General features: G+C 33.7%; 4 protein-coding genes and 1 long non-coding RNA gene across 18 annotated transcripts in view; 1 reads left to right on the top strand and 4 right to left on the bottom strand.

Annotated features, from left to right (window-relative positions):
* LOC122308255 (putative dehydration-responsive element-binding protein 2H) overlaps nt 1–1247 on the bottom strand; it is a 1965-nt gene extending 718 nt beyond the window's left edge. Inside the window, exons 1-3 of one of the 2 annotated variants that reach the window (XM_043121476.1) lie at nt 1091–1247; nt 956–995; nt 1–46 (exon numbers count right to left, since the gene is read on the bottom strand). The exon at nt 1–46 is cut by the window's left edge and continues 718 nt beyond it. The gene's annotated coding sequence lies outside the window, so the exon portion shown is untranslated. Of the gene's footprint in view, nt 47–955; nt 999–1090 lie in introns of both variants that reach the window. The other variant, XM_043121477.1, reaches the window with a different exon arrangement.
* A 6115-nt stretch (nt 1248–7362) lies between these two features.
* On the bottom strand, nt 7363–10227 carry LOC122306635 (xyloglucan endotransglucosylase/hydrolase protein 9-like). The gene is made up of 4 exons (XM_043119075.1): nt 9873–10227; nt 9557–9657; nt 8825–9018; nt 7363–8064 (listed from the first exon to the last, which is right to left on the bottom strand). Exons 1-4 carry the CDS (start codon nt 10222–10224, stop codon nt 7644–7646), a joined length of 1068 nt encoding a protein of 355 aa, XP_042975009.1. The 5' UTR covers nt 10225–10227; the 3' UTR covers nt 7363–7643.
* Nucleotides 10228–43181: 32954 nt separating this feature from the next.
* On the bottom strand, nt 43182–46800 carry LOC122306158 (BTB/POZ domain-containing protein At3g22104-like). 7 transcript variants are annotated; one of them, XM_043118589.1, is made up of 4 exons: nt 46707–46800; nt 46541–46616; nt 43991–45002; nt 43182–43724 (listed from the first exon to the last, which is right to left on the bottom strand). In XM_043118589.1, the coding sequence occupies exons 3-4, from the start codon at nt 44927–44929 to the stop codon at nt 43269–43271; spliced, it is 1395 nt and encodes a 464-aa protein (XP_042974523.1). In that variant the 5' UTR covers nt 44930–45002; nt 46541–46616; nt 46707–46800; the 3' UTR covers nt 43182–43268. The 7 variants fall into 7 exon arrangements, with proteins under 7 accessions (XP_042974523.1, XP_042974519.1, XP_042974524.1 ...); XM_043118585.1 differs by lacking the exons at nt 46541–46616; nt 46707–46800 and adding an exon at nt 45935–46393; XM_043118590.1 differs by lacking the exons at nt 46541–46616; nt 46707–46800 and adding an exon at nt 45585–45857.
* Nucleotides 46801–54053: 7253 nt separating this feature from the next.
* LOC122306157 (scarecrow-like protein 32) lies at nt 54054–55872 on the bottom strand. Its single transcript, XM_043118584.1, has one exon. The coding sequence runs from the start codon at nt 55576–55578 to the stop codon at nt 54316–54318; it is 1263 nt and encodes a 420-aa protein (XP_042974518.1). The 5' UTR covers nt 55579–55872; the 3' UTR covers nt 54054–54315.
* A 1725-nt stretch (nt 55873–57597) lies between these two features.
* LOC122308142 lies at nt 57598–61995 on the top strand. Of its 7 annotated transcripts, none has more exons than XR_006241931.1 (5): nt 57598–58543; nt 59367–59497; nt 59618–59905; nt 61164–61420; nt 61624–61995. It is a non-coding gene; the product is annotated as an uncharacterized LOC122308142 (long non-coding RNA). The 7 variants fall into 7 exon arrangements; XR_006241932.1 differs by having other exon boundaries at nt 57600–58543; nt 59618–59670; nt 59834–59905; nt 61164–61995; XR_006241930.1 differs by having other exon boundaries at nt 57599–58543; nt 59367–59473; nt 61164–61995.
* The last annotated feature ends 10094 nt before the right edge of the window (nt 61996–72089 follow it).

Below are 72089 nucleotides of genomic sequence, written 5' to 3'. Positions count from 1 at the left end.
GAAGTTAGAAATGAACAGAAAAACCAAAAGAATTTCGTCGATTACCCTGCCAATGTTAGAAAGATTGACTTTCATTTTAGAACAGAAAACATTCATCATAAAAATAAATTGACTTAAATAGTTATCAACAGGCTAAAACTACAAATTAAGAGCAGATCAATAACCAGGGGATAAAATCCAAGGACAAAGGAAACTTCCCAGCACCAAACTGGCTCAACGGAAAACTACCAATGTAAAATCGGCCTACCACACACTTGTAAAATTAGAGAAGAGTTTAAGCTTGTCTACGCAAAATATATTACCAAAATTCTATTTGCCTGAAGGTTGAACTTTCCCTTAGAAGATAGAAGGTTCATGTCAATATGAAAAATTGTCACAAGTAAAAGAAAAAATTGCACAACTGATGCATGTGTGAAAAATAGATACGCAAATTGAAATTTAGACTGTGTTGAAATTAAAAAAAGAAGAAAAAAGAAGAAAAGAAAAAGAAGAAGGTAGAATTGTACATAACTCCAAAAAAGGAATGTTTCAATTGACCACGCACACTCCTTTAGGTTCACTCCAGAAAAGGGCAAAAACAAGCCGAAGACAAAGAAAGAGTAATGGACCAACGGGTACCCCAGGATATGAATGTAGAAGCTCCCCCAATGAACAATAGAAGTAAAGAATGAAGAGCAAGATCACAACATACAGCTACATGGAACACTAGCATCCATAGCAACCCCAAGAAATAAACTAACTCAAACGTAAGCTTAGAACCAAAATCGCACACTTCCAATGACTTAGCATCCATTTAGTTTAAACATCAATCTAGGTACCACATTGCATCATCATTCAGGCGTAAACAACAACATAAGATAAAAGTCCATACTCCAATTTTGAACTCAAACTGATCTTTATGCTAGATCTGGCTCTAAAGGGAACAAATTTGAAAAGATAGAAATAAAACGGTTACCTTATATTGCCACTGAAGCTCCCGGGGCAGAGCCTAGATTCTGCTACAATAAACATACAAAGAAAAACCATTTTAGGGTTAGGGCTTAGAGAGAGAGAGAGATAGAGAGCGAAGAACTAAAGGGTGCGTGTATACCTCGTGGCTCCGACTGAGTTCATCGGAGGGGGTTGGGGGAGTCTTGGATCTGGGCGATGGGAACTACGTGTCGAAGCAACAGAGTTTCAGAAATGGAAATCCCTAAAAGTACCGACTTTTGTTGATTTTGTAACAAGCCGCCGCCGCCAAACAAAAGAATCTCGCGCTATATACGCCGTTATGCAAATTACAAGCCCAGCCCATGGGCCGAGATCTCATTGTGCTTTGCTTTTTACTCATAGATGATATGAAAAATATAGCACAAGTATAATTATGTATTAATCTGTATATTAATGTGATGTGATTAGTTAAAAAATAAATTTTATTAAAAATAATATTAATTTAAATTTTAAGTACGAATAAATCAGTATTGGTACACAAATTAGTGTAGAACTATACTTGTATATAACAAAACTCTAGATGATAATATTGCGTCTCCAATTTTCTATAATTTTTTTTAAATTTTAGTTAGAAATAACATTTTTATAATTTTCTCTTAAATTTTATTCATTTTAAAAAAATTTCATACATTTCCTTGTCTATCATTTCTTTATTACATTAAAATAATTTTTTTTATATTTTTTCTTTATTATTATTTCTACTATTTTATTTCTACATCTTTAACTATTATTTATAAAATATATATTTTATTCTCTATCACTTCTTTATTATATTAAGATAATCTTTTTCTATTTTTTCTTTATTATTATTTCTACTACTTTACTTCTACATCTTTAATTATTCTTTATAAAATATATATAAATATTGATTTAGGAGATAAATAGTGACTCTCCAAATATAGGGAGTCATTATTCATATCCTGAATCTATACCTTAAAATAGGAAATCGGATGGAATGCTTATTTTGTCAAAAAATTTGATTCCCTAAAATTTAGAGATTTGGAGAGTATAGAGAACTAGATGAGAATGCTCTAACACATATCAAGATTTTTAAAATTTTTATTCACGAACTTTGCTACTCATCATGCCAAATTTCCAAGCACCACACATATTTTTATTTGTTTTATTCCTTCAAGAGCTAATTTAGTTCTTCTACTCATAATTTCTATACCAAATACTTGCGAAGGAAAAAAAAAAAATTAAAAGATAAAAAAAGTATGTGCGATGTGTGGTATTTAAGATGATAAATATATTTTTTCTTTATTTAAACACTTTTAAATATAAAAGAAGAGTAATACTAGATAAAAACCCCAAATGTACAAGTTATGAACAAATCTTTTGTAAAATTGTGAGCTCCTTCGAGAAAAAAAGTGAGTTTTTCATTTTATTTTATTTTTATTATGGTGGGATTCACTTTTTTATAAAGAGCTTGCGTGAAATTTGTAAAATTGGGATTTATATAAATCATTTCTCGTGAGAGAAATAGAAAGCATTAACTATATTTAATATTATTTAAAAAAATTCATTATAGTAATAAATATTGTAAGATCACTTATGAGTTATGTGTCTATATATTCGACTTAAAATCTTAAAAATCTAAGAAATCTTTTTCAATCTTATAAAATTTTTTAGAGAAATGATATTTGTAATCCTATATGTGTAAGTTATGTGTATTACTTTTTAAAAAAATAGATAAATTTAGAACCCACATGAAACAATTATTTTTTTAATGATGAACTCTAATTTTTTTTAAAAAAATCATGCAGAATTTAAATATTTTAAAACTGTATCTAACTTATTATTATAATTGTTTTGATAGGTTCTACAATAAAGAGTGGATTGGTTTTCCAAGTCTCTTGTGCTTGCTCCTCTTGTGTTTGGTATTTAGGAGGGTTACAACTCGTCAAAGTTACTAATTAAAAAAGAAAAAAACAGAATTAGGATAGGAGAAGATGTGAGTAGGGGAGATAAAGAAGACAATGACAAAGGAATAAAAAAATCTCCCCAAGTCCTAATTATCACGTTGATGAGGGGGAAGTAGGTGGTTATGTTTGTGGAGAGTGATTGAGGAGAGAGGAAAGAACTTCTCTCTGATATGAAGCCAGTAGATGAGTCATGAGAGCACTCACTTCTGGCTGTGTATCACAGCTAACATTTTGACAAAAAGTGCCGCGCATTTGGCTGATTGTTACAGGGTAATCATTTGATATTCGAACAGTAGTTTCCAATTTTAGAAGTGATAATATGTTACATTAACCTAATATTATAATAATATGTTAGAGTTTAGTTTTAATGAATTTGAGTTAAAATAGATTGATTCGTTAGACACGATTGCTTAATAGATTGATAATGGGTCAACTTGTTTTAACCCGTTATAACCCATTATGATATATTAAGAAAGTTAAAGTTACAATTATACCCTTATATCTAAAAGAAAATTTGATAGAATTTTAATTTCGATATTTTTATTATTTGGATTGTAATTTTAGACTTGTAGTTAGTTTTATAATTTTTATAGATATTGTGATTTTAATATTTATATAAAATTATCTTAAATTTAATCAGTTCAAAATGGTTAATTTCGAGCATATTCAATCCATTTATATAAACAGTTTGAAACAAGTTATATTGTATCATGTTAACCTATTTCGTTATTCACTAATGGGTCAAAATAGGTTGACATGACACGACCCGTTATGTTAATTAGTCGTGTTAGGGTTTGAGATTTTGACACGATAAGCTTAACGAGTCGAGTTAGGATTGACCTATATAGTATAATATACATATTTTGACACTACACAAACACAACTCGTTAACACGATTTGGCACTCTTACCCAACTCTCACTAATAGTAATATTGATCATTTTAATTTTCATGATTTTATAAATGGTTAGAAATTATTTATTATATCTTACTTATAAACCTATCATCTAATATTACATAATGGGATGATGATGAAAAAAAAGATAATGAATAGATTTTTTTGATCTTGCTAAACTGTTCTCTACAAATGTTTTATTTGATAAACAAAATATACTATTTTCCCTATTGTCCACAGTTTTTACCTTGTGATCATATTTGTTATAGTTGAAATTTGATAAAATATTTGTAGAGATATTTGATAAACAGAATTCGATATATATATATATATATATTTTGAAATTTTGACCATTTGGGAAAAGATGGTTATTTTTTTTTAAAAAAATATTATCATTTCAAAAACACTAATTTTGAAAAAAATTACTGTTTGTAGAGATAAATAATTTTTAAAAATATCGTTAGATATGAAAAGTTGAAAACACAAGGACAACAAATAATTGAGTAGTTGAGAAAATATGAAAAGAAATAAACTAAAAAAAATTAATATTACTAAAATTTAAAGAAATATTACTTTAATAGAAGGGAAAACAAATAGAAGGTATGATGTAGGAGAATTTGAAAAAATGTGGAATCAAAATAGAGGAAGGTGTTGTCAAAACAACTTTAAGAGTCTAATATCAGTTTTTTAAAGTTTTGTTTGAATAGTAAAAATATTTTATTTTATTTTATTATTATATATATTTTTAAATTTTTATATAAAATATAATAAATAATTTATTTTTTAAAATTTAAAATAATATTAATATAAAAATATTTTAATAATATTTTTTAAAAATTAATTTATTTTTTAAAAATTTCAAACATTTTTTCTGCCATACATCCTTAAAGATGGCCCAGTTCCATGTAGATGACTATCACCTACTAGATAATAATTAGTAGGGTCCAAAAACCTCAGGGCCCACTATATTATATCAATCAATGTGTTACCTAAGTCAACCACGCCTGCTCAGTAATGTCAAGCAATAATTATAGCATGAGTTCACATGTTTAATGTCCAGGATTATAATAGGAGAAACCAATGGAGCAAACTGGCATTGACATTTACCTCACTACTCTGCATTTTCGGAAGTAGCAGGGAAATAAATAACACTTTGAACTGTTCTTGATGGCTGATGAGCTCATTAATATGATTAAGAATGTAAAAATAGCATATTAGGATCCCACAGAAAAACAGCACAATTTGACTTGTTGGGAACACATGTGCCGCAGGTGTGAGTAAAGCTAAGTTCACGTGCTGGAAGGTTAAATAGAGAGATGAAGTAACTTTTTTAAATACCGTACCGTATCGACTATTGATCCGATATAGATATTGTATGTATTTTATACTGGTCAAACTACTGATCGTATCGACCTATATTTCAGTCTGTACCGACCTACATATCGGTCGATATTTAGACTTTTATCTTTTTTTTTTAAATTTCTTCAAACTGTAAGTTTATTTTTTGATCTCCAATTCAGATCAAATTATTTATAATTTATATATATATATATATATATGTATTCATATATAATTTATTCATATATAGATTATTATTTTAAAATATAATTTATATATCTCGAAATAGTATACGAAACAGTATCAATACCGAAATATTTTATTTTAGTGTTCTTGACTGGTATGCCATCTAGTATGATATTCAAAACTTTGGACGAAACTACACAAAATGCATTGTACGAAATCATAAATAAATCCTTGAAAGATGTCACCAACATAAAAACCTAGCTAACCGTATCATAATGAGATATGAATTCATAGAGATAAATAATCTACATATAAATCTGAGTGATATATCCGCGCTGGATGTATGCTATATTAACAATCAAATAGTGCTCTAAAAGTAAAATGTCCATTTGGACCTCAAGAATCATGCCTCTAAAAGTGTTTGTCATAGAAGGACATCTCAATTCTTATAAATAGGAAAATAATACTTATAATCGTGAGTATACAAGTGTCGCGTAATCACTTTAAAAAAAATAAATAAATATAGAACTTACATAAAAATAAAATTAATTTTTTAATAATAGATCTCATCATTTTTTAAAGTAATTGTATGTCGCTCGTATACTTTATGATTATATATAATATTACTCTTATAAATAACATACCATATAATTACTAGAGATTCATTAAATAGTTATTTGGAAAGGTTAAGTCATTTTTAACTTAACTATTGGAGGCATCTCCCACTGGGTTCTTTAAGTTTTCCCTTCAAGTAGGGTTGTGCAAAAATTGAACTCCACGTCGTGAAATTAGAGTTTCAGTAAAACATAATCAAAATTGGAGTTTTTACTTGCTTTTAAAGTTAGAGTCAAAGTCAGATTTGCTATCTGATCGACTCTGATATTACTTCCAACCCTAAATTCAACTTTGATCTCTCACTTCTATTTAGTTTTAAATAAAAACATATATTATTTATATATTGATCATATACACTTATATAAAAAGTGTATTACTTATATAATTAAAAAGAACTACTAGAGATAAAAGATATCCCACAAATTGATGTGGCACAGTATCAATGTAATACATCAATCTATTTTTTTTTTCATTTCCCCACTCCCCCTTCCTTGCTTTCTTTCCAAGACCCTTGAGGACCCCCATCTCTCCAGCCCAACTTTGCTGAGCGTAGCCATCTTCCTCGACTCTCATACATTGTTGCCCCTTGACGAGAGGTACTCTCTCTCTCTCTCTCTCTCTCTCTCTCTCTCTCTCTCTCTCTCTCTCTCTCTCTCTCTCTCCATGGGGAGGGAAAGAAAAAGAACGGGGGTAAGGAAAGTAAAAAAAAAAAAAAAAAAAAAAAAAACTTAACTGACGTGACACACTAACACTATATTACATTAGTTTGTGGAATCCCTTTCTACTCATAGTGTTTTTTATAGTTAAATTTAAGGATATTAATAGACTAATAATCAATGTGATAATTATTGAAGAATAATATTAATAGACCAATAACAAATTATATGTACACACTACACATCATAATATCACTATCTTACATATTACATATATTAGGACATGTAAAATTTAACTAGCCAATAGTGAGTCATATATAATATATAATGTATATATTGTAAAACTATTAATTTATTATCTAAATTCTAATATAATACCATGTAACTAGATTCAAATACAATAGTTGTGTTTCATATTTGTAATCTATTCAATCTCAAATGATTAGATGATAGAAATTGCCATTAGATCAAGATTGCTGATGCCTGCTCTTACTTGTTAGTTATTATTTGGAGCCTTGGCTAATAATAATTTTATTATTTTTAGTTGATTTGAAAGTCCTAGAGGCCAACTGTATATTTTTTAATTTCTTTATATTTTTATTCTTATTTTTTAATTGGTTAGATTTTGCATTGAAGAAACACTTTATCCACACTTCTCCTAATAAAAATATATGTATAGTTACTTTTTAATATTTTTTTATACATAATTAATTATATATTAAAAAAATTAATACAATCAACCACATTAATAAAATATATAAAAATAACTTTACACTCGTTACTCTATTATTATAACATAACAGTACGATATATATATATTTTACATTAACAAACCTGGACAACGATTATTGAAGCAAATCTGGAGCACGTGTTTTATGACTTTTTTGATTTGGTTCCCCGCAACCTAACCTATCCTTTTTTACAATGGTCCCACGCCCATAACATGTTTTTGACTTTGATCTGATCTCCCAACCTCCCCATACTCTTGTTTTTGTTCTTTTTTACAAAGTTCCCAACTACCCTCCTCCGCATGCCACCACTACTGGCGGTGGTGCATGCATTCCGGCGGCAGGACAGGGAACCTAGCCGTGTCAGTGCAATAGTCATAGACCATGTGGTTAGCCCTAACCCACCTCAGCTGGTGGCTTTGGTGCACATTTAGCTCCGACAATGTGGGCTCGTCCCACCAATACCTCCTCTCCGTATTGCTGATACACTTATTGGCATTATCAGCCGCCGCCACCGATACCGGGCACTCACAACCATCAATTTCGAAGCCCTTGTAGGTGGCTATGAAGGGGGCATGGGTCCAGTCCGTCTTGATCCGGCCACCCTGTGTGGCCCAGTCATCCGCATTCCAAATTGAGCTGTAGACACCCATGGCTTGGTCCTTGGGAAATGGTATACCTTTGTTTTCCATGTTGGTATGCAATCTTATTGGGGTCTCATCAACCAGAAACCTAAACAAAACCAACAGTAGAGGACGTTTTATAAGCGCGGTTTATTTTCATTTTTATAAATGAAATCTTTCATTAGAATTGAAAATTAAATAAGATATTATTTTTATATTAAAATTTTAAAAAATTAAATTATTTAATTTATTTTGCATAAAAATTTTAAAAAATTGAAATGATAAGATGATATAAGATAAGATGAAAAATATTATAGAAATGAATAAATATTCGTTATGAATAAACTCAATGTCAACTAAATTAAATTCATATACAATGGTTAAATTCAGAACAATAAAAAATCAAACCTTGGGAATGATTTACGTTTGACATGCAAGCATGATGTGTACGATATTGGCTAAATGTCAAAAGCAGAACAGAATAGGCATCTGTCTGTATCTCTGCACAACATCTAGTACGTGGACCTTGGGGGCGATGGGAGGGGGGCAAGAATCAAGATTCTACCCACTTTCTGTGGGTTGGTTTGTTTTTTTCTTGTTATCTTGGGGCAACCCAAATTTAGCCCCAGCTCTGATTAACACAACACAAAGCATATGTTGCTTTGTGCAGAAGCTTTTCAGACCCACGAAAACAGTGTGTCTAGCGACCTTCAGCCCATTTGAAATCATAAAACAAACGTGCAAACGCCAATAATAATTAAAGCTAATATTACATATACTTGCATATATCTATAGAACAAACATGACTAAATGTAGCATATGTTGTGTAATCATAGACATGGTGTGAAAGGTAGTGAAGGAGTGCTTACACAACTTGGCGCTGATTCCAAAAGATGGAGTAGGAGTGGAACTCCTTGGTAGGATCGAACCAGAGGTTCAGCCTCTGCTCTCGGTTACCCACGCCGTTCACATAGACATTGGTCTGGACCGTGTATGGTTCACCAGTGGTGTTTCCCAGAAACTCGAAATCAAACTCATTGTGATTTGAACCGTCCGATGACATCTGTGCCAAAAGATATGAGAACAGGAAAATAATAAGATGGACCCCGCAAAATATCCTCACTATCAGCAAAAACAACAGAGAAGAAGGATAATTGAATACCGATGCCAGAGCCATACATATATAGTGCACAAATAATTGTGCCAGATATAGACAATTCGAATGATCAAACACTAAAATGTTTTGGGATTCTCAACTAATAGAGACTGTCGAGTAGCAATTTTAGAGGTTCGTAATTCATGGATTTTGATGGGGACAAAGATAATAATAGAGATTAAATGAGTCGGTAGAAGATTGCAGTAACCTATATTGTCATGGGTAAATATCGAAGCCTATATTGTCTGCACATGGGTAAAAACGTTCAATGCATCGAGTGAGTTGTGCTGTCAACTGATTGAATGGGTTCACAGGTGTTACAGTCCCAGGAGTTGAGCATTTGGCGAATTGATAGATATGGACATATGGTGGAAAGTGCAAGAGCAAAAGCATCGCGGAAAGAAGTTTAAAACATAATCATCGTAAAGGGAAATATAACGCTTACATAGAAAGCAGTGACTGTTCCTGCAGAGTCCCCCTCCACAAGCTTAATCTGAATGCTCACTTTCCCAAACATATATTTGCTCTTCGATGAAAACCCAGCGCCTGAAGTTTCCCACCCATGACTTGATTAGTATTTCTTTGTACAAACAAAGCAACAGAAGAAAACAAGAACAGGAAACATGTACAAGAACAACAGAAACCATTGGAAACGACTAATACGGAGAGATATTAAAGGGAAGAAAAACAGAAACCCAACAGACCCATCTCAACAAAAAGATGAAAAGCTTGATTCTTTTAAGCAGGAAAATGATCAATACCGGAATGGTTGTCAAGTTTGAGCTTAAGAAGCTCTCCTTCATGAATGAAATGGTCCAGAGCCCAGCTTGGCTGAAAAAGCTCCTCAAACTTTGCCGAGCTAACCAATCCCACCACCAATACAAGACCCATAAAGAAACCAAATAACAGAGTCACTGGAATAGCCATTGTAACTGCGAGTGTGATAGAGTTAAGAGGGAGTGAGCACAGTGAAGCTTCTACACTGAAATGCTCTATAGAATATAACAAAACAATGGCTTTTTTATAGCCAAATTCTATTCGGCCATTGGCTTCTTCCACAAGCACCCTTACTAACTTCTCCTCTCCCTTATGCCACGTCATATTTGACCTCATGCAACGTGGGATTAAATATCTGATAACTCAGTGGATTAAAAAACATCTAAGAAAAGGAGTAATTAGAAGGTATAAGTTTTGCACCTTATTTTTTTTTTTAAAGGTATCTATAGTTATCAATATATATATATTTTACATAAATCTTAAATTTATCCGTTTTCAAAATAAATATAGGAAATTTGCACTACTTTTTTTTTTTTTTTTTTCCCGTATCGATACCCATTTTCTATTCAGAAAAAGCTGATCGATTCGGTTTTACATAATCTACAATTCGATAATCAGATTAAAATCGTAGTGGATTGTTATGTTCTACACGCGCCTCCATCAACAGTCTTATACTAGTGTATGATTACGTAGCGGTTAGGTTCAGCATTGCCCAGTTGAGCAGGGCAGTGGTTGGAGTGGCACTGAGCAAGTAAAAGCAGGACAGCAACATTTGTGTCACTGTACGCAATCTGCCCCCTAACCATGCTTAACTCCTCCCACGTGGACAAATACAGCTGGTTCACTCTGCTGTCCAGTTGTCACTGGCATATGTATTATTATAATTTTTTTTAAAATTTAAAAAATTTAAAATATAAAATAGATAAAATAGTTTAATTTTTTAAAATTTTTAATAAATTAATATTTAAAAATTATATTATAATAATATTTTATTAAAATTTTTAATTAAATTTTTTATTTTATTTCACCTAAATTGTATATTCGAATTATCATTAATTTTTTAATGTGTTTGATTTTTCACTTTGGGTGTAGGGCAGTGCCAGCTGGACTGTGCAAATTAAGCCTACTCTTCTACAATATTATGCCAGCTGTAGAGGTTTGCCCATATTAACTTGGGGGAGTGTGGAGATACGCTACTTTAACCCCTGTAATCGATGCTGTGGGCGACAGAGGAATAGGAAGGCCAGAGTTGGGACTCAAAGTTTCGTCAACATTAAAAAGGAGTAATGTTACATAGTGGAATGTGTAACTTCACGCAATTATTTTAAAAAAAAATAGTATTTATGATTAAAAAATTAATTTTTTATATAAATTTTATATTAATTTATTTTTTTAAAAATATTATACGACACTTATATAATTATGATTATAAATATTATTTTTTATTAAAAATAACAGTACATAGGGTTAGGTATATAAATAAATTTTATAATTATAAACGCCATGCCATGCCTTCATCCACCTATTCCATTCCCGAATTATGGAAAGCTTGGTTGTCTGGTGGCAGATTTGGTTTACATTATCTATCTTTAAATGCTTATTCATTTGGAGGATGGCTAACTCTACTATACCTTATATATCAATTTTTATGAATTATTATATTTTTAAATTTATGTATAGAGTATAAAATTTACATTATTTAAATAATAAAATTTGATTGATAAAATTTAAAAATTTATCTTCGAAATTAAATTATATTAATATAAGTACTTTAATATATGTTTAATTTTTGTTACATATAGTTATTTTTATATATTTTTTATTTATTCTATTGATGTAAATGGTTAAAATATTATTTTATATTAAAAATAGTGATACAATCAATCACCTTAAGGAAGTAATTAACCAAAATATTTATTTTACCTATATACGCCAGTTTGAGAATAGATTGTTTCATTTTTCTCAATCTTAACAATTACCTCTATACCATCAAACAAATTTTAAAGTAATTTTTACAAAAATTTAATATAAATATCTTCGAAAATAAACAAAAAAGTAGAGAAAACATTAAGAAACTTAAAAAATAGTATATTTTATTCAAAAAGATTAATGTTATGTATAATCGTAGAGTGTATAAGTGTTATATAATCACTTTAAAAAAAATGAAATTTTTTATTAAAAAATTAATTTTCTATTCATGTAAGGTTTGTATTAATTTAATTTTTTTAAAATAATTATATAATAATTACATACACACAATTATAATTATTATTTTTCATTTAAAAATTTACATCCATTTAAAAATTTTTAAGAAATTAAAAAAATGATTATTTTATTAATTGGTGTAAAATTTGATTGTCAAATCAGTTCAATAGTAGGAAAGGTAAATAATAAGAATATTAGATTAGACTGGTAGTGGGTCTCTGGTGCCTTTAATCAATTTAAGGTATCAATGTGTTAACAAAGAACATTATGAATTTTATTGATTAATTATATGATTAACCACAAACAAAAGGAATTTCATTGGCTTTAAAGTTGTTTTAGTTAAGATAACTATGATGATATTATCTACAATTAATTAAAGAACGGGGCTGTCCAACCATATTTCACCACATGGAAAAAGATATTTCTTTGGTCTTTCCAATGCACGCTCCCCCGTACTACAGTAGACCGTCGAGGTAAATGCTTATACATTAGGTTGGAAAGCGATTAGATATTTATGATGAGGTTAATGCGAGGCGACAGATTTGGGACCAGTCGGGTGTCACATTACACCAGCAAATAAACAGCTGCTACTTATGATTTTCAGCTACATTTAGTACATTAGATCACCATTTAATTTCTTGAGTCTTGTATCGGAGATCTCCCAAACGCAGATGCCTCTACATTGAGTACAGACCCGACATAAAAGTCATGTGCCTCTTATCTAGAAGTGTCAAATCATATTTATATCGTGTCAAAATATATATATTATATTATATAACTCATCCGTAATCCGATCCATTAATCTTATCATATCAAGATCTTAAATCTTAATATGGTTCGTATCGTGTCAATTCGTTTTGATCCATTAATAAATATTACGAAATAGATTGACACGACACAATACGATATGTTTCAAATTGTTTATGTAAATTGGTTAACTAGGTCTGAAATTAACCAGTTTGACATAATTAAATTTAGTATAATTTTATATAAATTTAAAATAACAATATTTATAAAAATTATAAAACTAACTACAAGTCTAAAATTACAATTCAAACAATAAAAATATCGAAATTGAAATTCATATCATTTTACTTTTAAGTAAAAGGGTATAATTGTAACTTTAACTTTCTTAACATATCATAATGGGTTATAACGTGTCATAACAGGTTGACCTGTTATCAATCTATTAAGCAATCGTGTCTTAATAGGTCAACTCATTTTGACTCGAACCCTTTAAGATTAAACCCTAATCTGCTATTATCGTGTCGTGTTTGTGTTAGATTAACGAGTCGTGTAACATATTGCCATCACCACTCTCATCCTCTCCCACCCCCATTGGCCTTGTCTCTTTTTCGTGAAAAAAATAGTTCTTTCAAAATATTGTTCCCCTAACTCCCGTAGCCCATAGGCCTGCTCCCATCGTCCCTTCGAAACATTGTCTTCTCCTCCCTCAACCACCGTCGGTCTCTATCAATTGAAGAATATTTATAACTCTTTGAGATTAGAAACTCAGTCTATAATTGATAATTAGATAAAATAAATTCTGAATTGATTGCCAATTAAGTTTTGTTTGATTGCTGAGAAAATGTGAGAAATCATGAGTCTTTGTTTCAAAATGATTTGTGAGAATATAGCCAAGTTCTTTAAATTGTACACTACTGATTGGTTTCTCTCTCTCTCTCTCTCTCTCTCTCTTAAGCCTACTCGGTTGCTCTGAATATTAATACTTTCTTCTAAAGATGGAACTAGGGCCATATATCAAATCGATTCAATGTAGATTTGGAGCCAATTGTATACCATGGAATACCTATGTTAAAATAAAATAAAATAAAAATAAAAATAAAAATAAAAAGCTATGAAACCTAGCTTAGAGGACCCCTGAGGCCATTAACGAAGATCAATATTTCAACTATTGGAAGAATCGAGAAGTTGAAGGGGAAGATCATAGAATCAGGATGGGAGAGGAGAGGGAAAGGAATAGAGTTGATTCTGTGAGGTAGGATCCATTAGAAGACAAATACATCTCATAAATGTTGTGACCCTAATGGACAGTGTGAAAATTGGTATTACACCCAGCTGATTTTGAGCTTTTCTCTAATTGTAGATATATTTTTAGGTGTATCAGTCTTGGATGTTTAAAAAAAAAAAAAATTCCACCCAAAAATTGCTAAGAGGAGTAGCAATTGGCAACTACTCAAAATGCTAAAACCTTTAACTCCCATGCCTTGGCTGTGTCCGGGGGGGGGGGGGGGGGGGGGAATTGAGTGTAGCTAGCAAGCCTTACACACAGATAGAGGCTTTCAGTTAGGCAGTCGAAACCTGTGGCCTTCATGACATTCACTCCCAAGGCCAAAAGTTTATGCAAAAGTTTACTTGGCCAAACAATAGGAGTGGGAGAGAGTTCACAAAAGAAAGAATAGATAGAGCTCTTGCCAATAAGGAATGGATTGAGTTGTTTAGTTCTCTCTGCTGCCATTAAACCTAACCACTTCCTACTTCACATCAACAAACAGAACCAAGGTGCTAGAGGTAGGAGGAAAGGGAGGGTTTTTAGATATGAGGTTGCTTGAGAATTAAATGAGAATTGCAAGAGAGTTGTGTCTGAGGCATGGAAGAAGAATTTTGGGGGAAGGTGTGAAGCTAGCTCTATGAAACTCAAACTCGAATCATGTCAAAGAGGCTTGGTTCAGTGGCAATAGAAAATCAAGCAGTAAGACAAGAAGGAGGTCACTCAGGCCCTGACTAGGATTAGTTATCTCCAGAACACTGGTACTGGCCAGCATCTTAAGATGTAGATTATTGGTTTGAGATTGTAAGTGATCGCATCTTAAATAGTGGAATGAACCATTCCTTCATAAACTTTTTCTCACCACAAGAGGTTAAACGCATCAAAGCTATACCTCTTAGCCTCGTCGGGGCCGAGGCGCGGGGGGGGGGGGGGGGTGACAGAAGGGTATGGCTTTTTACTACTAAATTGGCCAATATACTGTCAAAAGTGGTTATCACCTCCACAGAGATGGAAAGGGAATTGGAAGGGGAACCCTCAAGCAGAACAAGAGATTGACAGGTATGGAACTCTTTGGAATCTAAAAATTAATCATGCTACCAAGATGTTCATTTGGAGAGCATGCAATGATGCCCTCCCCACTCTAGCCAATCTGAAAAGGAGGGAAATAGTGGAGAACAACCTGTGCTTCATCTGTATGCAGGCTCTTGAAACCTCTAGTCACGCTATTTGGGGTTGTGCTGCTGCCCATGATGTTTGGAACCAAGGGTGCAAGAAAGTGCAAAAGACTACTTTCCATAGTGATCTATTTTTTGACATCTAGTCAATTCCAGTGGACCTTATTGACTCTGTAGAACTCAAGGTGACTACAATCACATTAAAAGGAATTTGGACTAGGAGGTATGATTGCTTTCATGGGAAATCCTTTTCATGGGAAATACTTCTTGCACCCTAATATCCTAAGCCAACAGGCCACAACAGAACTTTCATCCTACAAAGAGGTCCTCAAAGTATCACAAAAGGACCACCTCAAGGCTCTAGCAGTTGTACACAAGTGGTCAAAGCCAATAGAGGACTACTTTAAGGTCAACTAGTAGGCAGCTGTAAACACAAGTGAGGGTAGAATGGGGGTGGGAGTGATAATCCAGGATCATATAGATTCTTTAAAACACTTGGCCAATAGGAAAAATGGGTGAATGCTCTAATGCTGAGGAATAGAAACATATATGGAAAAAGATTTGGAAGATAAAAATACCCAATAGAATCAAAGTATTTGCTTGAAGAGCTTGCAAGGAGAGGGTGCCAACAATGAAGAATTTAAAGACTAGAAATGTGATTATAGAGGCCTTGTGTTAGTAGTATAATAAGGAGGAGGAAGATGTTAGTCTTGCTCTCTTATCCTATCCTTTGATTAGAGAGTGTTTGTGTAAATATTTTCCTAATTTGTTAAAGCATTTGGACGTATAGCTAACGAAGCAGCTCACAGTTTGGCAAGATATGCCTGACATCTTCAAGACTTAGTAATGTGGTGGAATTCTTATCCTGAATGTATTGCTCAAATCATTTGAGTTAAGTCTTTGATGTAAATGTGGTGGTTCTTGAATAAAGGTTATTGATTTGGTATTTAAAAAAAAAAAAAATACAGAGGAATATAGTAATTGTTCATTTACTTTTTGATCATCGGTATGATAGATGACTTTCTCCCCTTTTTATGGTGGCGTTTGGTGGGATGGTGCTTGAAATTTTCATCTATGATTAGCTTAATAATAAATGACAGAAAATAAAAAAATATAATAATTTACGTGGTTCACACAAAATAAGAACATAATGGTAACTCTTTGTCCAGAGGGCCAAAGACTGGATCAGATAATACATTACCCGTTTCAAATCCAAAAATTAAAATAGTGGCTTACTCTTTTAGGTGAAAATAATTCTATGTTTTGAGATGATATCGTTTTTTTGCTACTTTTTATAACTTTATCAAATGCGAAAATGAATTCACATTTCACTAAAGAGAACAAAAAATATGAATACACACACACACATATATATATTGTAACAACCCATGTCCAAAAGTCTAGGGAGTTAGTTCCTATTACCTAAATCATCTCCCAACAATACAACACACACATATATATATACACACACACTCCATGGATCATAAAGAAAGCAACTCTATGTACAACTCTCCAAAGCTCATTTAATAAGAATATACATACTTCTACAAAACTAATATCAATAAATCCTTCAATACATTAAAATTTTAAAGACCTTCACAAGGTCTAACAACGTCGGCAAAGTTCCTAAATACTAGACTTTACAAGGTCTAATAATTCAGCAAGGTTCCAACAATATAAATCAACAAATCCGCAAAGTCTCAATAAAATATCAACATCCCAAAAAACCAATCTATAGAATAAGATCCAATCTAGTAAATAAAATCCTCCAATAATCATAGTACCCTTAGGTACTACATCTACTATTCTCAGCTAGTCCTGTCCATGTGTTTGATTCTTGATTTCCGGCTTAACCGTTGAAATCATTTAAAAATATTGCATGTAATTGAGTGAGTTATCAACAATTCATTAAACAGTGAACATATATTAATATGTAAATATGAGTTAGTACAAGATACAGAGCAAAACAAATTATCAAATTATCAGAGCGAACTTTAGAAAAAATTTATTTACAGCGATAAAATATACAAAATCATTTGACATAAATATAACTAAACAACATCATAACGGAACGTATTCCACGTTTAATGGCCATGGTAGGGTTGTACAAATCCCGATGGCCAATTAAGAAGAAACAAAATGTAAAATATTTTTCTTAGTATTCTCGAAGCCCCGAGTGTATACCCAAGAAAGACCATGTAGAAAACTACTTCATTTCTAAAGTGAGTGCACTAGAAATAGATATGTTGGTACCGATATTATAATAGAGACCATAGTTTTACACTCGTGAAAAGGTCAGGACTGGAGTAGAAACAAAAAGTTATGCTGGAGGTTTTCAGATGTAACATCATATCACAAAGTACTGAACAAAAACAGATAATTTTCATATAATCATTCACAAAATTTTAGATTTTCATAATCCCTATTTTTATACAAATGAAAATAGAATGTCAAATATTGCTCATGTTTACACTAGACATGGTAGAAAATATTTTTCTCTTCTTATTCAGATATCGTGAGTAATGCAGATAAATTGATTAACATTATTTTCAAGTGTTCATAACAAAAAAATGCATGCTTTCATAAGATTAGCCTCAATTTATTTATTTATTATTTAAAGTCTAATATAGGAGCATCGCTTACTTGATTTTCATAATGTATTAACTACGCTTCGAGCCAGTTCTATAGCAGTATCACAACAACAAAAACAAAGATATATTTGCAAACGTATTAATAACCCACACAAGTCAACTTCAATCTAATTAGCAAAATTCCATAATTCCAAGCTATATTTCAACACACATAATTTCATTAACATGTCTCGGTTATTTAAAACCACACAACACAACTTCCAAATAAAAATACACCAACAATGATCCCATCCTTCTCAAATTCATTTAATCATTCAAAATCCGCACGTCAATCAAACGATCACACATTAAAAAACATTTACCTAGTGGCAAAACCAGCAATTATTTTGAAGGGTCCAACTTTTCAATCTTGTGATACATTTATATAAAATAAAAAAGAAAATAAAAAATAAAAAATAAATATATATAAAATTAGATCTCGATAATTTGCTATGTAAGTGTAAAAAAATTCTAAAAACACAAATTAATATATGTTTCAGATTTACAATGATAAATATTTATGGAATATTATTCATCCATTATTATTTTTATAATTAAATATTTAGAATTTATTTATTTTTTAGAAACTATCAAGTGATCTTTAGAATGTCATCTTTCATTCTAGTGCGTAAGTTAGTTTATTAAGTTTTATTTAAAATCTAAATATTTTTATGTCACATTAAACATATAATGATATAATTGAGACCTGAAATACTTTTTTTCTTACTCAGTAAAGTTTAGATGATAAAACCTCCCAACTATTTTTCATATAGGCGATCAACCTTAAATGATTTTTTTTTTTTTTTCCCACTTTGAATTCCATAGTAAGAAGCCTAAGATTATATATAAAAAAACTTTAAGACCCATATCAATCAATTTATTATTTCTCCTAAATAAATTAATTTTAGTGGGCCACATCCTTAAAAATAGATAATATAAAAAAATTATACAAAATGTTGGGACTATAGGAAAAAAAATTAGAGATAGAGATTTCTAGGTATATTGAAATTTTGGAGAATTTTAGAGAATATATCGGGATTATAATTTTGTTTTGTTGTTTTTGGGGGGGGGGGGGGGGGGTGGATGTCCCCTCCTAAGGCCAACATTGCCACTGCATTTACCCCTCACTTTATCAAACTAATAATCAATCTATATTTTCCCGACACATCAAATCGACTTGTCTAACGACCCAATTGCAACACATAAATCTCCAAACAACCACATTTCAACCCTGGATAGCCACATATCAACCCAAATAGCCACACAACTCGACCCACATAGCCACTTGCAACCCAAAGAGCCACACAACTCAACCTACATTGTCACACATCAACCTAACAGCCACACGGCAACATAAATTCAAGAGAAACTCCACACACCAACCGAACCATGCATTCACAATCTCTACAACCTCACACATAAATATAGACTGTAAAACCTTCTAGTAGACACCAACAAACAAGTCGCACAATAACAGTGCGATTACAATGTTGTAACACCCAATTCACATTATGGGGACATGTTGAACTCAAGGATGAAGGATGCTACCTAGGGTGACTTAAATGCCCTATATTAGAGAAAATGTCAAACCTAATTCATATGTTGGAGTTTTACACAGTAGGGGCCATAAAGAAGTCAGACAACGAGAGAGGAAATACCTTAGTAGTGAGAAGCATGTTTTGACTTTGGTGGCCTGAGTCAATTGATGATTAAAATTTAGAGAGAGAACGTTTCTGTGGGATGAAAAACTTGAGGGTCTTGCTATAGGAAAATACACACGACAAAGAAAATAAGTCAAAGAGGGAAATAAATATTGGGAGATACAGACACAAAGAAAACAACCAAGAGCTTATCGACTTGGTCACGCACGACGGAACACGATGGTTAAAGCCAAATAGAGGGGAGGGAGCGAAAAACCATGAAATTCACTACGATGCAATCATTATGGGAATTATAAAAAATTGAAAAATAGAGAATCAAAGGAGATAGAGAGAGATGGATAGGGGTAGTGAGGCTTATTGGCATCGAAAATCACCAAAAATGGTGGAAGAGAGACGTGCTATGACACTGTTGGCAATTGAATAGAGAAAGTGAGAACTTGTGAGGGTATGGAGAGACAGAGAGAAGGGAATAGAGTAAAATTACCCAAATGTCCTTGTATTGTAATACAAAATCCTACTAACCCACTCAACAAATTGATTAATCGTCAACTATGCAATTATTTAAGAATTAAGTAATAACATAGAGTAAATAAATTGCATAACACCAATACTAGTAATGAAGGAAATCCTTTAAATAAATCTTTAAAGGTAAAATGTTACCGGGTAGCTAAACCTTAAAAAGTTAATTTTGTTACTTGAAACTCAAGTACAAGTAAGTTTCAATTACAAAACCTTTATCAATTGACTCTCTTAATTGACATGTCAAATGACTCGTTTGTCTTTATCGCAGTAGTAACCAGAATATCTGATGATCTTCAAATATTTGCTTTTCTCCTGAAACTCCAATGGCTTAATCACGATCACTCAACCTCGAACAAGTAGCACGATCACACTTGATGAGAGAGAAATACCTAGAAAATTCTCACCAAAATAAGCATTGGAAAGTGCTCTAAAAAATTATCTCCAAAACTAAATCTCTATAGATCCTAACTAGTAGGACAATTTAAGTATAATTCTGGAAGCAGTCTTCAAGTCACAGTGAAATTCTACTCACAAATTATACCGATGGTTTGTTGGCGCCTGATACTTATCTTCTCAGCATTTATATCTTGGAATTCTACTTCTACAAGTTTGATTTATCTAAAAAACTTCCTAACAAACCTCTAGAAAAAATCAAAATAACTTTAGATAAACTCAAAGTATTTTACATTCATCCAAAATACAAAACTCAACATAAGATGAAGTCTATCAGCTTAGTAACCTAGTCCTAACTAAACTCTTGCATCTATACAGAGGGCATGAGGGGAGTGTACGAAAGCTTACTTGCGATGAGAGAAACCAACGGTGGCATTGATATTGGTGATAGGGCTCATTGGCAACCAAACTCTCGAAACAATGGCTGCGGCGAGCAGTAGTAGCCACAATCACAGAGAGAGGGGGGGGGGAGGATGAAAACTAACATGGTGTGGGTGAAGGGGGGAGAGAAGAAAACCGTAAGGGGAGGGAGAAACTGTTGGGGAGGGGGAGAAAAATGAGAGAAGAAGACAATACCAATATGACGCCGTTCATCCTCAAGGTTGGGCTTTCTCATGGGCCTAGGTTTTATATTCATTTGTAACATTCCAATAGAAGATCCAAACTATATGACTTATACTCCAAAAAATGATTAGTCAATGATACAATTAGAGTCTCATTGGAACCTTATAAAGCGCACGAACTTCTATTTTCCAAGCAATATGAAATCCTATACACCACCTACCCTTACACACCATATGAGGTATCACAATCTTCCTCCTTTAAATTTCCAACGTTCTCGTCGGGCCCATTCAATCGTAGGTAGAACTGTTTAAGTCCCACATTTTTTGTTAGGGTAGACTTTGATACAATTTGTAATATCCCAATAGAAGATCCAAACAACGTGGTCTATACTCCAAAAAGACTAGTTAATGATTAAATTGGAGCTCCATTGGGACATTAGAAAGAACAAAAACTTCTCATTCCTGAGTGATATATCAATGTGAGATCACATAAACCATTTACCCTTACATATCTTTTGAGGTATCACACACACACATGTATAACCCTATCAAGTCCAAAAGTCATGATTAACACAAATTCAAAACCAATTCTCATCTTAGTTCAAAAAAAGGTAGCAAATAATAACTAAACAACTCGGTAGAACCAAAATTCATTTCAGAGTTTTAAATAAAGAGGAATACTATATACTATATACTAGATTTATTTTTTTACATGGTCTATTAAAATAAATAGACTCTAGGTTAGTTGTGTTGAAATCTTTTATTTTTGTATCAATTTATCAATTATATAAGATGGTTTTTAACTTTGATGGGTAAAGTATATATATATATATATGTATATTTATATGTAATAAATTTATTTAAATTAAGAAAATCAAGGGCGCCATGGCCCTTGCAGGCTACCTTGTTTCTGCCTCTGACATTAAGACCTACATTCAAGGGTATTAAATGCCAAATCCACTATAAATATGGTCGAATACAAGTTTTTATTCTCTCTAAACTTTAACGTGGCTTGGAATGGAGATCTCAAGTTGAAGATGATGTTCCTCTTGCTCCTCTTCTTGTCCCCAAGTTAAAAGCCTCATTTGTCCTTTTCCTTTCCTTTGTCTCTTTTTCCCTTTGCTCCATCAAACCTGGCATGTGGACTTCAATTCTTCAGGTACTTGGTGGGCTTAATATCTACACTTATTTACCCCCAAACAATAATGAATCACGTCACGGGCCACGACTGCATTATTCTCTAAGAACCCTACATATTTGGGCCATTTTTAACGAAAGCTACTAAATGTTCTTGACCTCAATTAGGTGGCAAATGTATGCTTTAGCTTTTTTTTTAAGCATAGTTATAGAATTTAATTAAGAGGATAAAGATGAGTCCTTACTCTGTTTGGATACTAATAGTATCTTAAATTCTATAAATAGTAGTGAACAATTTGTAAATATAAAATAGTCTTAGAATATTTAAGAACAATTGTGTTTCCAAATAGAGAATAGGAAAACTTCTTGTTATTGCATCATGGGAATCGGTGTTGGACTCTTGGATGGTATTTGTTTTTTCATTGCGTGTGATCCTACTCAATTCAGGGGTGCCCCTAGGTTATTTCCCCTCCATTGTGAGTTTGAATGATTTGAGAGTCTATTTTATAGTTTTTCAAAAATCTTCGGACTCAGAAAATGGGGATACGTTTGATAAGACCAGATCGTGATGCTAGTTGTGGATATCTACCATACATGCTATTGGGTGGCTGCTAATTATATGTTGCATTACTACCCTTTGAACTTCCTCTTTTCTTGTTTTTTTCCTCATTGTTTTGAACTTATACATATATCACATGTCAACTTCCTCAAGTTGATCTTTGGGTTGATTCACATTTCATAGTCTACCCCATTCATCAAGGGCTAATAAAACTTGCTTAAAAAGAATTTTAAGGCTGAAAACCGATAAAGCATGCGAGATAAATCTTCGAGCGAAAGAGACTTCAAAGTGTTTCATCCTTTCGTGGATGGGGTTCCTAGAAGAACACTCCTTGTAGGAGACTTAAATGTGCCATGCATTTTTAAATATTATATATATTAATAAATTTTTATTAATATTAAATTCTGGGTAATTAAAATAAAGATACTGCTAATTGGAAACAAATGGTTACAGCTTTTGATGGAAGGAAACAACTCTTAGAAAGTTGCAAATATAGTGGGTCTTGGCCTATCTATATAAATGCATGTCTCCCCTTCAGCCACAACATTAACGGAAATAAATAAGCTGAAAATCTCTATCTAATATTCTCCATATAAAAATTTATAGGGGCTCACAATCGAGAAATAATCGATTCCTTCAAATATTTCCAAATCTTACAATAGTGGCATCAGAGCCAACTCTTGTGCCACATTGTTTAGTATAGATTTTGATGTGGATTGTTTGTTGAAATACATGTTTGGGTATCTGCGTTTTTTTTCCCTCTTTGGTGAGTTGTTGTTAGAATTCATCTTTGTGATTCAAAATATTTTTAAACACGTTTAGATCTTCGATATTTCTTTTATTTCGACTTTCTAGATCAAGACTTGTGTGAATTTGTTAATGGTTAAGAGTGCATTTTCGTTTTGGGTTTACGGCCAAACTCTTAAACTGAGTTTACGTTCAACATTTGATATGTTATTTTGAGTGTACGTAAATTTTTTAAACAAATAAATTAAGAGTTGTTTTTGTTATTTGTCATTTTGGGATGACCTGTCACAAAATCTTTTGTCAAAGAAAGAAAAATGGGGAAGAAAAACTAGAATTCTTCATTTTTGGATAGAATAATACTAGATCTCCTGCTGGGAGATTTCTCTGGGAGCGGCTTTTTATTTTTTTATTTTTTTTCTTTTTTTTAATGATTAAGAAAAATTTATTTAATATTATTGTGAATTTTTTATATTTTTTTAAATATATAAAAGTATTAAAAAAATAATGTAAAAAAAAAATAAAAAAATAAGTTTTTTTTTTAGCCTAGCTCTTAGCGGGAGCCCAGCGGTGTCCGTAGCAGCGTTCTTTTGAATATAGGTTAGGGATGACTTTTTACGCCTGTTGTGAAGCCCAACTATAAATATTTTTATCATATTTGAATTTTTGACGAGCTGGGACCCATTAGGGCCGTTGAATTTCTTCTAGGCATGAAGTGGTACTTTTTGCTCCTGTGTGTCTTGATAAGTGTAATTCACTTTTTTTAATGAATTCTTTTTACATATTTAAATATATAAAAGAAATCATAACATCATTTAAAAATATTTTTTTAATCACTTAATTCATGGCATGAAATGGTGCCTTTTCATTAGTTATTTTTAAAAGAAAAAAGAAAAAGAAAAAGAAAAATCATGAGTTTGGCTGACCATTGGGAAAACAGAATTATCTAGATTAATATGTGCCGTTCAAAGACTTTGTACACAACACAAAGACTCCCAATTAGATTTATGTACAAAGACTAATTGGTAGAATATAGATTTTGAATCATCTTGATCTTAGATTATTAATTTATTGATGTAATATCATCATGGATGAGCATATTATAGTGATTTTATTAATTAAAGAAAATTAATCCATATTAGAGTATAAATATTATTATTTATTGAGAATAGTCACAGCATCTTAAGACATAATAATATTTTATTATATTTGATTGTATGATTTTATAATGGCATTTTATATTATAATTAAATTATTATAGTAATTATTTGGCCCTGCAAGGAGGTAATTATTATTAAAAAATAATGATTTGATTGTGATAAGATAGTGAAAAATGATATTAGAAAAAAGATATTTCCTATATTCATAGGTACTGTGGGATCTTTTTTCTTAACTATTTGTAAAACATTAGTCTTTTAATAAAGAGAAACATAAGAAAATCTTATGCATATTGCAATGTTTACCTACAGGGAGATTTAGATTTGTTTTTTGAACTACATATTGGTCGATTCAAATTGTGGTTAGTGTTTGATTCAAAGCAATGATATGTATTTTTGGTTATGTTATTTCAGCTACTATGACTTCGTTTTTAAATAGTAAATTTTCTAATATTCCAATTCTAAATGGAGATAATTCTTCAGATTTGAAATAAAATGTTCTTTTAACATTAGGGTGCATGGACTTATAGTTGGCACTTTGTGTGGATGAATCACCTATACTCATTGAATCAAGTTTATTGGTAGATAAAAATACCTATGAAAGGTAAGACCGGTTTAACCGGTTAAGTCTAATGCTCAAGTCACATGTGAGTAAGAGCATTAGAGGTTCAATCCCACAATGTGATAAAGTCAAAGAATACATGAAAGCTATTGAAGAGCAATTTGTTAGTTCTAATAAGGTATTGGCTAGCACCCTAATGAACAAAATATCAATTATGAAGTATGGAAAATCTAGAAGCGTGCATGAGCACGTAATGGAAACAAGAGATATTGCAGCCCAACTAAAATCTTTAGAGATTGAGATTTTAGAGTCATTTCCTGTTCATTCCATACTCAACTATCTTCCAACAAAGTATTGACCATTTAAGATTTCTTATAACACATAAGGAAAAATGTTCAATTAATGAACTTTTAACCATGTGTGTTGAAGCATGAAAAATCACACAACAGGTTGGAAGTGGCAAAAGAGTCATTCTCGACCTGCTATAAGAATTCGGGCCTCGATTAGTATGGTTTGGTGCCCTTGCAGTGGTCCAGTTCCGCAGTATGGTGTTGGTGTGCACATCTATGGCAGTGAAAGGAAAATGAGTACAAAGAAAGTAAAAAGAGATGAACACATAGATTTATGTGGTTTGGTATAATGGCTATATCCATGGGCATTTGATGAGGAGAAATCTAATATAATATTCTTATTTATAGTCGCATAGCCTCTTATTTCTCACTGTACAATGGTGATATCGAATATATTTGCTAGATAAGACACCTTCACTGGTGCTCCATTTTGGAAGGTTGAAGAAGAATTTGAAATTGAAGAAGAAAACCCATGCAAGTCATTTGAACGTTCCCTTTTATATGATCCCTCTTTCCTCGTGCCCCTTGCAATGGTGAGGCATGATTTGCTTTGCTTGTTTGACCGTCTCTTCATTTCCCACTTTCTCTTGACACTGTCCTTGCCTCTTGACATTGCCCCTGCCTCCTGATACCCCCTTCTTGCCTTACCTCCCGACTTCTTTTCTTGTCCCCTAGTGGTGGCCTGGTGGGTTGGGATGGTCTTTGACTTGACTATTTTTACCCCCTCACAATGTATGTACAAGAAGAAGATAGATTGAAACATGAAAATATTGAGAGTACTCATTTTGTTCCTCAGAGAAAGGGAAAATAGAAGAAAGGCAAAAGTGTCAATATTAATAAGCGAAAGAAAGATGGAAAAACACCGTTCAAAAGCTATAGAAACAATGATACATGCTTCTTCTACAAGAAAAAGTGGCACAAAAAGAAAGATTGCATAAAGTATAAATCATGGCTTGAGAAGAAAGTAATATTAGTTCTCTTGTGTGCTATGAGTCCAATTTTGTAGACTCTCATCATAGTACATGGTGGATTGATTTGAGTACCTCAATTTATGTTGTCAACATCATGTAGGAGTTTTTCAATTCAAGGAAATCGATGGGAAGTGAACAAGACATTTAATCAGGAGTGCAATGTGTTTGCACATTGAGGCTATAAGAACTTTTAGACTTGTTTTAAATAATGGTTATATTTTGGACCTTCAAAACACATTTTATGTACCTTCATTTTCTAGAAACTTGGTCTCTATATCTAAATTAGTACCTTTGGAATTTGAATTGAATTTTGTGAATTCAAATATTTATGTATTTAAAATCTCCACATTTGTTGGCTCTGTGACCTAATTTTGACTCTAGAATCCAATATCCACATAATATGGATGAAATTGTAGAATTAAGAAGATTTCTAGAATAAGGAAGCCTAATATTTATGTTGATTACTATGCATACCTACTAGAGTCCGACTTTGATGTAGGATCTAAAGTTGATCCCATATTATTTTCACATGCCATGAATGGAGAGAAAATTCAAAATTTTGGCATGATACTATGAGAAAAGAAATGGGATCCATGGCTAAAAATAAAGTTTGGGTTTTTAAAACCAAGAGAGAATGTATTGACTATCACGATACTCTCTCTTGAGTTTTTAAAAAGGATTCATTTAGAGGAATCATGATATTAGTAGTTCACTTTGATTTAGAGATACATAAAATGGATGTAAAAACAACATTTTTTAATGGAATTGTTGTAGAAGAGGTATATATGAAGCAACCTAAAGGGTATCATTCTGATAAAGGTGATTATTTAATTTGCAAACTAAAGAAATCAATTTATGGATTAAAACAAGCATCCCGTCAATAGTATTTGAAATTTTATGATGTTATTACTTCATTTGGTTTTGTAGATAATATCATGGATAACTGCATATATAATAAATTTAGTGGGAGTAAGTTTTTTTTCTTAGTCGTATATGTTGATGATAATTTGCTTGCAATTAATGATTTGGGTCTACTACAAGACACCAAAAGACTTTTATCCCGAAGCTTTGAAACGAAGGATTTAGGTGAATCATCTTATGTTTTAGGCATAAAACTTCATCAATCAAGATAGATTTAAAAGAATTTTAGGACATTTACATAAAGGCTACATTGAAAATATGGTGAAAAAATTCAGAATGAATGAATGTACACCCAATGCAACACCCATATTAAAGGTTGATAATTCAGTTTAAATGAATCTCCAAAAAATGCTTTAGAAAAGAAAGTAGTAGAAAACATTTTATATGCATCTGTTGGTGGTAGTTTAATGCATGCACATGTTTGTATAAGACTTGATATTATATATGCTATGAGAATGTTGCGAAAATGCCAAAGCAATCTTATAATAGAACATTGGAAAGCTGCTAAAAAGTTTTGAGATATTTACAAGGAATCAAGAATCATATGCTTACTTATAAGCATGTTGATTGTCTAGAAGTGGTTGGATATTTGGACTCAGATTTTGCAAGTTGCCAAGACTAAAAAGTCCACTTCATAATATCTCTTCATATTAGCAGGAGGTGTCATAACGTGGAAGAGCACCAAATAAATAATTGTTGCATCATCTACTATAGAGGCAGAGTTTATAGTATGCTTTAAAACAACTTCACAGGCAAAATAGTTGAAGAATTTTACTACAGGACTTCAAGTTGTGAATTTGATATCTAAGCTTTTGAGAATTTATTGTGATAATTTGGCTTTAGTTTTCTTTTCTAATAATTACAAAAGTGGGAGCAAAAGCAAACATATTAATATAAAGTATATTACTGTCATAACGTGGAAGAGCACCAAATAAATAATTGTTGCATCATCTACTATAGAGGCAGAGTTTATAGTATGCTTTAAAACAACTTCACAGGCAAAATAGTTGAAGAATTTTACTACAGGACTTCAAGTTGTGAATTTGATATCTAATCTTTTGAGAATTTATTGTGATAATTTGGCTTTAGTTTTCTTTTCTAATAATTACAAAAGTGGGAGCAAAAGCAAACATATTAATATAAAGTATATTACTGTCATAACGTGGAAGAGCACCAAATAAATAATTGTTGCATCATCTACTATAGAGGCAGAGTTTATAGTATGCTTTAAAACAACTTCACAGGCAAAATAGTTGAAGAATTTTACTACAGGACTTCAAGTTGTGAATTTGATATCTAAGCTTTTGAGAATTTATTGTGATAATTTGGCTTTAGTTTTCTTTTCTAATAATTACAAAAGTGGGAGCAAAAGCAAACATATTAATATAAAGTATCTTACTGTCAGAAAGAGAGAGTTATAGAACACGAAGTCTCAATAGAGCCATACAAATACATCCTTTATGATTACAGATCCCATGGTAACAAGGGAGAACAACAAGCTGGCTGCTGATGATTTTTGATTTGCGCTAGTGTTGAAGTTTTCATGTTCAAGGCCTTCCATTGACAAGATTTGTTTGCATGTGATTAAATCCTGGGGTCTACTGGAGGTCCCCACTATCAAGTTTATGAATGAATACCATGTTTTCCTTGAAATGCAATCTAAGAGGGACTTCGTGCATGCGTAGGCACGAGAGGGTAGTGTGATTTACAGTTGCGTTTTCAGACTTTTTAGGTGGACAAAGGATTTTGATCTTCATATTTAGCTTTTTCCGTGAGGGTCATTGGTGGAAACAAGTGGGGATTATGTGAGAAAAAATATTTTTCCACCAATTTTGTTAGTGACACGCTGGTGGCATATAATTCATGGGGAATAATAATTTACCCACCAAAATATTATTTGGTGAGGAAAAAATACAATTTCCCACGATTAGTACTTGCGGCAATACCTATTTTCCTCTGTGGCATATTTCGTTGCCAACCAGACTATTTTGGTGACAAATACATCATTTGTCACTGGAGCCAACAGTCTGAAAAACTGTATTAGCCATGAAATATGAAAAATGGGAGAATTTGGTAGGTATTAATATTATCCACTAAATGTATTTGTGGGAAATCCGTTGTGGAGTACATCTGTGCTACATGTCGTATGGTTGGGAGAGAGGTATTGGTGGCTATTAGTCTTACCCATGAGAACATTTGGTAGAAAAAAACTTCCGTTGTGGAGTACATCTGTGCTACATTTCGTATGGTTGGGAGAGAGGTATTGGTGGGTATTAGTCTTACCCATGAGAACGTTTGGTGGAAAAAAACTTTTTCTGGCAAAAAAAGGTATTTGTTGTGAGTTGTCGTAGCAAATACTAATAGAATTCAGAAAAAAAAAAAAAAAAAAAACTGTAAAAGCAAAAAACTATAAGAATGAGCCAAAAAATGAGCATAAAAAATTGTCTAATATAAACTAAAAAGTTATATACAAATCTTCGAGATTAAAATTGACACTAGCTAATAACAATTTCAAAATAAGAATTAAAATTGTGTTAACATGTTTAAAAGAAAAACTCCTAATAAAAACCCAAAAGCAATAAAGAGTTTAGTGCTTTAGCACTAATGATAACATTCAAGTGGAAAAGGCACTATTTCAGATTTCTATTTTCAGAACTATTTATCTCAGTTCTTCCATCACGTTCATATTGATAGCAGCAACCTTAACTATGTTGAGCTCTGCACCAACCATCTTGCTAGGTTATTAACCAATACCTTCAAATTTTCACTACTAATTGTTAGTGTAGTTGGATAACCAGACCTATTACAAAGAAAATGATTCACAAGTCTTATAGTGAATGAAAGAGCTAAAACAACACATACATTTTCCTTTGCTTCTTAGTATAGTGCTTTGACATGAGAAGCATCAGTCAACCCCAACAAATATATTTGCTCAAACTGAGAGTACAGGTATCAAGAATTGGTTTTGATAGTTGGACATGCTCAAGTGCTTGAACTAGAATTTCTCTAGCTTTTTTTTTTTTTCATTACCAAAAACCTAACAATAAAATCAGGAAAGAGAGATATCAGCCATAGCATGAATTGCAAATAATAAAAAATAAAGATCTATGACCAAAAATTACTTCATGAGCAAATGTCCAAGGAGAAATACAGATGAAATCATGAATATGATACAAGATTTATTGGGATATCTCAAGAATGAGAGAAAACACATGTTAGATATAGTAAATTCATCAAATCATATGGAGCAACAAAACAATTACCTAAGGTTAAAAACGAATGCATTTCTAAGGTTTTTTGCTTGATATGTATAGAAATCTATCATTATTATTTGAAATCATAGAGAAAAAAAAAATCCTACTTCTTCAAAAGTTAAAAACAAGGGGAACAAAGTATCTTTGCAACTGCCTTAAGAGGGTAATCTCCATTAAGTCTGGTATCAACACATTGCTTAACCTTGTCTTCACAAAGATTTGGTGTAGCTTTAAAAATTTCAAAACCTTCTAGAGTTAGCTTGGGTAAATGAACACAATAATTGAACACAAATTAGAGGAGCTAGATTTAAGAAACCTTCCTGTCTCCACACCACTAATTTTTATTCCATAATAATTGAAAACAAATTAGAGGAGCAATATGTAAAGTATTGGAACAATGTGCAAACATCCTAAGACATGTGTAGGTTCAAACTTGTGGGTTTGAAAAAATAAACTTAGATATAAACATATGTTCATGCATAGATGTTCAATATACTTGGAGGAAAAAGAAATTTCAGAGTGAAATAATTCCGGAAGAAAATAGAAGAAGAGGAAAATATCATCATTCTTAAATAATCTGAATTCTCTGAAATGTGTTCATTACATACAACATAAAGACATTGGTAGTAAAACTGTAATAGCTTAGAACATTGCAAATTACTTCATTTTAGTACACTGCAGTCATCAGTTCATCTTCAATTATGTTTATACTACAAGAAATAGGAAAAGTTCAAAACAAAGGAAAGTCAGAATCTAATGTAACCAAGTAAAAGAAAGGTAAAATGGCATCAAGAGCAAAGGAAACATCTATTCCAGATTTTTTAAAGAAAGAGGTTGGCTACAGCTCATAATTTTTCAATATTCTAATTCCAACATCAAAATCTAGGAAAAAAATCTAGAAGGTGGGAAGGTGAGGAGACCAAGTATATGTCAATAGTATGTGGGAAAGTAATTGACTCCTTGCTTTGTTTTAGAATCATATGCCATCATAAACAAAAAAAGTTTAAGAACAAACCTACTCAATGAAATATACAAGCAACTCCTCTGAAAGTTCACGGTCACCAGACTGAACATCTTTCCATGGCATTCTTGTAAAGATTATCTTTCTTTGACAATGCAATAGACTGCTTCCATCTTCCTGCTTTCTTATAACCCATAACTATAACAGAACCCAAATTGCCTAAACCAAAATAGAGCAGAATTTTATTCTACCTTATCAAGTAGTAGGTTGAACTAATTTCTCTTGTTTCTACCTTTACAAATACTTGTTTTTACCATACATTATATTACCATTGTACACAATGCTAGATTTCAAATCAGAATTTAAGAAATGAAAAAAAAGAAAGCACGCATATTAGAGACATAATCCAAAATATAGACTGCATTGACTGTAAAATATAGACATAATACAACATAAAGAATTTGCAATGATTCCTTACATTAAGTTTCTACCCAAAGAACACTGCATTGACAATGATAGTAACATACGAGCTTATTAAGGACTCAAACTCAAACTCAAATAAGTTTAGTGATTGAAATGAGTGTGTATATATATATATATATATATATATATATAATACTTCATATGGAGTCTATTAGCTGCTCAGTGTCATCAAGGGAAAAAGTGATACAAGCCATACAGATTTGGGCATTTCATACCTCAACAGCACTAGGTATTAGTTGAATAGCCAACATAGAAGCTGCCAAGCAATTTAAAAAAAAAAAAAAACTGCATAAGACCTTGGTCTGATATCCTACTACTGAGCTTAGTCCATTGCATTGTATAAAATTCAACTGCAACTGCATTGTATAAGACCACTTACAGGTGCAGACATATCAAATACATAACAAAACTAATTAAAACATTACAAAACTAATTAAAAGGAATAAAGCACAAACTTGTTGAGCCTAAATCCAAAACCTTAAGCTATCTAATTTTGTACATTGGTTCAAAAGTTATAGAGATGATCCCACCGATCCCACCAGAATGCAATCCTTAATCTCTTACCTAAACGCTATTAGTTATCACGCTAATGTTCCCAATGCCCATTTTAGGGGCACTATTTCACAATTCATTGCACCCTTAGTATAACATCATCTTGAAGATACTAGCAAAACTAGAGCATTCAAGGCAAAATAAATTTTAAACAGCCAACAAACCCAACAACAACTAGCAATAAGCATTAATAAAGAAAAACTCTACATTCGATCAAACCAAACCCAACAACAGCCAGCATCTAGCAAGAATATCTAATTGGCTATGATTTAATCATATATAAAAAATCAGAAGAGGAGAAAAATAAGCTCCATAAAAAATCACTGATCTAACAGGCAACAATAGAAACTCATTGATCCATCAAAGAAGATTTCCAGCCTAGTCTAAGTTTGTGAAGGGCTTGGTCTAGGTTTGCAAAGATTCCGTACAAAGAGGAATTGGCCTAGTCAAGGTTTATAGAGGGCAAGAGAGAGGAACTGGTACAAAAATGGGTTTGTGAATGATTTCATACTATTGTATAAGACAAGTTTGCAATCCTATAAGAAATTAAACAAGCAGAAAAAATGACAATAAAATAAAATGGCAGAATAAAACTTAGAAGCTTTTGTGGTGGCGTTGGATGAAGGAGAGAAATAGAGAGAGATACCGAGAGGGGAAGGGAGTGAAATAGAGAGATGAAGGGAGGGAGGCCATCGGAGAGAAGCCATCAGAGCTAGGCCATCGAATGGAGAGAAGCTTACCAATAAGGGTGGCGAGGATGGTGGCGTTGTGCCATGATGAGAGAAACATAGGGAGAACCGAAGAAATGAGAATGGGTATCAGATTAGGGAAGAAAGAAATAAGGGGCAAAAGTGGGTTGAAATATTTAAAACTATTTGCTGCGATTTATTTTCGCCGTACTGTCTCATGTGGCGGGTTTATTTGCAGCAACACGAAGTTGCCACAAAAAGTAATTTTTTCATGGGAAAAAATGCTTTTCCCACAACTTCTTCCTTGTTGAACATAATCTCATGGAAAAAGGCATATTTATTTCTCACGGACAGTTTTCATGTTATAAGGTATGTATTTGCCATGGATGTATACTTTGAAAAAAAAAAAAAAAAAAACTCATGGGAAAAGCCTATATTTCTTGTAGTGGCAAAAGCATATAAGCCACGTGACCGGTGCAAAACTGCAAGTGCACAGTATCGTAGTTTTATAGTAAAGTAATAAGAAGAGTATCGTCCTCAGGGATTGGTACCTTACTCTTGCCAAATACCAAAATTATACTAATCTCAATTTTATCTAGAGGAATCGCTAAGGTTTTTTTTGTAGTTGCAATTAAAACTAGATCAACTCAAAGAGAAATAAGCAAAGAAAATAAAACTGACTTTCAAAGATCAAATTCAATAGGGAAGAAAACTTCTAGGAAATCGATTTCACCATAATTCTTCACTATGCTTTTCTCATCCAGCTAATTTAACTTAAACCTCTTTTGTCTATTAGCAAATCTCTAATTCATCCAAAAGCCTTTTTCGATAGTTAATTGGAAGTGATTCTAGTTTATCAATTCACACAAGAGTATGCAAATTAAATAATCAAGAACGCAATAAGACCAATGATTTAATTACTACACAGGTTCATACAAGTCTTTCGATCTCTATACTTACCTATGCTGAAATATCCAAGATCTACCCTATGATTCCCTCTTTCGATAGCAAATCACAAGATTAATAATCATCTAATCAATGGCCAGTTAATTAGAAGCATTAAACTTAGAATAAATCAGATAAACAAAGAGAGAATTGCATTAAATTAGCATGGACAAACAAGCATAGTTCGGAAATAGGTTACATCGTTTTCCTAGAATAAAGAAAATTTAGCTCATGCTAGAAATGGAATTCAACATAAACGAATTCACCATAATTGTTTTGAGAAGATGGGAAGAAGAAAATAAACACTGAAAAATCCTCCTTGCAGCCTCAACTCGTCGTCAAAAGCTCAAGGGAACGATTCAACGCTTTTCTCCCGTCCGTGCTCGTGTAAGAATCCAACGTACGTGCAACAAATTGGAATTCCGTCTCCAAAACAAATGATTTGAATCCCTCTAGCTATGTTTTTCTCTCCCAAAGAGTGTTCTCCAGTCAAAACTCGCGGCTCTAGAGTGAAAAATGGCTTTTTTATGGTCCCACGGCGGAAAACCTAAAATCTGTCAAAATACGATGTTCGCTCGAGCGGGGTGTCGAGCGCGCGTCGAGCGTTCGACTCTGCCTGATTTCGCTCGAGCTGCCAATGTCTCTGCTCGAGCGATCTTCGTTTTTCAGCAACCCGCTCGAGCTCCCTGTCGAGCGGCAGTCGAGCATTTGAATCTGCCTGAATTTGCTTGAGCGGCCAAAAGCCTCCGCTCGAGCGAACTTGTAAAATCTGCAATATGAAATTTTGCAAGTCATCACCACGCTGATAAGGGTACAAAATTAAATAGTTTGTTGTGGCGACTTTATTTCACAGTAAAAAGACTATTTAAATTGTCACAATAACTATTTTCCCACTAAAGGTCTATATGCTGCCCATGTTTATTATCCAGGAAACAAGTTGGTCACAAAAACTATGGACATGATAGGAAAAAATCTTTTGTCATCAAACATTATCTACCATGACAATCTCACGGAAAAATGCTTATGTTTATTCTCTCCAATAATTTTGGTGGCAAAAGGCCACTTTTTCCCACGACAGCATGCCGCAGGGATATTTCTACCATGTCTATTGATGCATATGTATAAAAATGATTGTCTATAGATACTTGCTACAAGATTTTGTTGGTACTTGGGCACAGACAATGCAACCTTACACAAAATGAAGACCTCGGGTGCACGTTTGTGTGTTGAGGTGGATTTGAAGGAGGAACCGGTCGAAGGTTTTCTGATTGTATTGTCATCTAATAGGACAATTTGGCAGGAGGTAAGGTACGAAAAATTTTATTTATATTATTCTAAATGTTTTAGGCAAGGTCACACGAATGTGGTTTGTCGTATTGGGGAGTCACTACATCATGCAGGGGGAACAGGGTATCACATGCCTCAAAATAAAATATGGAAAGGAAAACACATTGATAAAGAGGGGGAGAAGGTGCATGAAGAGGAAGGATTTGGTTCTGAAAAACCTTATGAAATTCATTCTTCGGATGATCCTCTAGTTTGGGATGAAGAGGCTGAAAAAACTTTGGTTTTGACAATTGCAGATGGGGGCTTGGCACAACAGAACAGGGATTAGTTTGTTGTTTTGCAGAGTATGAGAACTGTTGTTGATGCTAGGCCTACTAAAGAGGAACCCAGGAATACTTTGCCTCATGACGTACTAGTCGCGGGTCGAGATCCTCTTGGGACATTGCAGGAGAGTTTGGTTTCACCTAAAACCGAAGGAGAGGGCATGCGAACCGTGTATTGTGGAGTGTCCAATGGTTGAATTATTACCATTGGATGATGTTCTTATGAGAGATGTCTTTGAAGGTGTGTAGAATGCATTGATATTTGAGCTATTAGAGTTGGAATGCAGGTCCAATATGGTGGTTAATGATGCACACAAGTAGGGATGATCATTCTGTTTCTCTTTCCGATTCTAAGGATGGAGGTAGACCTTTAGTTCTTGCTCTGGAAAAGAATTATAAATCAAATCCTAAAATCATGAAACAAGAGTTATGACTTTTGCAACCAAGAAACACGGTGAGACAATCACAACGGGTTTTATCCCATCCTGCTAAACCGAATTTATAATTGATAACATATTGGTGTGGAACTTGCGAGGGTTAGGTAGTTCCAGATATAGATTAAAAAGGTTAGTGAAGAAGTACGGTGTGAGAATTATGGAGATTTCAGAACCTTTTGCTGATGTTGGTAAAATGCCTTGCTTGGCTTGCTCGTTGGGGCTTCCCATTATGGGGATTTTCTGGAGTGATACTTGTGAATGGGAGGTGTTGTCCATGACTAATCAAATGATCACTGGGTGGTTTCAGATTGGTGAGGAAATGATCCTTATTACGTTTATTTATGCAAAATATAGTCCACTAGAGTGTAGAGAATTATGGCAAAGTTTAGAAGTAGTTGACCCCAATGAGTTGCAATGGCTTGTAGTAAGGGATTTCAATATTTTCATGGATGATGGTGAAAGAATTGCTGGTAACCCATGGCCTATTTATTCTATGGAGGAGTTTAATATTTGCATTGATAACTATAGTTTACTAGACCTCCAGGTCATGGGACGTCCTCTTTCGTGGCGTAATGGTCATGAGGGCCATACTAGAAGTTGGGCTTTGCTTGATAGAGCACTCATTAATATCTCATTTGCAACTTGATTTCCTTTTGCCTTCTTTGAATATCTTGCTAGGAAGTCATCTGATCATTGCCCGATGCTCATTCACTTTCAAAAATCAGTGGTAAGCTACAACCCTCCTCCTTTTCATTTTCAAAATTTGTGGTGTTCTCATGTAGACTTTAAACAATGTGCAGAAGACGTTTGGAAGGTTCATACTCAATCTAGGGGCTTGTTACGGTTGGTAGAAAAATTGAAGAAAACCAAATTGGCCCTCCAAGCATGGAATAGAAAGGTTTTCGGGCATGTTGGACAGACTATTAAAGACTTGGAAGAGAGACTGGAGGTCTTAGAAAGTCGTTTGCAAGAGAAGTGTGATCCTGAGATTGAATATGATTTTTTGATTACTAAAATTGAGTTGGAGACTTGGGAACAACATGAAGAAACTAGACTTGCGCAGCTGGCCAAGAAGAAATGGCTAATGGAAGGTAATCGGAATGTTAAATTTTTTCATGCTATTGTTAATCAACGAAGGAAAAATAAAGTTATTTCCTCCAATATGAGGCTAGAGGATGGCACCCTCTTGGAATCTCCGGAACAGTTTCACCAAGGAGCTCTCAATTATTTTCAAAATTTTCTTTCAGGTCATTCTTCTGTTGAACAGGTTGATATTTTGCCAATAATCCAGAGTTCTATCTCTGAGGAGGATAATTTGTTACTTGGTCTTGTTCCTACTATGGAAGAGATTTTCGCAACTTTGAAGTCGATTCCAAAAGAGAGTTCACCTAGATCGGATGGGTACAACTCGGGTTTCTATTTAAATGTTGGGATATTATTAAAGATGATGTGGTCGAGGCCGCTAAGGATTTCTTTTCAGGCTCTCCTTTACCTCAATTCTATACGACCTCTTATATTGTCTTGATCCCGAAGGTGGAGGATCCCAAGAGTTTTGACAAATTTTGCCCTGTCCATCTTTATTCGGTTGCTTATAAAATTGTTTCTAAGATGCTTGTGCAACATATGACTCATCTTTTACCTTAGTTGATTTCTCATGAGCAAGGAGCTTTTATCCTTGGGCTGTAGTATATTTGAAAATATTACTTTAGCACAAGAATTGGTTCATTCGTTGAACAAGAAGAGATATGGCCAAAGCATACGATCGTGTGGATTGGTCTTTCTTGTTAAAGGTGCTAGAGTGTTTTGGTTTTTTGGTTCATTTTTACAATTTAGTGCGGCAATTTGTTCAATCTCTAAGGTTCTCCATTATGATGAATGGGACTTTTAAGGATTTCTTCCAATCATCCTCGGGACTTTGGTAAGGTGATCCACTCTCATCTTATTTGTTTATTATTATGGAGGAGGTTTTGTCTAGATTACTCCCTATGAATTTTGAGGAGGGTCGTATTGGTTGTTACTCACATCTCGTGGGCGCACCTTAGTCTCCCATTTACTCTATGCTGATGTTCTCTTAGTTTTTGTGAATGGGGCAAAGCACTTGGTACATATGCTAATTAAAATGTTGGAGGTTTAACTGAGATGGTTTGGCCAATTGATTAACAATGATAAATCAGCTTTGTTTTTTTAAAATCCATTACCTCTTCTAGGCGTCTAAATCTAATGCAATTAACTGGTTTTGTTGAAGGCAAGTTCCCTGTCATCTACTTAGGAGTCCCTCTTGTCTCAGATCGACTCACATCAAGAGATTTGGAACTTATGGAGAAAATTCAAAACAAGGTGGCATGGTGGAAACTGAAGCTTCTTTCCCAAGACAGTAGACTCACACTTCTTAAGTATGTTCTTTCATGTATGGCAATCCATCTCTTGGCAGTTTTGGATTTTCCGTTGAAGGTTTTCCAAAAAATCAATTCTCTCTTGTCAACATTTTTTTGGGGTGAACTTAATGGGAAACTAAGGATGAAATGGTGTGCTTGGGATAAAATATGCAAACCAGTCAAGGAAGGGGGTATCGGCCTAAGAAATTTTCAGGAGGTACAAAGGTCTCTACATATGAAATTTGCATGGAGATTGTTATCAGTAGACAATCTATGGACCTATTTCTTTCGGGCTAAGTACGTGAAGCAAGGTCACATTTTGCATTCAAAAGTTCGCTGTACTGCATCCTGCTTTTAGAGATCAATCATGACTTTCCTCCCTGATGTGGTTGATAACATAAAAGTGTAGGTAAGAGAAGGGCTTCATTTTGGCATTTTGGTTTGATCGTTGGTTGGCGAGTGGGCCACTTTTTGTCGATGGGAATGATGAGCCAACTGATTTTAGAATACAAGATATCTGCGTGAATGGATTCTGGGATGAAAACCACTTTGTTCAACTAGTTGGCATAGAAAAGGCTAGAGAGATTATGTTTGAAATTGTGGCTGGAAGAGAAGGTAAGGATATTATAATTTGGAAATCAATAGGGGATGGACTCTTTATGTCTGCCCCTACTTGGGATATTATTCGCATAAAAGGGACTAAACAAAGGGGTATGGATTGGATTTGACATCATCTTCCATCGAAAAAGATGGCTATGTTTATGTTGAAAGCCATATTTAATGGTCTAGCTGTAGATTCTCAGTTTCAGTCTTTGGGAACTCCGTTAGCCTCTTGATGTGATTGTAGTGCATACGATCAAGCTGAAACTTTAGATCATGTGCTGTGTTGCGGGAGTGTTGCTTTTGAAGTCTGGAAATTGGCTGTTGTAGCGCTGGGCATTCCGCAGTTTGTAAGTTTTCCATGGTGGGCGACGGTGAAGCAATGGTTCAACCTGGCTAGAAAATTGAGTCACAGAGGTATTTTACTTGGCCTCCATCCTTCTATCATCACATGGCGTCTTTGGATGCGTAGCTGTAAGGCCCAGATGGAGAACTACCAGGAATCTGTGGCGAGAGTTTGGTTAGCTGTTAAGGTTTGGATTCATAAGCTTTCCTCTCTTATGGTAAAGTATTGGCATCTCTCCGCACAGGATGAGGGGGTTCTTTGTGTATTTGATATCCCTTGTGTTGATCATGCAAAGAATCAACTGAAACTTATTGTCTGGAGGAAACCTGCAAATAGGTGGATCAAACTGAATGTAGATGGGAGTTGCTGGGGTAACCTGGGTACTTGTGGTGGAGGAGGTGTCATTTGTGAACATCGGTAAAATTTCAAAGGTGCTTTCTCCTTCTATTTTGGTCTCGGAACGAGTAATGAGGCCAAACTAAGGGCGTTAATTGTCGACACTAGATTATGCAAAGAGATGGGTTTCAATTAGATTTGTATTGAAAGTGATTCCATGTTGGTGGTTAATTGGTTGGCTAGTCGTAAGTGCATGGCTTGGTACTTATGGGATTTTTAGGAGGATCTTTTGCCACTTCTAAGTGATGTGATCTTCACTATTGAGCATCAATTTAGAGAGGAAAACAATGCAGTAGATTTCCTTGCACGTCGGGGTGAGGAGGGCCTCAATAGAAATTTTGTTGAATTTGATTCATTGCCATGTAAATTGAAGGATATTCTTCGATTGGATAAGGTTGGACTACCACATGTTAGAGCTTAACGGAGGTATTGGTTTTGTTTTGTTAACTAGTCGTGTTTAGATTGTTTTTTCTTTTATTGTTTTATTTATTGTTTCTTGTATCGGCATGTTTAGTTTGGTTTCTTTGTGTTATTGTCTTGGTTTTTGTTTGGTTTTGATACCTGGGTTGGTTTTAAAGTTTATTTGTAAATCCCAAGTGTCCTGCTTGTTTTTATAGTTTTATTCTATTATAAGTTATGATTTATTAATAAAATTGGAGAGTGGTCACTCTTGAACACGTGGCCCTAACTCTTTATATATATATATATAAAGTGGCTTACATGCAACCTTAAGTATATTATATATTATATAAGCATATTATATATATTTATTTTAATAACTTTTTTGTAGTATTAAATTCTGGGTAATTAAAATAAAGATACTACTTATTGATAAACGAATGGTTATAATTCTTGATAGAAGGAAACAACTCCTAGAAAGTTGTAGATATGGGTCTTGGCCTATTTATATAAATGTGTGTTTCCATCAGTCACAACATTAATGTAAATAAAAAATAGACTGAAAACCTCTGTCCAATATTCCCCATATAGAAATTTGTGAGGATTCACAACCCATAAATAATTGATTCCTTCGAATACTTAATCAACAATGGTTAGAGGTAAGTATTCTAACTATTCTTTTATTATTAAATTCACTCCCAAATCTTCCGGTTCTCTCTCTCTCTCTCTCTCTCTCTCTCTCTCTCTCTCTCTCTCTCTCTCTCTCTCTCTCTCTCTCTCTCTCTCTCTCTCTCTCTCTCTCTCTCTCTCTCTCTCTCTCTCTCTGCTTTGCTGGTTGATGTTGTAAATAGAATTTTCTTTGGCAAATAACTTGTTTTTTTGAAGCTCTACATTTTTATGAGGTTTTGGTAAATAACATGTTTTCTTTAGCAAATAAATAGTTTGTGAATATTAGTGAGATATTTGAGTTGAGATGAGTTAGAAATGGTTTTATTTAAAATTTTTTATGAGATTTTAGAAAATGAGAGAGAAAAAGTTGGATAAAAATATTATAAAGTTAAAATATTATTAAAATATCATTTTTTAATATAATTTTTGTTTTGGGATTTGAAAAAATTAAATTATTTTTTATGTTTTTTTTTTAAAGTTTGGGAAAGTTAATAATTAGATTAAAAATTTAAATTAAAAAGTATTTATATTTGTAGTGTTTAGATATTAAAATGAGATAGAATCATCTCTTTTCAAACCTAACCTAAGATTTTAAATTATGGTTCATAGAAGTTTTGGTCCATTTTTTCATCTAGTTTGGATGCTAACAAAATGGTTGACTTATCCACAGTAGTATTTGAAGGATAGCACGCTGCTTAGAGTGTTCCATAACTTGAAATGAAAATAAACTGAAGAAATAGAAAAGGAGAGACACCAAGATTTATATATTGCGACATTAGACTTGCTTCCACAGGTTTTTTTTGGAAAAGAATTCCATTATGTTTAGTGGTTTTTTTGGAAAAGAATTCCATTATGTTTAGTGATTTTACAAGCTCTTATAACTTCACATATCTCCATTTTACACTACTAAAAAGGGTACTGGAGGATAAGGTTGGGGATGATGACCTGACCTTGAAGACCTATGCCAAAATATTAGAAGGGAAAAGAAACAGAAGTAACATAAAACACTATGGTAGAACCCGACAGTCCTCTCTAGGGTTGAAAACTGATGCCTTGAACCAAAACTGTACCGATACCTAAAATCTACATCTTTCTCGATCGAAATCGATCATAGGGAGAAAGGGAACTGGTGGAAGTTTGATCGGTTCTGCGGTTTGGGAATCGGTTTCCCATCACCATTCACATTTCACAATCCATAAACCAAGGCTTTCCAAACACAATCCAAAAAAAGAAAAAAAAAAAAAAAGAAGTAAAATTTGTTGTAACAAATCACAAACAACAAAATTACAAATACATTATACAATCTATCATGATGTGGATCTTTGATGGTGTCGCTGGAAGTGGGGAGAGAGAGATCGAGGAAGAATCGAGAGAGAGATTTGTGAATCTGTGATGGTGCCGCTACGTCGTTGTTGGAAGGTTTGCTAGAAAGGTTGGCCGTCGTTGGAAGGGAGAGGTTGGCAGTCGCAATGGGCCATGGCTGTGCCGCTTAATTAGAGAGATGGAAACTTGAAGACGATGAAGACTTCAAGAGGATATATTTACCCTAAATCAAAGCGGCACCGTTTGACAGTGCTAATACATATCTTTTTTACACATTGCATCCCAAAAATAACGTTATTTCACTTATTTAAGTGAAACAACATTGTTTCATATAAGTATAGTTGAAAAAATATATAGGTAAGATGACGTCGGCTGTTCGCTATTCGACCTCAGCTGTTTTTCCCTGGGTCGAACCGCGAACCGAATCGGCCAACATCAATTTGGCTCAAATCCTACCGTCGGCCGACCGGTTCTCTGCCGGTTCCCAGCTTTGGCGACCGGTCTGATCGGTTCAGGCTGATTTTTAAGTATTTTGTACAACCCTAGTCCTCTCTTTCCTTGTATCTCTGAAAAGATGCTACTCTAATTGACTTTTGGTCACCTTTGGCTCTGCAGAAAGGGAAAAAAAAAAAATTTCCTAGAAATATGATAAATCCATTCCTCAAGCTATACAAATATGATAAATTCCATAATAAATACAAATGTTGCATAATGTTTGTGTCATGAACAAAGCCTGGGCAAGGATCTTGTATGACCGTGTCCTGATAATCTAGATTTTATGATCTTTGCCGTCTGAGTTTGCATTTTCCTACAAGCTTTCTCCAATTCCATGACCCTCCATTGCATTCCTTGCAATTGTGCTCTGAGTTTGCTACAATCAGAGGAAACATCTAGTTTCCCATCATAGAGCTCAACTTGTCCATTGGCTTCATCTTTCATTCCCTTGCTTCTGACTTCAGTAGAAGTACAGAGCCGATCAGTGTATGCGCTGTAATTGTTGGTACCATGAAGTAAGCTTTTGAGTTGGCATTGCTGAGAAATGAGAACTTGGACAGCAGTTTTTGCTGGAAACTTTATGTTCTGAGCAAGATGTATGCAAACTTCAGCTGACAGCTTCTCATAGTTCAATGCACAACATATCTTCAACTTCTCTTCTTCTGACAATCCTGCATGCACCTATGAAAAAATTTACTTAGTCAAATCACACCAGATATAAGAAAAAGCTTTAATTTTAAAATGTTCAAAAGACTTTGAAGCTGTAGAGATCCGACTATGGTATAACATTTATATATTCACATACTACATTAACATTTATAAGGAACATTTATAACATATTTTGATTAAACACACTATATATTTTTTCAGTATTAATGTCGTCAACCATATACTGTACAATGCTTAATAACTTGCAACTCAGGAAATGGTTTTAGATCCTGCAATACCTGTAGATACATGTCCACAGCACCATAAAGCTCATCATGAGAGTCCCTAGCAGAATCTGGCAGTGCCATGGCGAGTGCCTGGAACTTCGACGGTTTTAAACGAGGATCTGGGGCTACTTCTGCTATATACAAATCCATCAAGCTAGCCACTTTCTTCAATTGAAGAGCAGATAACTGAGAAATACCTCCACGAAAAAACGCTTTCAAAAGCCTCAGAACAAGATTCACATCATATAAGTAATTAGCTCCATAAGCAGAAGGAACAAGCAGATTATCTAATGTTGATTCATCCAACCGTGAACCAATCATACTCTCCAACTTGTTCCTGGTACTTTTGTTTATGTTCATAGTCATGGAAACTCGAAGAATCTGAAATAAACTCTTGCAAGAAACAGAGCTCCCTTCAAGGGTATAAAGCGTTTCAATGACAGTTTCTATAATTTTTCGCCTCTCATGAGGTGTGGCAGCACAGAACTTTGACTTCTGGTAATACAAAAGGAACCTACTAATGATAACATGATCAAGTTTCTGCGCGACCATAGATTTTACCACCATTTCAACCAAAAAAGGACTCAAGATCAGAAGATCATCAAACCACCAGGTTGCTCGAGATAAACTGGTCTTTAAACTCTTAGTGCTATTAGTGTCACAAGAAAACCGAAACCCAGGGCTGTCTTGGGAAGAAGTGGATGGACATGGACTTGTTTCAGTAGCCAAAACCAGCCTCCCGGCAAGGGAATCCAAGCATCTCTGAATTACACCTGAAGAGCTTTCAACGGGAAGTAAATCTTGCCATCTCTTCAAAGCGACCAAAAGCTCAGACCATGTCCAATAGCTGATCTCTTCAAGTGATTTTTCTGTTTGTTCTTGTAATTTACTGATTCCAGAGATCGCGTTGTCAATTTCCATGAAATTGACGGGGCAATGTAGGAGGGACATGTTGGAAGGATTTATCCGAGTTTCACCGCTGTTATAACAGAACCTTGAAATAGCTCAAAAACCTCTGGTTCTCCTGGAAAGTCATTGAAAATCAGTTCAGGATTTCTTGTGCTAACTTTCGATTGATCAAATAATTAGCTCAACCCACCTAAATATGAAGCAATTATAAGCATAAATGCTAGACGAATCAATAGAGTCCTTGAATAAAAGACTACCAAACACTAATTCCCTCAAGAATTGATAGAAGCTTACAATATGGGGGAAATAAGAAAAGAATTACAGTAAATTTATGACCAGAAAGGCTACTGGAAATTTTCACGCAGACTAACAAGTAACTGCAGACAACCACCAGTCATTTAAAAATGGAAACTTTCACTATATCTTAAATAAACCCACCGAGAAAAATGGACTCATTGAATTGTGCAGAACAAAAAAAGAGAGATTACATGGAGAATTCTTAATCAAAACCTGCAAAAGAGCTGGGAGAGGTCGTTACAGATCATAAAAATCAGGGGCAAAAGATGTGTCTGCTAATCACCCCAAAAAATGCCATGAAAGCAACTCCTAGTCTTTCTAGAAAGCAGTGAATAAAACAAATAAAGATATGAACTTTCAGCATCACAACAATAGCATTAAATGATAAGAAAAGCAATACAGAATCCCCTGTCGCTAAATTGATAAGGAGCACAGCCAGAGAAGAGGTAGAAAAGCTATGCCCCACATCACTGCAATGTAGGTGCATATTAAATGTTTCCGGAAGACGTACGCTTACAAATTACAATCATAGAACTGCAACTCCATTCCCATAAAATAAATAAATCAATTTTTTTTAAGAACTCAGAATATAATATGTGGACAGCATGAAGAACGCGGTAGAAGTACTTGCACGGAATAAACACAGCTAATGTAGAGCTAAACATACATAACAGACCACAATTTTGGAGGAAACGCCAAAAAGATATTGAAAACGAAGACATGGAAGGTCAGAGCGCAGAAAAGTAGTACCTCGGCCACCATTAAAGTCTCTTCCCCATTGACATCCACTTCAAGGTTATAGTAAACTTAATATCAGTCCAAACTTAAAACGCCAAAAAACCCACCTCAAATCAGCGTCTTCTTTTGGGAATTTGTATCGGAAAAGAAAGAATAAAAGGAAAAGATTTATATTATCGAAGACCCAGCAGAGGCTTGGAAGTTAGGTGGAGCAGAAGGACATATTCCGAGATGAGGAAGAAGACAAGCACAAGAGAGAAAAGACTCAAATTGGTGGAGAAGCAATGTGGTTCTCTCGACAGAGGGACAAAGACAAGACTCAAAAAAGCGTTGAAAAGCAACGAGGTGGACAAAACAATAAGTTCGAGAAAATGAAGAGCAAGGTGTGTGAAAACAGTTGGCGTCTGTGACCGGAGAGTGGAGACCACTGAGCTTTATTTGCCATTCTTGTAAAATAAAAGACTAGAAGTGATAGATATATACAGTAAATTTACTGATTGATGTAACTCATGTAAATCGGATCTACTTTTAAACATAACATTTAAATTAAGTCGCAATAACTTGAAAATTTCATTCTGTTAAAGATTTATGTGAAAAATACAGGCTTAAAAACTCAACCTTTCTTGCTGGGTTTCCACTAGTTCGTAGTTGATGCTCATCGCTCGTATCGCTGCAAGTTCTTACAGTTCTGTACCTACGGGCGATCCACCAAAATTTATGCATGAATTTTGAGATCAATTAAAGTAAAATTCAAAGAGAGAGATATACACATAAACATTCATACCGTCCTGCTCCAATAAATTCAATCCGACAGACATGAATTAATCCACTCGGACGAAATCAATGGATCATGTTGGAATTGTTGAGGGTAGTTAAATACTGAAACTGGGCTCACGTGATTCACATTAACTATCTAAAACCCTCTTTTGCTCCAGGCAAATGGAATGAATTGAAAAATCTCCCGGATAGTCAATCCTTTCGAAATAGACCGTTGTGTATTTTTATTTTTATTTTTAAATATGATATTTATATAAAAAAAATTAATTTTTTAATTATAAATTTCATTTTTTTTTTCGAAAAGAATACATTCTGATTGTACCATTCTATATATATCTTTCATTATATTTTAAAAATTTATAATTATGTCATAATCATCAAGACAATAAATTAAAGATCCTGTCCGAATACTTATAACCCAATCGACCTTTTTTACTCCCCAAGCTATCGGCATGAAGCGATGTGGTTGTATCGACTCTCATATGGTACTGCTGAACATCATTCTTGATGCTCCCCTGAGATTTGGGGAATAGTGAATAAAATTATCCTATGAACATGAATATTAATGAAATACTATATATTTTACGTTTAGGAAAGACAAATTAGGGTTAAAATGAATTACATCAGCGTACGTAAATAAAGTTCAACAAAGACAAACGGCTGGCTGACGGCGCAATCAAAATTATAAGGTTTATTAGATGTAATGCTTTTGTAATTATATATATATATATTTATATGTATGTTGTTGTAACCTTCATTAATTAATGGAATAATGTTATTCGTTAATCGTTATCTTGGATTTAGTGCTATACACGACTGATTCATGATATGGTACATTTTAAATAATTTTATAAGCAAATTATTTAAATAAAAAATTAATTCAAATATCATAACTAATTTGATGGAATGCTATAAAATTTAGAATAAGATATAAAATAAATAATAAAATCTATATGTTCTTATTTGGGACAAGTAGTAATTTTATATGATATTAGAGTTCAGGTTTACAAATAATCTCAAGCCCAACAGTCTCTATAAGAAATAGATTGTCATTGCTCCGACTCGACGCTTGATAATGTGTGAGGGAGAGATTGTTGCAGGGGTTATCCCACATCAATTGTGGAGTGGTTGGTGGTCAATTTATTCGTATGAGAGAAAGCCTTACCTCTTGAGCTAATTTTTAAGGTTGAGAGAGGTCCAAAACCATCCAACATTGTTGAGATATAAAATAAATGATAAAATTTACATCTTCCTATTAGATTAAACTTTTGAAACAAGTGATGATTTCACAAAAGTTTAGATGGTGATCAAAAAGTGGTAAGACACGAATATGATTCAATTAATTCGGTTTAAAACTTAAATGTCTTCGATTCTTAAAGAAAGAATAAAACTAAAAGAGACAAAACAACCTCTTTGGGAAGTTTTCTAAAGTATACCGATCGAGTCGCCTCCATATCATGTTTTTGTAAGCATTAAGGTTCATATATATATATTCTTGTCTTATACACCAATCATTCGTGAGATATCTATGTAGCTATTTATTAATATTTTAACGAACGATCATATAGACAAATGTGAGCTGATTCATTTAAAGATCTCCTAAACTGCATGAAAAGTGTAGTGCTTTTGCAGCTTATATATATAACCAGTGTACGTAAATGATTTTCTTTTTATTTTATGCATTTTTAAACATCCTTAACTCACTACAAGAAAAATAAATTTTTGCGATCAATTTATAGCAACGAAAAGACTATTAGCAACCAACAAAAGTCCGTTTTTCTTATAGTAACTCACTACAACATTTTGGGACTTTTTCCAAGGTTGAGAGTGGTCGAAAAAAGCTAGGATTAAGTGGGAAAAAAAATTTTTCCACCAAAATTTTTCATGGGATGTTGGTGGCATATAATAAGTGGCGAATACTATTTTTGCCACCAAATTTATTTTTCGTGAGAAAAGATACATTTTTTCTACGATTCCAATTTGTGATAAAAAATAATTTGGTTCGTGGCAAAAGTTGTTTGGATTTAAGCCATTGTGGTCCTCAAATTTATTTACTCACTAATATTTTTGGGCGAAAATAATATAATTCCCAAGATAATATTCATGAAAAATATGGTGGCATAAAAGTTTTTGTAATTTATCTTGTTGTGCCAAAAACATGTTTATAATAGATTTCGTGGTGCCAATTATATCACAAAATGAATTATAGTTGTCAAACTCCACCTTTTCCCACCATCTTGTATGATTGCTAATGTTCATTTTTCATGAACATTTACAGTTTGGTGGCAAATACACATTAGCAACGTAGAATATAGTGGTAAAAAGTATTTGTCACGAGTTACATTCATGGCAAAAGCTCAGATATTTTAAGAAAAAAAAAAAGCCAAAAAGAAGAAGAAGAAGAAGAGAGATTTAGCCAAAACTAATCATAACAAATAGTCTAATATAGGCTTAAATAAATATATGCCAACATTAGAGATCAAAATTGACACTTATAATAATTTAAAAAGAAAATATTAGAAAAATTTACATTTGTTTTTACAAACTTATCCATTCCCAATACATTCAAGTTTTAGAAACCAATACCAAATCATGTTTTACAACCTCAAAACTGCTCCACTTAATCCCAACACTTCAAAATAATTCATCTTTATCCAACTACATTCCATGTTCAAACATCAACACAAATGAAGCCAAATTACACAAATATATAGAATACTTACGACGTGCATGGTTAATGTGAGCATTTCGAGTTGGTTTCTTTAACTTCCTTGCTGCAGAGGTAAGAGGATCTTTATGCAAATCCTTGAGAAATAAAAAGGAACTATTGAGGTACTATGAAAAAATGGGAGAGAAACAAAATATCAGAGCATATGGATGAACAAGATATCTTACTTGATGAGTTCAAACTGTGATTGGTTCACACAAAACAATGGTGGTGGTTCCATATGGATGAAGCTGCCCTTGATCAAAATATAGAAAGAATTACAAAAAAAAAAAAAAAAAAGTCAATGTTTTGGTTCCAAGTCATAAGTTCTAGGATATGTTGGAAAAGATTCACACCTGAAGGGAAAGGAAATTATGCCATAAATACAAGACAAAACGCCCCCAATATAGCATAGATTATTTACAATATTGCTAGATAGAAGCACAATATGGTGACTGACTTTTTCATGAAGCAAATGATACTAAATTAATTCCATATAATCATATTAAAATATTGAAAGTGTCATTCTGCAATAACACTCATTTTTCCATAGCATTTGCCTCTTTTTTTACTTAGGCCCATGCATTCAGATACTCTACATGTGTAAACTGTCCAGATTTATTATTTAAAAAAATAATAAATAAATAAATAAATAAATAAATAAAAAACACACTTTTTCATAGGTTCCTCGAACTGTACTCTGTTTCTTGTTTGAAGGCATCTTCATTTGCATGCAACATGATTTTCAGAGAGTGGGTGGGTGGGTCATGGGTGGGTGTTCACCTGTATCCTATGCTAGAAGTCTTTTAGACTACTAGAGGTAATGCTAGTAGTCTTACCTTGAACTTAGGATTCATTTCGCAGCTCAATCATTTTTACAATTTGATGCAAGTAATCTTCAATGCCATCAAACATGAAAGAAGCAAAATGGAAGGAGATCTGCTCTTCATCCAAGGAGAATGCAAGAACCATGTGAAATGACAAAAGCTGCATAGGAGCTGTAAAATACAAACATAACGCCCCCAATCACTTTCATAGCAATATTGATTGCAACTATATGTCAAACCTGTTTGATTGCAACAAATGGCACCAAAACTTGTTAAATGACAACCCTATATTGCTAACAGTTACTTCAAATCCATGTAATTTCAAAAGCAACTACCCAAACCTTGCTAATCAGGAGGACAATTGAATTATAATTTTTTTCAACAGACATAAAATGAGATAAATTAAAACCTAGATACAAACAAAAAAAAAAATACAATGAAATTTTCCTACGAGGCTGCAAGAGCCCAGATTCGGTGATGCAGGGACATTCTTTGATCTCTGTAATAGCAAGTGCAAGTTATTATCAATGGCACAAATACTTTGATATTTATATCTACGGAATATTTTCAGACACTAGCATCAATTTTCATACATCAATGGCACAAATATTTTCAGACATTAATGGCAAAGAACAGAGATCCACTATCTATTGCAAATAACAAATATTAGTGAAACGCACAAATGCCTACAAAAACTAGGGTTTTGAGTTAGTAAAAACATATCTCAGTGCAATGCAACCAAGAAGAAATTCAAATACGTACAACCAAGGATAGATCTCGAAATACATACCCTAAATCACAAAAAGAATATGAAACTACAAGGGGCTCTTATAGAGATGAGAGAAACAGAGAGATGAGGGAGAGACCATGGGGTATCGGGGCTTGAAGAGGGAGAAATTTGGGTGGATGTGAGAGAGCTTCGCGCACGGCTGAGAGGAAATCGACGTTGCTGGCTAGGCTTGCGACGGCGCATGACGGCAAGGAGGGGGAGAGGGAGAAGGGGTTCGGCGACGGCGTCGTGGTGTTGTCGACAGCAGCAACGCGGGCTAGCTAGGGTGGTCACAAGAGGGGACGGCATAGGTGGGGGGGAGGGGGGAGGCGAGAAAGAGGAAATGAGAGAGGGATTAGACTTTTGGGCGTTCGGGGGGGTTTGTTTTTGTGAGTTTTGGCGCCGAGTAAAATTCACTGAGTATTTAAATTTTAATTGTGGCTAACATTTTCATCGCTAAAAATAGATAAGCCACACTGACAAGAATACAAATTAAATAATTTTTTGCAATGACTTTATTTCATGGTAAAAAGACAATCTAACTCGTCACAATAAGACTTTTTTTCACTAAAAGTCCATATGTTGTCCATGTTTATTATTCAGGAAACAAGTTGGTCACAAAAATTACAGAGGTGGTAGAAAAAAATCTTTTGCCATTAAATATTATCGACCATGACAATCTCATGGAAAAAAGCCTATGTTTATTCTCTCCAATAATTTTAGTGGCAAAGGGCCACTTTTTCCCACGATATTATGTCGTGAAAAAAGAACTCGTGGCAAAAGCCCCAATTTTTTAATTTTTTAATAGTACTATTAAAAAATTAAAAAAAATATAAATTCACTAATAGTCATGCACTTTCCTAACCATTATAAAAAATTAAAATATATGAGTTGACATATTTGGTAGGCACATTTGATGATCACGCTAGCTAGCATTTTCTTAGTGAATAAGAGTTAATGAAGTACTATACAAGTACACCCTCTTGCTTATGATCATTCGCGTATCTTCAGCACTGCCCGTTAGCATGTTTAATTGGATATTCCGATTAAAAGATAATAAACAAAAACACTAAATAATATATTCATGTTGGGTTAATCCCTAGCTCTAGGGGTCAAAATGAAGTCCATTTGATAGCCTACCTAATATTCACTTAGTTAAATTCAAATCGAACTTGATTTGTGAGGAGAAAAAGCTAACATTTGAAATTAGTAGATATTTAATTACTCGATCAATTAGTAAATGACACACATACTCAATTGAGCTCAACTTGATTAAAATTCATTCATAATCGATGAATGCATTATATATACATACAACTCTCTCTCTCTCTCTCTCTCTCTCTCTCTATATATATATATATGTATATATAATAATGTAATTAGCATAGCAACTTGTATATGCTATTTACTTAAGTACTTAAATCATTAAATTATAGTACCTATCTTATAATTTGTACAATAGTTGGTCGGTAGGACTTAATAATTGGTTTGGATTCAAAGATGAGATAAAATAGTTTTAGATGAAAGATGAAAGTTAAATAAAATATTATTATTATTGTTTTGAGGTTTGAAAAAGTTTAATTGGGATTTGAAAAAGTTGAATTGTTTATTATATTTTGTGTGAAATTTTAAGAAATTTGAAATGATAAGATGTGATGATATGAGATAAAATGAGATAAGTTGAGATAGTTTTTGAATCCAAACGAGGAATTATAGGGATCATATATGAAAAGTTAATATATATTATAATATTATGTGTTTCGTATTAGTCATTTGTATAAACATATAATATATGGTTATTACGAATAAATTTTAACTAGTTACATATTAATTATTTATAGACTTTTGTAATTTTCTAATTCATACAGGGTCTAATGAGCTACTTGTTAGTTGTAAAAATTTCATTAAACTTGATTTTTATTTTAATTTTTTCTAATTTCTTAATTATTAAATGTTATTAAAAAAATAAACAACTCAAGTTGAGTTTGCTCGGTTCAAGTTTGTTTTTGGCTTGAACTCGAGTTGGGAACTCCACTTACTGAGATGAGTTCAAACAAAAATAAGATAAAAATCTTGAGCTTAAGCTCGAGTTTTTCGATCATATGAATCAAGCTCAACAATCAAAAGACCAACTCATCTCAGCTTGATTACAACCCTAGTTGGCTCAAGTGGTAAGAGTTTTGGTTTTTTTATGGTATGCCACTGCTAGGTTGACTAAGATTTGAACCCTTGGGTGCAAACAATTTTTAAAGCCATTAGATTGACAAATTCCCTCTTGAATTACTAGAGATGCCTTTGCAGAAAACTTCTTATTGTGAGCCTATGTACTCTCAAAATCAGTGGAGACTTTGCTCCTAGATACCCGATGCCAATAAGAAAAAAAATATTTATGTATTTTGGGTTTACACTATTTGGAACACAAAACTATAAATGTTATTTGACCTAAATAATGTATTTATATATATCTCTTTATGAATTAGGTAATTAAACAATGAGAAATGATGCTCTTCATTTTCAATTTTGTCATCTTAGTCATACTGATTATATGGCGCATTAAAAGTATTTTATATGTCAATGACTTAAATGAGTAGCCACTTAAATATGTCACCTCAACAAATGTGAGTAAGGATAATAAAATCAAGGACGAAGCGTAGCATTACTCTTAAACAATTACTGAAACTCACTAGTCACAAAAACTCAACCTATGAGAAAGTTTTGGATTCGATCTCAAACTTTTCAGACACACTATGCTTGCATATAACTACGAGGTTTTTCAATACCACTTAAATTACCTTATGTAGAACTATTTTTGGTGAACAAAAACTTTATGTGCAATTATTTTTGTATATTTATTATACACTTCACTAACAAGAAGGACTGTTTCATATTTTTTAAGTATAAAATAATTGATCATTTGACTAATTACATAAGTGAAATACATAAAAATTATGTTAAAAATGTTGTATATAACAGAATTCAGTGAGTTACTTTCGACTTTTATCATCTTCCTTGAAATAAAAACGTGTGTGAGAGAGAGAGATAGGAACAAGAATAAACAGGCATGGGAAACACATTGATGAAGATTTTGTCTCTTACAGAGACAATTATATATGCACAATTATCTCTTTGCCTTTCATGTGGCATATATAGCTGGCGCTCCAGTACAAAGTGACTACACGAAAGCTTATTCTCAATAGGCCAGCTGCCGACTTTTTTGGTTGCCTGATGCCCATTGCAGCATTTTGCCGAAGGGAAAAAAATTAAAGCAACAAGTTTTGTCACTTCTTAGCTGGACCCCCAAGTCCACTCCCTTTTAATCCTCCAACCCATTTGGAACCCAAGTAGTGGCAAAGACTGAGTTGTGGCCCTTCCATGTCAGCACCAACATATCTCCTTCCCTCTTCATGCCCCATCCGCCAGCATGTTCATCAAGCAAGGTCCTGACTTCCTTTACTGTCTCTTCAGAGAACGGAATGCTCGTACAACCGGCGTTCTTCCATCTCTGGGACAACTTAATGCAGGATTCTAACCTCTCTATTCTTTGAAACCCTTCATAACTAATGATGTTTTCAATTTTATGGCCAATATCTGATTCATATTCGATCCTTTGGCTACTATCTTTGGGCAAGAAAGTTTCCAAGGCATCAAAGGGTATCCATAGGTAATTAAAGCAAGTTGTGATTCTGGATGTGAGACTTGATGCACTCAGATCAGAATCTTCATCTACAACCACTATAATTCGAGGGTTAAGGGCTTTAATTCTATTGATGAAGATGTCTCGCAATGAAGCACCTTGAGGACTTCCTTTCTTCTCATCATACAGATAGTGTAGCCAGTGTTGGCAATTTATTACCAAAGCTTCATCATCCCTAAGGTTCAGCATGGAAGGATTCAAGTGCCCCAACAGTGAATCGAAGTGAAAGCTAGGTGTTCCTTTACACAGAATTTCATCAGGTGCCGTAGATGAAGGTGACTTATCAAAGACATGGAATTCAAAAGGAACATCTCTAGACTTGGCGAAATTCCCCAAACGGAGGCCAACTTCTTCGGTTGAAACGTTAAGCAAGGGTGGGACTGGTGGCCTAGAAGAAGGCACTGTGATTCGGAGCGTAGGAGGGCCTTCAGGCCTTTTGGACAATGCATCTATGAGAGTAGGCCACTGCATGCAATGAGTGATGCTAAAATCTAAGATGTGAACCCTTGGGAACCCTTGAATTGCCTTCAAAATGGCACTGTTCGAAGCACAAAATCCGAACCGGTGCCAAGGGATTAGATCGACGTACCCGGCTAGCTCAGTCACTGACATCAACCTTCTTTGAATGGTGCTGCTTCCATCAATATTCATCGCCGTGGGGCAAACCCTAGAGGCTCTTGAGATTAGTGCTCTCAAAAACCAAGAAGTGAGCCTTTGGTTAGGATCTCCAACCGAAGAAGCGACATTATTTAGCACCCACATCACTTGCTGAGCCAAAGTAACATCGTTGCTCTCCAAAGCACTCGCACAGTGAAGTAAAAGCTTCTCCAAACACCCTCCATCGAGGCTTCTGAGACATAGAAGTATTTCCTGTGAGTTCATCGATCTTTCATGGCAGCGACAATCAATTATAGGAAAAAGTGAAGGGAAAAACTAGGACTTTGTTGCCTCGACGTGCATGGTGGTCCGGTAAGAGAGCGGATCAAGAGAGGCCAGTTGGGAAAAGGGTGCTCTTCATCTCACACGCGTCCCGCACATATTGGTGGGTGGGATTGAAGAGAGGTAGGTTTTATCTAGCTAATTGATGTGAATTTACAGGCAAGGAATATGAGGTCTTGGGAGCTGGAAATCTATTTGCATCGTAGGTTCTGTGTTTTTGAGCGAGAGGGGAAAGAATGAAGACGTCCTAGTTTATCTTCTACTTGAACCGTATATATGCTAGATAAAGGTCACTGTTGAATGATTATCAAGATGGTATGAAGCCAAAAATATATAGTTATATGGACCTCTATCGATCGAGTTCGTACTAACTTTACCACATGATTTCCGCCCTGCAGTTATTAAATTAGTATTTTGTTGGAGATAATTTTCTTTTTGGGACGATCTAATTTGACCAAGTCTTATAGCAAAAGAGATAATTAATTATATGCAATCATGTACAAATTATGCCAAAATTCAAAGACTGATGCATGCGCGCATTGATCGATTGTTATCATGATCCTAAAGATTAAAAAAACTAGGCAGCAAAAATTAGGGTTTTTTTTTTTTTTCTAAGTTCATCCTTACAAATTGCAAACAATATTAAAGCATGAAAATAAAACAAAACCAAGCACAGTTTATTTAATGGGATAGCTCTAGAGTTGTTTCAAAGCTAATTTGGCATATTGCTAATAATTACGTCATGTCTTGGATCAATTTTCGCTATGCTACTGATTCTGGCAACTCTTTGGGGGAATGCACGATGTAACCATGATGAGTAGGTCAGGAAAGCGCGCCGTCTCGACTCTCAGCCGGCCCGCCAATCTTTTGTCGAGTTTGTGCTTACGTAATGTTATTTGGGACGAAACAAGTATCATTAGTACTTTTAATTAATCTGATCTTTTCAGAGAGTTTTATTAATTATATAAGTGATTGATGGATATCCCTGATTGCCATATATTTATATATATACACGACGTGATATAATATGAGAAAAAGAGTTGGCTGCTTGTGCTATGTGCAGCCACTATGTAAGACAATTTAGACATCTCCACACCATGACAAATTAGCTACTTATTTCATTAGAATGTCGTGACTCCTACGTGTTGAATAAAGACGACACAATATATATAATTGCATATTTCAAATATTGTCTCCGGCCTTAGCTTCATTATCAATATCTTCCCATTAGATATCTTTTGGCGAAATGGAACGGAATATTGCGAGAACTTTTACGAACATGAGAGATCTAAATAGAGTTTTTAAAGAGGTACTTGAATATCAATTTTAGGTTGCATTCAGATGTTGAGGTAATCTCAAATTGATGATATGATTGATCTGTAAATAATAGTATTTTGTAAATCTTAGTGAGATGTACTTGAATATAAATATATTGAGACATGTCTTTGAATGCATGAAATATGTTGAGATGTGTTTAAACTTTTATGAGAAGTTAAAAAAAGTAGTAAATCTCATCAAAAATTAGTTTAACATGGATTCATGAAGTGATCTTGACATTAAAATATAACCTTATTCTCCTCTCTTTCATGTGCTACCAAAGAATTATATTTTACAATATTTTTTAAAATTATTAAATATTTTTGAATTACGAATATATATATATATTACTCATATTTTATTACAAGATGCTATTTTCAGTCAAAATCGGTGCAAGCCTTCACTAGAATATCCTGGTAACATAATATTAAAATTACAAGAAAGAAAAAGATACAGAAGAAAGAAAAGAATGGAGGCGTTCAATTCCATCCAGCTGATTTGAACCATCATCGGTCTTGGTAACGTTTGCTTCAAATCATTTGTCACTGCAGAGCTGTGCGCTTTGCTGCATGCGAAGACACGTCGCAGTCACTTTCGCAAGACATATATACCGACGAAAATCTTGTGATTTAGATTGTACAATCCGGCCCTCTGCAGGTGAAAAGAAGTTTTTCTATGTTCATGCTACCGTCTTGTCTCCTTGATCGTACACTCATTCAGAATTTCATGTATGATTTAGGAGTTGTTTGGATTTGACAAAATAATAATGAAATAAGACTCTTCATCCTAGCCTCTTTTTTTTTTTTTGGTCTAATCCGAAATCCAGATAATCAAGTTTCAGCTCTAACTTGGATCAAACCAAGACATGCTCAGTTCGATTACGGTTTGGTAATCCGAATACCAAGTTTTAAATCCGATATACTGGTCTTATTTAAAAGTACTACTTATTCATTCAAAATGAGCCCCCTATCATCTTACGGTTCTCCTCTTCTTTTAGTCTTGCTCTCACTCTCTCTTCTCCCTCTCTAGTGTTGAAACCTAGCTTCCTCTACCCGAGTGCTGAAACCCTAGCCATCGCCGTCATCTCTTACTTGTGGCTCTTATGTTGTCTTCTCTCTCTCTCTGAAACTATAGCCATTACCATCGGTTGTCCACAATAGCCCTCTCGCCTCTCGGTATATGTTCCTCTCTCTCTCTCTCTCTCTCTCTCTCTCTCTCTCTCTCTCTGTGAAATTATAGCCATTACCTTCAGTCGTCCACAGAAGCCCTCTCACCTCTCGATATGTCCTCTCTCTCTCTCTCTCTCTGAAACAGTAACCATTACCATCAATCGTCCACAGAAACCCTCTCAATTCTTGGTATGTTCTCCCCCTCTCTCTCTCTCCAAAACCCTATCCATTGCCATTGGTGACTAGCAAAGACCGTCATTTGGCTAGATCTGGTGTTTTCTTTTTGGGTTATATTTCCTGCCCACTTTTTCATTTTTGTCCACCAGTTAACATTAGATACCTTAGAATGATGATGATGAATTGTTGACAGCTTGGAGGGATGCTAGGATAGGATACCCTTGGATTAAGGCTATTATGTTCAGGTCAGATCCATTGCATCCTTCTTCTGTAGCTTTTGACTTGTGGAGATCTGTAAATTTGGATGTTTCATCTAGCATAGTATTTTGTAACTTGTTTTTTGACTTGTGGAGATATGGTATATGACTTTGATGTTTTTAGAAAATCAGTTTTCTACATTATTTCATGGAGATCAGCTTTTCAAGCAAAAAATTATAGTTTAAGAACATAATAATATAGGGTTTCTTTTTAGGATTTTCGGTGCTAGCATTTTTCTAGTATGCAGTGGTGTTTTTTTTATCTTTTATTTGTCAATTTTCTTTATTAGTTATTTTTCTTCCTCAACGTGAATCTGTATTTCTATGAGTCTTATTTATTTGGTAGACATGAATCTTAAAGAATACAACTTGCACATGTACTCAATGACTGAAAAAAAATAGAATATAATTGCATCTGACCCATTTGTTTATTTTTCATCATTATATGATTATGTTTATCTACTATCTGAATATCATATATGAATTGGTCCCTTTTTTTCCTTTCCTTTGTTATATATGTATATATATGGGATCAAACACGAGGCATAGAGGCCTTTCTTATGGTTGGATTGCTCTGTATTAATGAAACCTTCATCTTCGGTTTGTGCTACTTTTTTTTTCTTCTCACCCATCAAATTCTTTGAGCTGAAAATTTGGGTAGATCTGGCGATTCGGTGAACTGGATCTCTTCTTTGTACTTGGAACTTGTCAAATGAGAGTTTTCTTGCTTTGAACTTGCAGGATATGATTTTTAAGTTACTTATAACAAAATTTATTCTTAAGTTGCTTACCATGTGTTCGAGCTTTGCAGGCAAATGTGATATACTACAGAGGTACTATTTGGCATGCTTTACAAACTATTAGCAAGGACGAGGGTATTTCGGATCTATACAAGGGGCATGGAGCAACGCACTCTTGGTATGCTTCAGTAGTCAATTCCAAGTATGTACGTGCTAAGTCCTTTTCAGCGAAACTTCACATGCTTACTGTTGCATTTCAATAATAGATCAGTAGCAAACATGTGAATGTTTGTATGCGTGATATATGCATTGTTATATGCAGGCAATAATCTGGATGATTGGATTGGATTGGAAATAATCTTTTCATGCAGTAAGGTCTGCACTATACTTAGCCATATTTTAGTTTATGTAGAATGCACTCCTTCATGTATTTATGCATTTTGTAGGTTCTAATTGGTGAGAACTGGGTTTTAATTGCTTAGAAGTGTAAGTATATATATGTCAGAATGCTGCTAAACTGCCTTTTAATTGTTTCTAGCTTAGTGGCAGAATTTTATATTTTCGGAGAGCTGAACCTGGGAATATTTGGTAGGAAAGACTGACACCACCGGTCCTCTCTCGATCTCTATATTTTTTGCCATTTTTCTTGGTTTGTACTTTAAGTATATTCTTTTCCTTTTGATTCACATGAATTTTGATGATATATATGTACGTAATGTGTATATATTCCTTCTTTTGTTATTTTCAAACTGTGGTGAAGCATTTTATATCTGGGGTTCGTTCTTTGACTTCAATATATATATATATATATTAAACTGCAGCGTAATCATTCGAATCTCAAATTCTGATGAAAGCCACTGAATTGGAAGAGATGGAAGACCATATATGCTTACTTATTGTATAATTCATATATTGTGATTTTGTAATTTTTGTGTTTTATAATGTAATGTATAAATACAAAATAATGTAATTAATATGCAGTGAATTGCATTATGTATTGCATGCATTTTACATTAGAAATATTGTATATATATTCTTTTGCATGCATTTAGTTAAAATGGTAATTAGCTTCTAACTTTAGTTATTTTTACATAAAATTTAGTTTTTCATTTTGATATATTTTTATTATTATGGACAATGTTTTTAATGCATTAGAATTATGCATTTTAACATGATTTCTTGAAATATAGGGTTTTAATAATAAAAAAAAAATATGCTTTTCAACATTACTTTTTTCTTTTACAAAACATTAATAACATATAGGCCTTTATAAATTTAAATAAATAAAAAAAGAGAGGAAAAACCTTGAGTACGAACTTGAATCCGGATTTCTAGGTTTTAAAAGTTCGGATTACCCAGGCTAGAACGCTGCTCGGATTTGACATCCCAGTTTTGGATCGGGTATACTTAGGTACTCAGTTCGGAATCTGGATGAACAATCTTATAATGAAATGGTTTGAATGGAGATGTTTGATTGAGTTTTGGAAAAAATTAGAGAGAGAAAAAGTTGAATAAAAATATTATATAATTACAAAATTATTTGAATATAATTTTTATAAAGAATTTTATTTTTGAGGTTTGTAAAATTGTATTGATTTTTATATTTAAATAACGGTTATATGAAAAAATTAAAAATTTGAAATTAAAAATTATTTTGTATTTTAATAATATTTGAAAATAAAATTACAAGAAATTTTAAAAATGATGAATGTTATCTCTATATTCAAATAAATCCTCACATGCAATCTCGGCATCTTCATTAAGGGTATGTTTGGAGATGAGATAAAACGAAAATTTTGAAATTTTTGTAAATAGTATTAAGATGATATGAGTTGAGATTTTTGAATTGATTTTAAAAAATGTTGTAGGTGATGTCTTTGGATGTAAAGTAAAAATGAGATTTTTCAACTTTTTTGGGGAAAGAGAAAGTGCAGTTGTGGCCCCCACCAGTCTTCAGCTGTCAAGACTTGTTGTTTGCTATAGATCTGCAAAGGCTTTCCCTTCAGTTGCTACAACAGACACATATCCCCACCCCCTCCCCTTCTTGGCATCAACGTCTTCACCGAGCAAGAAATTGGGGCGATCTAGATTTTTTCCAAAGCTTGCATCGGAGAAGTCGTTTTTGGTAAAGTTAGCTTAAATTTCTCTCATTTACTAATTTATTCTCTCCAACAATGAAGTGAGTTTCATTTATGGGTTTTCTATCTCCATTTTCCCAACAAACTTGGTTCAATTTACGCTAGAGGTTTGGGTTTTTTTTTTTTTTTTCCTTTTTCATGTTGATGTTTGAAGATGTTGGTGTCTTCATATATATATTTTTTCCTGTAGTTCCTGCCTTCTTGATACAAAATCTACAAGAAGCATGACATCACACACTGAAGTAAAGGAGACAAACTCAATTAGCCAAAATCTAAATTAGATAACATAGAAAGATAGAGGAGATGAAGAAGAATAGATGAGGAAGATATAAATTTACCCCTAAGGCTAGCATCTACAACTACAAGGCTCCCTCAGTTGTGGTTGATAGGCATGGTGTCACCGTCCATTCTAATTTATCAATTTACGATTTCATACCCACTCAGACAAATTTTTGTGCTTACAGTTATTTCTCATCTTTTTGTATAATGTTTACAATTGATACCTTCTCTGTAGTTTTGGTTTTATTTTGGGGCAGAATATATTATTCGAAATCTCTAATCATATATCAGTGTTTGTGAGCTGGTTCTCTCCTGAGCATTCCTCTGTTTTGGATTACTATTTATCAGTGTTTCCCCTTTCGAGTTTTATTACCACATTTGAAGTTGGTGATGTATTTACATAGAAAAAAATAATAAGGATTTAAGTTTTATTTATGAAGGAAGTGAAGTTTAACCAAATTGCTTATTTTCATTAGTTAGGTATATACTTTATTAACGATGGGCGAGGATGTAATCCCCTGTCCCCAGTACATAGGAAGAGCAAACAAGTTGATTATGGTAGCAAAAGGTTAAAAACGCTGCTGAGATCCTTTTATTAATATTATTATTATTATTATTATTATTATTGCTCTCTCTTTAAAATTCCCGATTTTTTTTTTATTGGCATTGAGTGTCCAGGTGCTTTTAAATTCTCATTGCCAATTTTGTTTTATTGAAGTTACATCAACTCATTTGCCATAAGTTGGAACGATTGTGCTTCTCATATTTTTTGTTGTTTTTTTTCCCTTAGGACTCATGTTAACAAAACTAAAATATTTTTTTCCTAAACAAACTTTCATTTGAAGCATATTTATAGTGATCTAGTTTTAACTGGAGAAAACTGAAAGCTGAGTTGATACCCTACCACAAATGTCACAAATGTTTACATTCTGAACTAGTTCTCGATGGAAAGGAAAAATATTTTCTAAGCAAAAATAGGCCTCCCCGTTCAAACTGATCTTGAGGAATTCCCAAAAAATATAACAAAATTTAGCTTTATATGGAATAATGTTCAAGTACTTGTTTTCATATACTTCCCAACATTTTTTGCTCAGTGTAGATTGCATTAATTTTGAGTATTTGTTTTTATCCTCTTTTCAAGAAATGTGGAAGCCTTTCTAGTGTGTGTTCACTGCTTTTTTGACTTTCTTTGCAAGAAATATGGGAAGTAGTAGAGGTGAGTCCACAAATAGTTCAAATCCTATGAGGGTATTTTGGGATGCAGATCTCTATGTTATTGTAGCATTCCCTTCAAACTACAGACGTCGGCCAACCTGAAAAGTTTTGATCGGCAGTTTTTGAATTGTCGATATTATAAGTGTTAAAACCAGTATGAATTTTTTGAATGAGTTGATCTTGCAATGTCACAACCAGAATGTTGTAAGCATACCTTAGAATTAGCAGAACGAAGGAATGAAATGATAGCGTATGAATGTGCAAGAATAGAAGACACAAAATTTCGAGCAATGAAGAAGTACAAATGTGTCTTGATTGCGTCTTGGGTTTTATTTCTAGCGTTATTAGTTAGTTTCAAACTTTTTAAAGTTAATAATAATGTAAATCATTTAATGTTATATTAATGTTGTACTTATATTTGAAAATCGTATATTAGTTGTTTTCTTCCTATTATTTTCTCATCATATACGACTCTATTGGTAGTGTACTTGTTCCAAAAATGCCTTGTGCAATTCCTATATTCGATACTCAGCTATTGGTGATTGGCGACATCTCCTTTACAAAAACAAGTCACAAGTTAAGGGATTAACCATTTTAGTTATTGAAAATGGTTACCCTGGTAGGGAATTTTAATAGTTTATTTTTTCTTAAAATATTTTTAATTTTCGGTATAGACGTGGAGTAAAGACAAAGCAATTTCCTTTCCAACCTATACATAATAATTATCACTTAACATATTCTATCTAGTTTTAAAATCTTTTTGCTCCTAAAATTCAAAATACAATTAGAAATTATAACATGTTTCATAATTTAGCGTTCCAAACAAAAATGCACATTCCATTGGCCTACATAGGAAACATAAATCCATGGTAAATCACAATACAAAGAGACACAAATGAGACTTGTTGATATCACATTCATTGGCCAATCCGATTTGCCTACATCAATAACGCAATTGCATCCTTTATTGCCCCTATTGCTTGGGCCGATTCATTAGACATGTCGACTACATGAGATGATTCACCCGCATCAGCATCCGCATCCATATTTTGCATTGAGGACCAATGATTCAATACATCTTGAATCAACTTATCATTAGGCGTCACCGTTTTAATCATGTTGTGCATTATGCAACATGCAGTAACGATCATGTCTTGCCTGGCAGGGTGATATTGAGACATGGCATACAAAATTTGAAACTGCCTTTTCAACAAAGCGCATGCGTGTTCAATAATGTTTTGTAGAAAGGCAAGACGATAGTTGAAGTAATTTTTATATCCCTGAAAACTATGTTCACTATAACGATCTAATCAATAATATCTTTCTCTTGGATAAGGCTGCATTAATATTTCTAAGTAGGCAAAAGCTGCATAAGATAATAATAACCTAACCACATTTTTTAACTCAACCAGAATCAATGATTTTGTGAAATAAATGCACGTACAAAATTTTAAAAGATAACATTTTCTATTTATTTTTGTAAATAAAATTTACTTTCTTGTGGCCATGGGAATTGATTTTGAGGTCGATTCAACGCATCTATAAAAATTCATGCATCGTGGGTTGTTTCCTCTCACCCAGATACACATATGAACTTCATATGGAAGTCACATGCGCACAAGACGTTTTGTGCAATCCGATCATATCGATTTCTAAATGTGTTTCTTAGATGAGTATGTGCAGCAGCTAAAATTATCGTGCCATCCATTGCCCCAAGACATTTCTACATAATCATTATTATATAATGCATCTCAATCATAACAATTATATATATTTTAATTAAAAAAAATAGAATACAAAGTTTAAAAGTTGGGAAGTGATTACCTGAAACCATGGATAATTGTGGGGGTCTCCCTTGATATAAGGATGGACACCCTCTATGTATGTTGGCCTAATCACAGTCCTCCCTCACTCATGCAGTGCCCTCATAACCATCTTTACATGGCGGTTAATAGTCCCACTTGAATGTTGGAAGCGATCTCCAATGACATGTTGACCTTGTGCATGACCAACAAGAAAGCAAAACATGTCCAAGGATTCCTCCACCGAGGTCCTCTTTGTAGGCTCTATAATCATTGTTTCCCGTAACACATTACATACAAAACGAAATGCGGTAACTTCCATGTGAAACATTTTACGGCAAGTCCAAGGGTTCCCATTCAAAGCTCCCTGAATATATAGATCCCCTCAAATATTTATATTGTGTTGGGGCATTAGGATTTGACCTTCACCATTTTTCATTGCCATCCACATCATATAAACTATGTTCGTCTCATCCATTGCATTAGCGTCTCCATCTCCTAGCCAAGGGGGATCCTCGTGTAGAAAGTGATCATCGGCAATTCTGAATAGCCTTCTTGTACGTGCGTTAACAAAATTAATACACTAGCATGATAAGAAAATGTATGCGAAATGAAAATTTCATCACTTGGTAAATTTACCATAATCATAATGTCACAAACAGAATTTACCATAATCATTTGCAAGAATAAAACTTCAATGAAATAACTTTTATACCATGATTATCCAAAGTAGTAGTAGCTAATTAGCTCATGTCTAAATAAACTTCATAGAAATGATAACCATAAATTAGGTACGAGGCATGTCAGAGATAAAGTTAGATAACTAAACAAGTAAAAATAATTAAACTACATAAGATTCTGATAAAACAATCATCAATAAAAAATAGAGCTATAAACTCCATGCCCACTCACTCCTGCCTGCAAAAATCCACACAAACGATCTCTACAATGCCGAATTCTTTGTTAATTTTTAAAAGGCCTTGTTCCATTGCTCAAAAGGCACACGAGGTTCAACTTTGTCAAGCAACTGAAAGAAATGTACCTGCATATCGCAGTTTGCATCAGTCTCCATGCTATTCGATCTGATGTGCTTCGAGGCCCTCTACTCCTCAGTAGCCACTCGCCTTGCCTCGAAACTTTTTTCAATTGCCTTGAAGGTTTTGCTAAATTGCTTATCAATGGCAGGGGCCTAGGAAGGCCTCATTTTCGGCGTCGACAAGGTCCACTATAGTATGAGGCGGAGAAGGGTCTCCTTGATTGCGTGGATCAGTCAATAGGAACTGGCTGCAATGGGGCCCATTTATCATTCGACACTAGTCAACCACTGTTTCGTAGCTCCTCATCAAGCAGGTCCTCCTCCTCATTAGTTGGGGCCATGTTGGTTGATAACTGATGGAGTGTCCCCGTCGCAACGACACAGCGAAAGATCGCACATAGCTATTCATACTTTGAGCATTCATTAGTCTTGAAATGCTTGAATAAGTTTCTTACCTTTAAATAAAAAAAGATCATAAAATACAATCAATGCAAGTTACAAAAATTTGAATTTATAGGAATAATAATTTTTTAAATGATTCATACCTTGATTGCATTTGCCCAGTGTTCCTCGCTTGCCACTGGGGACTTCTTTTTAGGATCCCAAACCAACTTTATTTTCTTCATCAGATCCATTAATTCTCTCTGCCTTCTTATCAGGCTTGCAATTTTTCCTTTTATTTGCTTAGAGTTAAAATTCTTCGGCCCATGGTTAGACAACTGTTCAACAAGTCGAATATGGTCGCTGTGAGTGATTCTCTCACCCCTCAATCTATACATAATGGTATCTTCGTACAAGAAATCAACAAGGACATCCTTTATCTCACAACAGCCAATCACTTATCTTTTCATTCAGGCTAAAAGATGTTAAAAAATAAACCGAGTTCCACATGTATTTAAATAGAATGACCTAAATTTGGGTACAAGATGTGTATTAGAAGCTATAATTTTAGATATGATAGATAACATATTTATACAGTAAAGTTAAGAAATCATGTTCAATATTTTCTTAGTCATTCACAGTAAGGTTACATAGGCAAGAAAAGACAAATCCTAACATTTTAGTACAAAGATACACGTAGTACGCAATAAATGAAAAAATGTTACTTGTCGATATGATGACAATGATCATTAGCGTAAGTAGTAAGGCTACACAACATGAAACCATGTAATAAGTTAGCAACTCAAAAAACATGGAAGATTGTCAATATATCTATAATGGTCCATGTGAATATTAGGCTTAATAAATTTTAGTTATTTATTTCTGTAATTCTAGTACAAATCAAATTGTCAAATAGTATAAGAAATAAAAATCATATAAAAACACACAAATCCAACTTAAGAAAACATCTACAACATTAAAACATAATTGAATGTCTATAAAAGAAAAATGCCAAATTTGAAGAAAAAAGGACTGTTAGAATACGTTTTACCATTTTGGGCTAATTACATATTGTACTTAGTTTTCATATATTTTCAAGTTATGACTTCTATAGTTTCTATTTTTATTTTTTGGTTTCTGAAATAGTTTTCTAATTTTATGGATTTAAACTTGGTCACAATCATGAAACTAGAGTGATTTACCACATTAAAGGATCTCTAACATAACACGTGCAACTTCATAAACTTTAATGTCCTAAGGCCCATTGCTACAAGACCAACTACACCAAATACCTATGAAGAAAGAGTGCAACTTTGTTGCTACTACAAGGGGCCACTCTGTCGACAGCAAAGGAATGTGCAACCACTATACTATAAAAGTTGGACCAGCAGACACTGCTATTTAAGCATGAGTAACCTATAGCCTCCTTTAAGTACTAAGATGATCGTGCTACTGCTTTCCTACTTTCCTACTTACGTATATTTTGTAAAACAAATTGTATGCTAGAGACAGATGCTTAATTTTCTTTTTCTTTCTTTTGATCTTTGTAGTCATTTAAGTTGTATATAGAATATATAAAGGGATAGTGTGTATAGCAGCAAATGAATTGATGAATGTATCAAAACATTTTGCTTCAGTTGTTGTCTCGGTTTTTGCTTTACCTTCTTTCCTCTCAAGTTACAATTCTAACACAACTCCACTTGCAGTCTTAGCTCCTAAATTGTCGTTAGTTGCATACAACTATGAAGCACTACAAACAGCGACTGACTTCACTTGGATTTCAAACTCTTTGTGCAAGGCAAAGGTAGGACTGAAGGAAAGATCACAAAAAGAAGGCATCCCCCTTCCTCTTTCCTGGCTCTCTCTCCTCTTATTTATATTTTAGTTCCAACCACAATCTTAGTAGGAAAGTTAATGAGGAGCCCTTGGCATTTTAGAGCAAGTCACATGCCTAAAATGACCAAACTCTTTTTGCAATGCGACATTCACTTCTGGGTTGGTTTCTAATACAGCTACAAAAAACATAGAACAACAAACCCAAACTAGTATTCCCTCATAAATCCATGTTTCAAACTTTTCTTTGAAAATAAGATCCAAAGCAGTCGCATGAAAACAACTTGGTTGTTCATTTTGGGATAAGGAAATAGCACAAACAATGACAATTGATGGATTCCATGCTATTAATCCATACAAATCCAAATCTAGATCCAGCATTACAAGTCAACCATTAATACAACTCCATATAAGTATTATAATACTAAATAATGTACCCTATAAAAGCTCTCTACTACCTTCTAGTTAATATTCTAATGAGCACCGATTTGAAAAAATTTTCAAGATCAAATTATATGGCTAGATTTTGCATTCTGGTATATATAGATAAGATCAGCTTATTAAAGTCTAAAGAGCAAAACTAGCAAGAACAAAATGACATTATATATACAGTAATAAATATTGTGATAAAAAGAGAACCAAATTTGAACAAAAAATCATAAATTGAGACCAAGTAATAGGGGTCAAGAAGATTACCTGGTAAGACCGAGTCCTAGGACCTATGGTGGTCCAGATATGGCACCAATGACGAGGTGACTTGGGAAAAGTGGTGCCTCGCTTGATGCACTTCATGACAGTGTCTCCCATTGGTTTGTGGTGATGGATTTTATAAACCATTTTGATTTTTTTACAACAACCGAGCTCTTGGCCCCAAATCTTATAATCACTTGACGCGACGCTATTGTGTTGGCAGAGGTTAGGTCACTTCCCCTCAAGGCTGAATGAAACAGCCTTTGTTTGAGATTCCACAAATTATGGAATATAGCTTGGCTATGCAACTCTACCTCTCATGCAAAGAATTGCACAGCCTCTGACTTAGGGCTCGTTTCTGGGTTCTTGCGGTATGGAACAATATTTGTAAAAGGGGATCTTGTCAAAGGGCATCACTACATAAATTGAAGCAAAAATGGCTCAAACTTGGTCACTGAGAGTGGGTCTACATATAGTTTGGATGAGATCGGTGTTCGTCGTGAGTGATTTGTTGAGTAAGAGAGAAAAGAAAGCTAATGTTCAGGGACAAGTTTCACTATTGGTAGCAGTGTAGAGGCACATCAAGTTACAGTACAGGGACAATGGTAAGTCCAAAATTCTTAACTGAGTTTTGGTCTTGTTGACCGTTTGGTAATTTGGTCTTATCTCACAATGAAACTTGGATAAAAATTTCATGTTTTATCTTTGTTGCCAAACCTACCCTAAGAGGTTCAGCCATTTTTAAGTCTTTTTTATATTATATTTAAACTTTCAAGTTTTCTTGCCACATGTCTAATTGTTATATATAGCTTATAAGTTTGATTTCCGTGAGATTTTTAACATAATTACGATTGAAGGTCTTAATTGAGACAAATTTTAGATGATCGAATTGATAAAATTAGAAATCGAATGTGTACATGAAGTAGTAACTCAAAACTTTATCATTTTTATTATTATTAAAACATCCTCATTGGCTTAGTCAAAGTTTAAGGCTGTATGGCTAAAATTTGGTTAATATGTGCCAGAAAAAACCCTATTTTAAATTAGGCATTGCTAAAAGAATTTGGATGTTAGTTACAATCATTCACCAAATATGGATATAATACCTGAATCCTACCACGTGGGTTTTTACGTCATTTTATTTTATTCTTTAAGTTAAATATTTTCATGTAAAGATTTTTATTTTTTTATTAATTCAAACCATGCTTTCTGTGTAAGCTCTGACTAATCTAAAGTAATTCGTTCTCCTTTCCATTAGCTATGGGATAAGCTTAATTGAATTAATTAAGTCCTATCTCCTCTTCAATCGTTGGTTTTGAGTCAGGAGTAGTGATGTGAACCCCAATAGACTTGCTTTGAGACCCAACAACAATACTGGAAAAACAACCCCAAGAAAGCCAAACTCAGGTATATGGATGGAGAATCTAAACCCGATGAGAACTCGTTCAAAGAATCTAGATTATATCAAAATCTAGACCTATTGAAGAACCCGTCTCAAGAACCTAGATTACAAAGGAAGAACGCCACAAAAGTTTTGATTTACCTTTGATAAGTTCAAAAGTTTAAGAAGAACAAGAGGAGACAACTCAACTCTCAATGACAATTCCATATAGTCTGCCTCTCTAATGAGGTTACAAGTAGTTTAAATAGACAATTCTCAAAAACCCTAAGTAAACAATGCATCGGGTACTGTAGTGTGAACAGTGTCATACGCCGCGCTACAGTAACTTCTGAAATCTTAGTGAAACATAAAATTATAACTTTTCAAATAAACCCTTGGCCAAAATACAAGGCCTTCTCCAAACTCCTAGTTCATTAGAAATAAGACGTGTGGGCTGGACATCCCCCAAGCCCAATTATTCTTGATTAATTCATTTGGCTAATAAAATAAGCCATTTTAATGAAATAAAAAAAAATCCATGGCCTTCAATAACAATAGGCTCAAGTCGTGTCTTCCATAGCTTGGATCAAGTGGATCAAAACTGGTTTTCCTTCTTTCAAGCCCATTATGAGTGTTGGGTTCTTGCTAGGTTGATTCCAATTGGATTGCACCAATTCTTGCATTGCTTCCTTGATCTTCTTGGCTCTTAATCCTGTAATTGATCCTTAAGACTTGGTCCGCCTTGGGGCCCATCATTCCCCCTCTCCTCAAAAGGATTCGATCTCGAATCTCCACCTGGATCAAAGGGAAAAAAATTAGTAAAATTGAAAATAGTAAACACATGATACTTACCTGGAAGATCCACTAGATATGACGTATCATTAACTTTATCAAGAATTTGGAAATGTCCATCCAAACTACTTCTGTCATCAACAGGTAAATGCATTAAATCAAAAGAAATAAATAGATTAAAACCATAAATAATTTCAAAAGGACAATATGAAGTAACAGTATGCATGGTCCTATTATATGCAAAGTTTATAAATGACAAACGTTCATGTAACAATTCAATAAATGGAAAATGATACTCTCACAAACATTCTTGAAACACATCTAAAGTCTTCTTTACACTAAAATAACCACTCCAATTATATGCGATCTCAATGAATGGCAAACCATACTCCCAAAAGTTGTCATATAATACGCGTAAACTATTTTTTACGCCAAAGTGACCACTCCAACTATATACAAACTCAATTAATGGGAAACAATACTCCCACTAATGTTCATGCAATATGCCTAAAATATTCTTTATACCAAAGTGACCACTCCAACTATATGCAAACTTAATGAATGGCAAGTAGTACTCCCACCAATGGTCATGCAACACGTCTAAAGTCCTCTTTATATCAAAATTTCCGAACAGATCACATCCATGCACAAGCAACTCACGCATAAGACTAGTAGACACACAAAGTCTTTTCTCCCTAAACAAGTACCAATCTAGTTTATATAAATGAGGAAACGATGCTTTCTCACGTACTCCATACACACTAGCCAAGCCATCATTATTAACAAACAAGTTCTTATCATATTCAAATCTCAATAACTTTGCATCTAAAATGAAGACAGTGACATACCTTCTTGATAATGCTTCAAATACAAGATTTCTCTTACCATACGTGTACTGAATTACATGAGGAAATGTCTCAATGAATTGAACCCACTTGGCATGCATTCTATCCAACTTAACTTGTCCATTCAAGTGCGTCAAGGACTTATACTCTTCAAATAAAGGTCGGTCAGGGATTGTCACACCTGGCACAAGATCAATGTATCGTTCTATCTCTCTAATAGGTTGCAATCCACTAAACACACCGTTAGGAATCATGACCTCATATTCCTGCAACAAAGAGATAACAAAACTAGGCAAAGATTTGTTAAGTCCGTTAGTATTAAAATTTGCCTTAGTATAAAAACTCACTTCTCTCTTTATTTTTCTCTCATTTTCTTCACTCTCATCTTTCTTTTCACTCTCT

The sequence above is a fragment of the Carya illinoinensis genome, chromosome 4 (genome assembly GCF_018687715.1).
Source record: "Carya illinoinensis cultivar Pawnee chromosome 4, C.illinoinensisPawnee_v1, whole genome shotgun sequence".
NCBI lineage: Eukaryota > Viridiplantae > Streptophyta > Magnoliopsida > Fagales > Juglandaceae > Carya > Carya illinoinensis.
The sequence above is the reverse complement of the archived record's forward strand: the minus strand, read 5'-3'. Positions and strand labels throughout refer to the sequence as shown.

Coding starts and splice junctions, on each gene's coding strand:
- LOC122306635 (XM_043119075.1), bottom strand. CDS start 10,224: ATGAGGTCAAATATGACGTGGCATAAGGGAGAGGAGAAGTTAGTAAGG. Junction 9,658..9,872: donor CAAACTTGACAACCATTCCG/GTATTGATCATT, acceptor GGGAAACTTCAG/GCGCTGGGTTTTCATCGAAG. Junction 8,065..8,824: donor TGGAATCAGCGCCAAGTTGT/GTAAGCACTCCT, acceptor GGTTTTGTTTAG/GTTTCTGGTTGATGAGACCC.
- LOC122306158 (XM_043118589.1), bottom strand. CDS start 44,929: ATGTCCCTCCTACATTGCCCCGTCAATTTCATGGAAATTGACAACGCG. Junction 43,725..43,990: donor CTGTGGACATGTATCTACAG/GTATTGCAGGAT, acceptor ATTTTTTCATAG/GTGCATGCAGGATTGTCAGA.
- LOC122306157 (XM_043118584.1), bottom strand. CDS start 55,578: ATGAACTCACAGGAAATACTTCTATGTCTCAGAAGCCTCGATGGAGGG.